Source organism: Falco cherrug, unplaced genomic scaffold (genome assembly GCF_023634085.1).
Source record: "Falco cherrug isolate bFalChe1 unplaced genomic scaffold, bFalChe1.pri scaffold_35, whole genome shotgun sequence".
Taxonomy (NCBI): domain Eukaryota; kingdom Metazoa; phylum Chordata; class Aves; order Falconiformes; family Falconidae; genus Falco; species Falco cherrug.
In genome coordinates this window covers 958,856-1,029,907 of record NW_026599480.1, presented here as the reverse complement: position 1 = coordinate 1,029,907, position 71,052 = coordinate 958,856, and the positions used below count along the sequence as shown (strand labels likewise).

General features: G+C 45.9%; 3 protein-coding genes and 1 long non-coding RNA gene across 4 annotated transcripts; 2 read left to right on the top strand and 2 right to left on the bottom strand.

Moving 5' to 3' along the window:
- Positions 1-44,180: 44,180 nt before the first annotated feature.
- Positions 44,181-48,705, top strand: LOC129735098 (39S ribosomal protein L27, mitochondrial-like; the record flags this gene model as incomplete). The annotated part of the gene is made up of 4 exons (XM_055700478.1): positions 44,181-44,322; positions 45,043-45,110; positions 45,571-47,128; positions 47,910-48,705. Coding segments are annotated over 3 exons (417 nt in total), but the record flags the coding sequence as incomplete, so codon positions are not given.
- Positions 48,706-50,126: 1,421 nt separating this feature from the next.
- On the bottom strand, positions 50,127-52,909 carry LOC129735106 (crossover junction endonuclease EME1-like). Its single transcript, XM_055700488.1, has 3 exons — positions 51,535-52,909; positions 50,976-51,165; positions 50,127-50,616 (listed from the first exon to the last, which is right to left on the bottom strand). Exons 1-3 carry the CDS (start codon positions 51,606-51,608, stop codon positions 50,446-50,448), a joined length of 435 nt encoding a protein of 144 aa, XP_055556463.1. The 5' UTR covers positions 51,609-52,909; the 3' UTR covers positions 50,127-50,445.
- Positions 52,094-54,813, bottom strand: LOC129735105 (crossover junction endonuclease EME1-like). The gene is made up of 3 exons (XM_055700487.1): positions 53,795-54,813; positions 53,595-53,713; positions 52,094-53,399 (listed from the first exon to the last, which is right to left on the bottom strand). The coding sequence occupies exons 1-3, from the start codon at positions 54,069-54,071 to the stop codon at positions 53,262-53,264; spliced, it is 534 nt and encodes a 177-aa protein (XP_055556462.1). The 5' UTR covers positions 54,072-54,813; the 3' UTR covers positions 52,094-53,261.
- Positions 54,814-54,997: 184 nt separating this feature from the next.
- On the top strand, positions 54,998-58,270 carry LOC129735109 (uncharacterized). The gene is made up of 2 exons (XR_008730562.1): positions 54,998-57,803; positions 57,960-58,270. It is a non-coding gene; the product is annotated as an uncharacterized LOC129735109 (long non-coding RNA).
- The last annotated feature ends 12,782 nt before the right edge of the window (positions 58,271-71,052 follow it).

The window sequence follows — 71,052 nt, the reverse complement described above, 5'->3', positions numbered from 1 at the left end:
TAAGACTTAACCCTAAGTCTTAACCTAAAGACTTACCTAAGACTTATCTGCAACACTCAACCTTAAGACTTAACCCTAAGACTAAACCTTGATACTTAACCCTAAGTCTTAACCTAAAGACCTATCCCTAAGACTTAACTGTAAGACTCAACCATAAGACTTAGCTCTAAGACTTAACCCTAAGACTTACCCTAAGACTCAACCTTAAGACTTAATCCTAAGACTTAACCTAAGACTTATACCCACGACTTAACTCTAAAGACTCAACCTTAAAACTTAACCTTAGGGCTTAACCTAAAGACTTAAACCCTAAGACTCAACATTACGACATAACCCTAAGACTTAAGCCTAAGCCTCAACCTTAACACTTAAACTTAAGAATTAAGCTAAAGACTTTAACAATACGACTTAAATATAATGCTTAACTCTAACACTTAAGCTTAAGACTTAACCCTAGGACTCAACCTTCAGACTTAACCTTGAGATTTACCTAAAGACTTAACTCTCAAAATTCACCCTAAGGACTTAACCGTAACACTCAACCTTCAGTCTTAACCGTAAGACTTAACCTTAAGACTCAACCATAAACTTAACCATAACACTCAACCTTAAGCCTTAACCTTAAGACTTAACTCTAAGGCTTAAAAGTTAGAGTCAACCTTAAGTCTTAACCTTAAGATTTGACCTTAAGACTTAACCCTAAGGCTCAAGCTTAAGACTTAACCTTAAGACTTAACCCTAAGACTCAACCTTAAGATTTAACCCTAAGACTTAACTCTAAGACTGAAGTTTAAGACTTAATCCTAAGACACAACCTTAAGAATTAACCTTAAGACTTAACTCTAAAACTTAACCCTAAGAATTAACCTTAAGACTCAACCTTAAGACAACCTTACGACTGAACCCTAAGATTTAACCTTAAGACTTAACCCTAAGTCATAACCCAAATACTTAACCCTAAGACTCAACCTTTAGACTTAACCTTAAGACTGAACCTAAAGACTTGACCCTAAGACTTATCCGTAAGACTCAAACTTAAGACTTAACCTTTAGACTTAACCTGAAGATTTAACCTTAAGTCGTAACCCTAAGACTTACACCTAAGACTTAACGCTAAGACTTAACCCTGACAGTTAGACTCACCCGTAAGACTTAACCCTAAAACATGATCCTAAGACTTAACTATAAGACTTAACCCTAAGTCTTACCCCTAAGACTTAACCCAGACAGTTAACCCTATAGAATCAACCGTAAGACTTAACCCTAAGACTTAACTCTATAGACTGAACTTTAAGTCTTACCCCTAGGACTCAACCTTAAGAATTAACCTTAACTCTAAGCCTTAACCCTAATTCTAACCCTAAGACTCAACCTTAAAAGACTCAACCTTAAGACTTAACCCTAAGACTCAACCTTATGAATTAACCTCTAGACTTAACTCTAAGTCTTAATCTAAAGACCTATCCCTAAGACTTAACTGTAAGACTCCACCTTTAGACATAACCCTAAGACTTAATGCTAAGACTCAACCATGAGAGTTAACCTTAAGATTTAACCTAAAGACTTAATGCTAAAACTTAACCCTAGGATTTAACCTTAAAGACTTGACCCTAAGACTTAAACCTAAGACTTAACATTGAGACATAACCATTAGCCTTAACCTACAGACATAACCGTAAGACTTAACTCTAAGACTGAACCTTTAAAACTTAACACGAGGACTTAACCCTAATATTTAACCTTAAGTCTTAACTCTAAGACTTAACATTAAGACTTAACCCTAAAACATAGCACTAAGACTTAACTCTAAGACTTAACCTTAAGACTCAGCCTTTAGACTTAACCTTAATACTTAACCTAAAGACTTAACCTTAAGAATTTACTCTAAGACTCAACCCTAAGACTTATCCCAAAGACTTAACCATAAGACTCAACTTTAGACTCAACCTTAAGACTGAACCTAAGGACTTAACCCTAAAACTTACACCTAGAGACTTAAACCTGACAGTTAACCCTAAGACTGAACCTTAATTCTTAACCCTAAGACTCAACCTTAAGACTTAACCTTAACACTTTACCCTAAGACTTAATCTTGATACTTAACCCTAAGTCTTAACCCAAATACTTAACCCTAAGTCTCTACCCTAAGAGTTATCATTGAGACTTAACCTAAAGACTTAACCCTAGTTATTTAACCCTAAGACTTATCCCTGATCCTTAACACTAAGACTTAACTCAAAGGCTCAACCTTAAGGCTTAATCCTAAGGCTCAACCTTAAGACTTAAACTAAGGACTTAACCCTAAAGACTCAACTCTAAGATTTAACATTGAGACTTAATCTAAAGACTTAATTGTAGAGACTTAACGCTAAGACTTATCCCTAAGGCTTAACCCTAAGACTGTAATGCTCATCCTTAAGACTTAACCCTAAGACTCAACCTTATGACTTGACCTTAAGACTTAACCTAAAGACTTGACCCTAAGACTTAACATTTAGACGTAACCATTAGTCTTAACCTAAAGACCTAACCCTAAGACTTGACCCTAGGACTTAACCTTAAGGCTCAACCTTAAGCCTTAACCTATAAGAATTAACTATAAGACTTAACCCAAAGACTTAACTCTAAGACTCAACCTTAAACCTAACCTTAAATCTTAGCTCTAAGACTTAACCATAAGACTTATTCCTAAAACTCTTAAGTGACGTACGGAATTAGACTCTATAACTCGAAAGTTATAAAGTAGGTATGTTTATTGCGCGCAGATGCACGGGGGATCGCTCCTCCACAAGCGTGCGTGCCCGAAGTGACGAACCATCTCACATTTATACAATAAAACAAATGAATATTCAATTAACGCCTATACATATTCGTTACCTAAACCCACCTTCTCTTGCTTTGTATGTTAATTAGCTTATCAGTCCTTTGCCTGGAGTGTGGTGGTCTTGCAGGTTTGTAGGTGATTCATGTCCTTGTGACCATCTGATCTTCTCCAGCAAGAAGACTTAGCACTCCCTCCCTCTAGATAGCATTGGAATGTCTCTCATCCTTTTCTCATCCTTTTTATAAACAGCCCCTTTGCTAGAGGAAGAAGGGCAGGTGTCTCCTCAAAGCTGTGTGCCTATGTGACCAGACACCGCACCCATGACCAGTCACCATACCCACATTCCTTGAGCAGACATATACAATCACGATCGATGTCCATTGTCCCTCTTTCACACTATTTCTCCATATCAAGACCAAACAGAAATTACTTGAACTATGCATGAACACTTGAGTGAAACTAAAGACCGCTGTGCCTTTAAATGGGGACGAGGCTCATAAGACCCAGTGAGGATTAAGTGTGACTAAAGGTCATTGTAAACGGTTTTTCCAGGGGTATAAAGTATTTTCCTGTCGCGAAGAGCTGTGCTAGCTTTGTGGGTTTGCCCCCCAGCTCCCGTCCCCGCAGACACGCGTAGCTGGTCCCTCGGCCGTGCGGGTGCTCGATCCGTTGCGCGGCGGGCGATGGGATCCGGCCGTTGGACGGCAGCATCAGGTCCCGAGGAGACGGTCGCTGCCAGCCCCGGCCGGGCTCGGCGCTCGGAGGGGCTGCGCGACGTCCCGGTGCGGCAGCGGCCCTTCCCGGGGCTCGCCCCCCGTCTGGGTGCGAGGGGGGTGGCGGCCCGGCGGGTGGCGGGCCTGCCGGGATGGGAGATGCGGCTCCAGGTGCTTTGCCCGCCGGCCCGGACGGTGCTTTCGCCTCTCGTTACGCGTTCGGGGGAGGCAGGAGGGTCGCCGTTACCGTCAGCGAGCCCGTGCTGCCGCCGCTGCCCGGCGCCGGGGCTGTGTGGCATCCCGGGGTGGCGGGGAGCGGAGCGATGCGCCTCGTCCTTGCAGGGTGCTGAGCTGCCCTTCCCCGGGGCCAGGGCTCGCTGCCGCTTCCAGCTGCACAGGATTTGGTCCCGCAGCCTCAGGGTGAGGGCTGGATTTTCGCGAAACGAGGAGGAGCTGCTGGCACCTTCTGTACTGGCGGTCGGCTTGATTTCTTGCTGTGCTTTTCTTACATTTTTAATAGCCCGGTGGAGTACAAATTGTAAAGGAAACTTCATACAGAGAGTTTTAAAGTTTGAAGAGAGATTATTCACCCTCTAGCTGTCGTGAGGTTTCACCTCTCCTTCCTGGCAGGACTGATCTTCCAGTTAGAAGTGAAACAAGGTCAAACGGTTTAAAAAAAAGGTTTCTTTCTGTCAGGCCGAATGTAAATCAATCAAATTCCCGGGCACCAAAGTGTGCTGTGTAACAAATGTGAGTGCAAAGGTAAGCACGTAGCTACAGGTAGCAGAAGAGCATGTGCGAGAGAAGTTGTGGAACTTCTCTCTAAGTTCTAACACCTTGCTCTTTGCGCTGTTCTTCTGCAGATTTGCCTGGATTTTAAGTATGGACAGAAGAGGGAGAGAACGACCATATGCATTTGATTTGCTTAATAGAAAATATCTTGGCAGAAACACATGCTTGTGCTGTGTATTCTGTTGGAGTTTGGCTTTTTAAAATACTCATGTTCTGTCTAATGAAAAGCTGGTAGTATCTCCCATTCACCTAAGAATATGTTCAAACATAGCTTGAGATATGCTGCTAATCACGTTAAGAAAAATGTCTAGGTTAATATCAAACTAGCTAAAGTGCAGTCACTGGGGGATATCTCGGTGCTTGTAACCTTTAAATTAAAGAGTGCTACGAGGCTGGATTACCTGATACCCAGTACAATTGGAACAGCAGTATAAACCCTCTTTTTTGAAGGAAGACTGTAGGTCATTTTGAACAGTGTGGAATCATAGAATCATTTAGGTTGGAAAAGTCCTTTAAGATCATTGGGTCCAACCATTAACCCAACACTGCCAAGTCCACCACTAAACTGTGTCCCTGAGCACCACATCTACACATCTTTGAAATGCCTCCAGGGATGGTGAGGCCACCCTGAAACTTCCCTGGGCAGCTGGTTCCAGTCCTTGACAACCCTTTCGGTGAAGAATTTTTTCCTAATGTCCAATCTAAACCTCCCCTGGGGCAGCCTGAGGCCGTTTCCTCTTGTCCTATCCCTTGTATCCTTGTTGGATCTGGTAGAAATGATCCCCAAATGGCAGTGTGTAAAGGATTAATTTAAATTCCAGATTCCAGTTGCCTGGCATTAGCAAAAATAAAGCTTTTGTGTTATTTCTCTTAACAGTTAAAAATTAGATGCAGGAAAAATAAAGAGAAACACGTAAGTTCTGAATTTCCGCCCCCCCCCCCCCCCCCCCTCCATTTACATTTTGGAAAGACAGAACTAATTTGCTCTCCTGTCTGCTGTGCATCCTGGTGCTGAGCTAATCTTTTCTATGCCCTAAACTGTTATTAGCTTTGCTTGCTTATTACTGAAAGATTTACTTTCTAGGACTCCTTTTAATTCCATTTGCTACGACGCTGCCTTTTGTCTTAAATGTTATTTTTTTGTAGTGTCCTTTAAAAGATTCTTGGCCTTTTCTAACCTGGGACAAATTTCTAGTAGCCTGGTCGAGTTTTCCTAATCGTTAATGATCTTCCCAGCAGGATATGTTCTTTGTCTTCTTCCTAACATGATTCAGGACGCATTCTGTTCTAAAGTGCCCTTACCCTTGAACCATTGTGCTGGGATTTAGTGTATTGACCCAAACTCTAGTAGATTTTTCTTGAGGCTTTTCTCTGTCACTTTGCACAGCACTGCTAAGATACCTGCTGTCAAAGTGCTTGCATTTTAGTAATAACACCTTGGCACTGTTAAAGTAAGTATGTTTAAATTTTCCTTTGGCCGACTTACCTGTTTTAATTCCTTAAATATTCAGATTTCTTCTGAGACAGGTCGAGGAAAGGAGCACTTGTTCTTTACAGAGGATGAAATAGAAGAAATAAATGTGTAAATAGGCATGACCATTAGGTCATTAGGGGTGTTTCTATGGGTATGCCTGCTATGCCCAGAATGGTGTAAGAAAAGTAATCCGCTTTGCAGATTTGGCTGTATGACCATATCACTATGTTTAGAGGTGCAGGCATCAAGAGATGCAAGTGTTTTCAGAGAATTAAGAAAACCATCTTGTTCATGCAGTCCAGCCATAAATGATGCACAGAACAAAAAATGATAGAAAAAAAAAAAAGTCTTTTCAGACCCATATGAGTAAATAGAGTATTCTGTGCTGTCCTGTACACGCATGTGTGTACACGTATTCGTAGCCAGTGAGTCATGGCTCCTAAGCCTGATTTAAAAACTGAATGAGTTCATTATAATCCCCCCCCCCCCCCAAAAAAAAAAATAATCTGAGGAACGAATATAATCTGCTTTACTAAATGAACATGTGAAAGTGCTTACCAGGGATAAACCTGGGGACTCTACATAGTTCTCTCTTTTTCCTCCAACAGAATGAAAACACCTTTGAGACAATAAAGGAGTTAGGAGAGGAGCCAGTGTGTCCCATTCAGTATTCTCTGTCTATCTGCGTGCACCGCTTCCCCTGTTTGGTTTCTGATCGAGACGGGAAGGACAGGGGGTGTGTAAGGACATTGCAACTCTCAGAGAGAAGATAGGCTTTTGTGCTGGCTTCAGCCAGTTCTGAGCTCTTTGGGGCTTAAATCTCCCCAGAATGGGTGTGATGTTGAGTTGTCTACTCCGGGGCAAATGGAGAGGAGGAGGGGCGCCTGGAGGGAGGACCACTGGCGCAGGGGACACCCTGAGCATCAGAAGGTGTTGGAACCAGTGATGACTAGAGCTCTGACCAGGGGGGACCTCTCAGATTTCTCTGCATGTGGTACCCCAGTTGCTGGGACATACATGAAGCAGAGATTGTGCGGTGTGGCGGGAGGGTGACTTGGTTTGCAAAGGGGGAGCTCAGGCCAAACCCCTGCAAGGCAGGTAGAACTGCAGATCCTCCCTGTGCTTCGTGTTCACCTTGCCTGTGACAACGTGCTGCAGAAAAGCTGAGCACAGCCCTTTGCTGACGCCCAGCAGCTTGTGCTCCCTGCTGTGCCCCTCTGAAATATTTTGGTTGATCGTCATTTCATGGCGAGCTCTATTGTCCCCCCAGCCAGGGCTACTGCAGCAGTAGCAAACCAGGGCTTCTAGTTCCTCCCCGACGCCTGCCTTCCTCCCCCTCTGCATCTCCCCAGCTCTCACAGAGGAGGGGTTGCCAGTGGTGCCTTCTCCAGGCAGGGCACATCTGCAGCTTCCATTGAATACCCTCCTTCCCTTTGAAAGCCCTGCCTCTTTCTGGCGGGTGGGGTTTGCTCATTTCCGTGAGCGCTTTTGCAGGTGGTGGTGACATGGGAAGGAAAGGGACATACAGTGCTGGAGGTAAAGAGCCGCTGCACGTCTGTTTACACCGTGTTTGTACAGCTGAGGTGGGTACAAATCGGGGGTGGCTTTGCTGGAGAACTTTGCCAGGGATATAACTGACCGCCTGTTTGGGAGTCCCAGAGCAGCACGTTCGGTAACAGGAGATCGCTGCGCTGCCTGCCCTTGCCGTTGCTGTTGCGCATGCGGCAGTAAACACCTCCTCTGCACAAAACTGAGTCCGGGTAGAGTCCACGGAGACAGTGTTGGTAAGAATCCCAGGTGCTGCAGAAAAGCAGTCTGAGGTCTCAGCTGAGCTGTACTGCTTCAGAAGGGAGATTAGCCATAGATAGGTACGTGCTTTCTTTCTCAGAGAGGGGAAAGATGGTGTGGGATAGTCCTTTGCTCGGTGGTCCTGTGGGCATGTGCACTGGAGAGGCGCCATCACAGGCCACCTCTTCCTGAGCAAGCCACCACTGTGGGAGGCACTGAGATGCTCAGCAGAGGCAGTTTAGGAGCGACAGGGGTGATCTGTCCCGCTGCTTGGAGGTAATCCCCTCCATACAACCCTGAGATGCAACGTACCCAGCTAGAAGGAATCCCAGTAGAGATGGACAAAAAGATGAACACGTGCAGGTATTGCTCCCCAGCAGCATGCGAAAAAATTCATCAGCAGTACATATCCTGGCATGTATCCGTTCATATGGAAGGTGGATATTTATGGTTTTTAGTGTAAGTCAGAAGTTGTTGGACAGTCTGTTTTGCCTTGGAACGAAACCATACAATTAAATTTTGCAAAGCAACCTGTGTTTCAAATCCGTGGACAAGGTGAAATGCCATGTGCGTGAGAGCGTTTCTCATCAGCGTGGATCTTTGCTGTCTCTAAGGCAGTGCAGGCTGGGGCTGTGGGTGCTACTGGAGATACGCAGCCCGCCTGCACTGTAGGAAGGTCATTCTGGTCTGACTGTCAGATGGAGCTGTATGTTGTACAATATTGTACGTGTTGTGCCAAGCTTTCTGCAGGTAAAGAAAGAAGCAGTCATGTATTTGACAACAGCAATCATAGGTGATGCTGTGAAGAAATTCAGGGAAAATCTGCGACGCATGTGATTTTGACTACAACCGAGCTGTAGTTCTGACTTGTCTTGGTCACTTTAATTAGTAATGTGTCATTAATTTAAAAATAACCGGTGCGGTTAAAGAGCATGGGTGTTGGTCAGAAATGCCTGGTTTCTCATGTGTAAATTCAGCAAGTCAGAGGCACTGATGGAAGTGCCTGGATGAATCGGTAAAACAGGGCTGGGCTAGCCAGGGCTGGCACGGGCAGCGTGTGCAGCATGTAGTGGTTTAGGCAATAGCTCTAACTCAGAGTTATGGTGGAGGTGCTGGATGTGCTTGGGTTTGAAAGCACACAGTCTTCGTTAGCTTCAACGGAAACTGCAGGATTCTGCTGTGCAAATCAATGAAACTGTGAGATACAATCCACTGTTCAGGAAAGTCAGAACATGTTTTTAAGGAAGTCTCTGTTGGGAGGTAAAACCGCTGCTGAAGCGATAGCAGCGACGGAGCGTGTGTAAAAGAGCCTGGGGAGACCCGCAGCCTTCTGGAGCCAGGCAGAGTATTTCCTGTTCACTTGAGCTATTGGTCACGACGGGAAGATGCTTCCTACGAACTGGGTTTTGTTCTAATGGAAATAGGTGACTGGTGAATACAGTGGAGAGTTGTCTTTTTCCCCATTTTTGGAAAACGGAATGCATTATTGTTCCAGTTTAACAGTAGGTGGCACTCGGTTCCAGTGCAAGTAGTTACACTTCATTCCCTTAAAAAGGAATCCATACAATTCTATCAGTTCCACTTCTGAATCAAAGAATGAAAATAGCTTCTGAACAGGGTCTTGACTAATAATTCATGTGCTGAGATATCTGCATGGTGTGTCTTCATTGCCTTGCACTAAAATTCCTCTTCCCTGTGAAACCAGTTGTGTTTGTGGGTTTGGGATCTTTTTTTCTTTCCTCCCCTTGTTCAGGGAGCAGTAGCCCAGCACAGTTCCACTTGATTTTTTTCTGGTGGTGTTCTAACATTGTGCAGTCCTCCTAACTCTTTGTCCATCAGTAATGCTTTCACTTTTTTTGTTCCTCATGTTTTAAGATATTGTTATCTTTCTAAGGGCTGTATTTTTGTTATGTCTTGCATCATGAGTGAATTCAAAGTACTTTCAATGGCATAGTACATTTTGTAGTGTAATTTTGTGAAAATGCTTCTCTATGAATTAAAAAAAAGATTTCATTTTATATTATTTCAGGGGTAAAACCTGAATTAATCAATCTTGGATGTGGAGTTTCTGTCTTCTAGAAATACATGAAGCTTAACTTTGTTTTTGTAGGTTGAGAAGGAAAAAAGCAAACAAAGATGTTCAAAAGTGCAGGCCATGGTGACGTGCGGAATTAGACTCTATAACTCGAAAGTTATAAAGTAGGTATGTTTATTGCGCGCAGATGCACGGGGGATCGCTCCTCCACAAGCGTGCATGCCCGAAGTGACGAACCATCTCACATTTATACAATAAAACAAATGAATATTCAATTAACGCCTATACATATTCGTTACCTAAACCCGCTTACTCTCGCTTCGTATGTTAATTAGTTTATCAATCCTTTGCCTGGAATGTGGTGGTCTTGCAGGTTTGTAGGTGATTCATGTCCTTGTGACCATCTGATCTTCTCCAGCAAGAAGACTTAGCACTCCCTCCCTCTAGATAGCATTGGAATGTCTCTCATCCTTTTCTCATTCTTTTTTAAATAGCCCCTTTGTTAGAGGAAGAGGGGCAGGCGTCTCCTCAAAACTGTAGTTGTCTCCTCAGAGCTGTGTGCCTATGTGACCAGACACCGCACCCATGACCAGTCACCATACCCACATTCCTTGAGCAGACACATACAATCACAATCGATGTCCATTGTCCCCATTTCACACTATTTCTCCGTATCAGTGGCAAAACAGGAATGTGTGGATAAATAACATCACTAATCGGCAAATGAAACAAAAGATTACTGTAAGGAAGAATGACTGTTTGAAAATGGAGAATGAAAACACGATAGAAGAAAAAGACAAAAAGAGTTTTTCATCTGGGGGAAGCTCAAAATTGATTAAAATGCCAATGAAATGGTAAGCTAAGGAAATAATCTCTAATTCTTATTTGTAGTGCTATGTAAGTGTCTTAGGTTTTCTAATACTGTAGTAGTTGAAGTAGTTTCCTCAGTGGTGAAAGCCATAGTGAGTAGTCCACCGCTTCTCAAAAAATGAAGAAAATTTCTTTTTAGAATACACGAAGCGCACGATGGAGGTTCAAATTTATTGCCTGCTCTAAAAAAAGAAAAGGGGAAAAAAAAAGAAAACCCCCACCCAAATTCCTGTGATTTCCATGTCAACAGTGAGGTAAAATGCATCTTCAAAACCAGAACCGAAGACTGGAAAAAGCAGTTATTTTTGTAGGAAATGGCCACCTAGAAAAGAAAAGTAGGAACTTGGGGTTTGCTACTCCTCCCTTTTCTAGGTGATTTTAGTGATCTCCGTGCAGTTGGTGTTTTCCTTTTCATTAAGTTAATGTGCCCTTTGTCAGGAGAGGGGAAAAGATATTATCAAACCAATCTCAAAAGTTTAAAGAAGGCACACGTATTTTTATGCAGACCTAAGCAGGAGTTTTTTCTGTCTGTCCTTCAAAGGAATCTCTGCTCTAGGTGCTTTCTGTAACGTGGCTATTGGATATAGTCCAGCTTAAGATCTAGCTCAGACTCCACGTGTCCCCCTCACTCCTAGGGCAAGGATTTTAAATACTTGGGTATCTTCCATGATCTTTGCAGTCAAGTCTGTGATTTTATCATAGATATTTGTCATCTCAGTTGTTTCAGACATCATCTTAAGTATGTCTGTTTCACAGAAATATTTTTTGCAAACCTACTCACTTGGTGATTTCTTTCTTTCTTTCTGTGTAATGTAGTAAAATTGCCCTGAATGCCAAAGGTGCAAAGAAAAATAAAAGACAGCCTTCAAAAGCAGAAGGCTCATCAGCAGATGAGCTCTTCCAGTGGCAATCATGGTCAAGTACCGGATGATAGCACTTCCAGTGAAATATCTGAGGATGAAGGAAGGTATGCACGTAAGGAATGTTGAAAATAAAACTTACTTAATGATAAAAATTGGCCTGAGAGCTAGAGGCTAGTTTGGGTTTTTGTTGTGTGTTTAGGTTTTTTGTAAACCTGATGCATATGAAGATTCTTGTTCTTTCGTGTGACCACCTGATGTTCTTTCTTGTTCTTTCTTGTTCTTTTGTGTGACTACCTGATGAGCTTTGTGTTGACAAACAGTTCACTTTTGTTTAGAGTGCTTTTGAACATGCTGGCCAAGTCAACAATGAGGTCACGTGCACAAATTCTGATTAATTACATGAGTGTGTGTGCACAGGCATAGAAGTATTTCATGTGTTTAAAAAGAGTGAGGTATCTCAGTTTTTTTCACTGCAGGTATCTCAGGATTTTTTGCCCTGCTCCCCGCTCCACCTTTTCTCTTGCAGCTGTGTACCCTCCTGACTTCTTGCCCACCCTGAACTTACTTGTGTGGGTTGTGGCAAAGTGAGAAAGAGAAGTTGTTGACGCTGTTCAACCCTAGCTAAAAATCTGGTGTGTTATCAACACCGTTTTGGTCAGAAATCTAACACACAGCCCTGTGTGGGCTGCTGTGAAGAAAACAAACTGCATCCCAGCCAGACCCAGGACACCAGAGAATCCTGTAGGAGAAGGATTCTCATTACTGGAGAGAGCTAACCCCCTGGTATTAAACAGGGAATGCACGTAACCGTATAGCTACATGTCTGTAGCTGTAAGATTTCTGTCACTTTGCGTGAAGTTTAGGGAACAGTTACTTCAACTATTTGCTTAACATCTTGTGGAAAAATTAGCCTTCCAGTAGACATAATAGTACACAATAATTGTTTCAGTCTTGAACTATATCTAGCAAAGTTACTATACAGATTTTAGTTTAATTCAGTTCTGCAATTAAGTTTTCAAAGCAGCTGTAGGTATTATTCATAATGCAAAGTAAGCATTCCAGTACTGAAATACATTTCTGTTTTCTAGACCTGCAGCAACAACCAGGAGTGAAAAGAACGAGGTATTGTAAAACTAGTTTCTTGATAAACTGTTTCTATCAGCTTTTAATCACTTAGATGGGAGCAGTGTTTATGTAGTGATCGACCAGATGTACAAATTGCTGATGGTATGCAGCTTTATTGTATTTGAGACAAATCTGTGGGCTGTGAAGGAGAGAATGAATCATTCGTGCATTTGTAATGGTCTGTAATACTAGACAGTGGAATTACAGAAAGTACTGTATTTTTTGTAGGTCAGCAGACAAATGGAAGTAACTGATGACCCTGGTTTAACTCACTCATCTGACCCAACTTCAGAGGATGTCCGGTTAGAAGCTTCAACCTGCAAGGAGGCTGTGCTGCTGTTGGAAGAGCTTGGTGTGGTTCATATGGGTATGTTTTCAAGTCTCTGTCTTCAGCTGTTACAAGTTCCCCTTAAAACATGATTTCTTTGTATGCACTCCTAAGTATTTTAATTTCATATGTTGATATAATATTTCTTTCTGATTAGAGATCCCCCTCAAAAGCTGTGAAACTGTCACCTAGCCTGAGATGTCGCCTGTATTACCAGCCGACGTGCCTTACTTTATCATTGGTTCTCTGTCTAGTCAGAGCTGGAGAAGCAGTTTCTTGCAAAATACAGTTCAGTTCCTTCTAATGTGGTCATCAAAAGTCAGCAAGAGCTTTTTCTTCTTTATATCCCCTTGATGTGGTTTAAGCCCAGCCACACCTAAACACCTAAGCACCACACAGCCACTCACTTGTTCCACCCCAGTGGGGTGGGGGAGAGCATCGGAAAGGGAAAAGTGAGAAAACTCATGGGTCGGCATGAAAACAGTTTAATAGCAAAAGCCACGCACGCAAGCAAAGCAAAGCAAGGAATTCATCCAGCACGTCCCAGTCCCATGGGCAGGCGGGTGTTCAGCCATCTCCAGGACAGCAGGGCTCCGTCACGCATAACAAATACTTGGGAAGACAAAGTGCCATCACTCTGGATGTCCCTCCCTTCCTTCGTCCTCCCCCAGCTTTATATGCTGAGCATGATGCCGCGTGGCATGGCACATCCCTTGGGCCAGCTGGGGTCAGCTGTCCCAGCCGTGTCCCGGCCCGGCTCCTTGCGTACCCCCAGCCTGCTCACTGGTGGGGTGGGGTGAGGAGCAGGAAAGGCCTTGGCTCTGTGTGAGCGCTGCTGGGCCGTAACGAACACATCCCCGTGCTACCAACCCTGTTTGCGGCCCAACTGCAAAACATGGCCCCGTACCAGCGACTGCGAAGAAGATTAACACTATCCCAGCCACAACCAGCACACCCCTCAACAGCTAATGACAAAGAGTACAGCAAAATAATGGCTTTGCTTAAAAATAATAAATAAAAAAATATATAACAAAAATCAACTGTCATACGATGCTTGCATTTATACACAAAGCATTATGTAAACATAAGCATCACTTACTAGGGCTATTAAACTATGCTAAAATTTCATTAGGCAAGTGTTAACCTTGGCCAAAGGCCAAACTCCCCCCCCAGTGCTGCCACTGCCCCTCCTTGACAAAATGGGGTGAAAAAGCTTGTGGGTCAGTGTGAAGGCAGGGCTGTCACTTCCCAGTGACCGTCACTGGCAAAACAGACTCCACCGATTAAAATACATTTGGATAGTGAGAAACAAAGACCCACAACCTGAGAAGGACACGTCGGCACCCCCCGTGCTCAAGCTCTGCTGCGCTCCTTCCCTGCCACCTCCCCAGGCAGCGCGGGGAGGCTGCGGTCGGCAGTCGGGACGTAGCAGTTTCTCTCTGCTGCTCCTTCCTCGTCCCTTTTCCCTGCTCCAGTGTGAGTCCTCCCCCAGGCTGCAGTCCTTTGGGGAAAATCTCCTCCAGCCTGGGCCCTCCATGGGTCGCAGGTCCTTCGGGAAGGATCTGCCTGCTCTGGCACGGGGTCCTCCGCAGCACTGCGCTGTGGGTATCTGCTCCAGCATGGTTCTCTCCGGGGCTGCAGGGGAATCTCTGCTCTGGCACCTGGAGCAGCACCTCTCCCTCCTCCTTCGCTGACCTGGGTGTTCGTTTGCGGGGCTGGTTTTCACATGCTTTTCCCCTTCTCTGCCCGTGTGGTGGTTTCGCCCTTTCCTACATTTGTTTTTCCTGAGGTGCTGCCAGCACGGCTGGTTTTTGGCCCCCCGGCCCCAGCGATCTTGCCCAGCCCGTGTGAGGTCGGCAGGGAGATGCCGGGCTGGCCCGGGGGCAGGAGCACCAGCCCTGTGAGGGGAGGCTGCGGGAGCTGGGCCTGGGGGAGTTGGGCCTCCCAGCGCGGGGGAGGGGAGTACGAGGAAGACGAGGCCGGTCCCAGCTTGGCCTGGGTTTGACTTCAGCAGGTGTTCAAAATCCTCAAACATCTGTCAAGTATAAAGAAGTAATATTTTCATTCTAAATGAATTCTCCAAGCAGCGTTAATTTATACTTTCAAAAGTTACACTTTTTATGAAATTACACTAGAAATTATATGTAAAGCTTTTTCCTTGCAATATACGCCATTCAAATACAAATGTTTGTCAGTCTTTCAAGTAATTTTAGTGGTTGTTGATTCTTGTTTTGCAGAATTTCTAAAGCAGGCTTTCAATTGGCAGTTCTTTCCTTATGTTGATACTTGATTTTTATTTTTTTCTTGTTCACCGTTGCGAGTTTATCGGAAAAAATAGTCAAGATAATGATCAAACACAAAGCTGCTTTCTTGTTTGGGTACTGTGGGCACACCATGGACCGTTTTTTACCATGTCAGTGCTCATTGCTGATTGTTTCAGTTGGTAAAGAAGCTGACCTTCCATAAGGCTTTCCTTGTAAATCAGCTTCAAAATGAAATTGCTGTAGTTTCTCCCAGAGGTACATCCACTGAGGTTTAAAACTGTTTTTAATCGTATTAAGCATAAACCCCATGCATTTCTGAATCTGGTTTTGAACACTGACATCCTTCTTGAGTAAACAGAAGCTGCTTGTTCTGCCTGTGGTCAGCAGTTGTTTTAGACTTACAGAAGGCTTGCTGAAAAATTGTTGGGTCTGCCATAGATAAGTGGCGTGCTGATTCACCAGTATTGCTTCTGGTCACTGAATCCGTAATACGTAGGCTCAGTATACTAAGAAAATGTATATTAACCATAGTAAAAGTTTACGATGCTTTAAACTGTTGAGACAACAAACTCCTTTTTCAACAAAATGGCTGTAATATGAAGGTGATTTATTTTTTTATTATAGAAGTGTGCACACTGGTGTGTGTTTCCCTATGCAAACTTACAAATAACTGATAAATCACTCAAAGTTTTTTTTCTCTATCTTGTACAACTGATACCATGCACAATGGCATGAAGTTAGAATTCTTTAAAAAGTTGAAAAGTACAGTAAAAATACGAACTCTGAAAACATTTAACATTTTTTATGGTTTGAGTTGTCTCTGCAAGTTCATCATGTGGAATATCTACTTTTATATCAGTGCTTTTGTTTCTCAAATACTCTGTTAAATCCCAGATGTTCTTTGAAACAAGAAGAAAAGAGGCTCAGAGTAGAAGTGCTGTGTGAGAAAATGAGAGAAGACCTCCAAAGCAAAGAAGATCAATATTGTAAAGAGGTGGAGGAGAAACAGAAACTTGAGTCACACCCAAGGAATTTAGAAATGGAGTTAAGAACACTGAGAAAGCTCTTGAAACAGGTATATTAAATAATGAATTAAACACTTTGTCTTATTTTCTGCTTCTTTTCAATTGTGTTCCAGTATGCTTAGAGAAGGAGGTGCTTTGTTCATGGTAGAGGCACTGGATAACAGTTGTCAAATTTTGAGGACAGCTTTGTGCACTGTTGCTTTCACATAGTCTCACTCCTCTCTCTGGCTGCAGCTGCTCAGTGTTTTTCCCTTCCTTAAATCCATTATCCCAGAGGCACTACCACTGTCACTGGTGGGCTCGGCCCTGGCCAGCGGTGGGTCTGTCTGGGAGCCGGTTGGTATGGGCTCCATGGGGCAGCCCCCTCTGTAGCCCCCCCGCCAAACCCTCCACACAAACCCAATGTAAGGGTAAACATAAAAAAAAGCGGGGAGCTTCATCTCAAAACCAGGGAACAGTCAGGAGGCAAACCAAAATCCCACTCTGCAACCTGCTGCTAAGAGATAGCTGCACGGAGGATCTCTTTGCTCCCAAACAGACCTGGACAGAAAGAGGAAATGTTTTTAATTACATTTTCATGAGGAACAATCAAACCATTGCTTCTTTGTTCTTTCTAACACAGAAATGCAGAAAAGGGCTTTAATTTCTACACTTACTCAGAAACACTTCCTGTTAAAATAATTCCCAAAAAAGTAAGACCCATAGTCAGAAAGCGGCTGGCGCAAGGCTCACTGCAAGGCAGTGGCAGGAGCTGCTCAGCAATACCCCCCACTGCTCCTGGCCTGGCCGTGAGAGACAGCGTAATCCCCTCTTTGCCCCTCCAAAACGGGGCTAAGCATCTTCTTTGCTCAAAGCACATCTATACAAGAATCCAGAACTTACCATGGTGGGATTACAAAAACACCTATCGGGGGTATGGTTAGAGCTCTCTTAAGGCCCCTGGCAGCAGACAGCTTCTAACATGCACTGGGTGCTGCTGGCAAGGTCGAGTTGCTCATCTCACCCCCAGCTGACTATGATGTATCACATGTATTTTCCTGCCGCCTGAAATGACCTGGAATTCCTCGTTAAAAAATAACTTGCCATTATAGAAGATAAGCAGGTACAGGGCAGCCTTCAAGTCAATCACTTCACAAAGAAACCAAAAGAAGCCCTGAGTGCACGGCACCAGCTGTACTTTGACTCGTATATAAGGGAGAAAGCAGCTGGCAGCACCTTGCTGACTCAGCATCCCTACCTGGCACAGGGAGAGCTATGACAGTGACGTGAGTTTCAGCTGCTGCTGTTGCCACACAGCCTCAGTCCCACATCCTGCAGCACGCAGCACCTCCATGAGGAGCCAATGGTCCTTTTGCGCCCCCATGAATCTATACCTGCCCTTTTTCGCTGCTGTATCATCTACTGATCCTGTTTCCAGGCTGCAAGCAGAAACAAGGAAAACCAAAATGCACTGCAGCTCCCTACTTCTGAGCTGAAACCCCTTACGTCTCAAGAACAAGTCTGCAGCCATGTGCACTATTACACTCTGCTGCTTGTCTTAGATATGGAAACTGGAAGGTAAGTGCATGTGCAATGGTGGGTGGAGCTTCAGAGCTTTCTCAGTCCTTTGGCTGCTCCAAGCAAGAACAATCCCTCAGCGTGCCTCAGCTGTGCAGCACTTGCACTTTATTTTTTTAACTGAAACTAATGGTTATTTCCACATATTTGCCAAATGGGCCACTGAGAAAAATAGTTGGCCAGCACTGTTCTAACATGTTTTAGTGTGTAATGCAAATAGCACAAGGGAACAAGTTGTAGCTAAGGAACATAGCAACACAGATGCACACCAGGGTTTTTTTGGCCTCTGAAGGATTGAATGACCTCAGGAATTGCTGACAGGACTAAATTCTTCACTCAAATCCAGCCCATCTAAACAGAAGTTCTAGTGTAAAATACATCAATATTCCAAGAATAATGTTTTTTTTTTGCCTTGATTCATTTTTCACATAAGTTAGTTTCCGAGTACAAAAATTCGGTAATCCCCAGCCTTACAAGAAGTGCTTCAGACTAACCTCTCCCTACGGGTCACAGTATTGAGTTCCCCTGGCCCTGTTTTCATGCAGATTTTCATTTTCAGTGTGTTCTCTGTGAGGGATACCCAGTTACTCAAATGACTACTTTCTACAAGCATGGAACAGAAATCCAGAGGAAGCATCTACTGTCTAACCTGAAATTCCCAGGAACAGGGAAAGGATGTCAGTATCCAAGAACCGCTGATAAGAAGTTTATTTTAGCCTGTGTAGATACAGCTTGCACTATGTCCTTTAACTATAAATTAAGTACCTGATAAATAGAAAAGTAGTACTATTTATTTCTTTAGTGAGGAATTTCCCCTTCTCTTATTCACCTAGAAATATGTATTAGGTATTTATTTTTCTTTGTGGGCAGCAGAACCTTCTTGCCTTGCACTACATGACAAGAGATGTTCTGGAAATAAGATCACAAAGAACATTCCATGTGTTGGCTAAACCATTTGTAAAACCTCTTGAATACTTGTGACAGCTGACCATCAGCCTACTCCTGCATATGCACCAATTTCTGTTTAAGGCAAAATTTTCAAATTCCTTACATGCTGTTGTATTCAAAGCCCAACCAACTTCCAGACAACTAACCCGATGGATTCAGGACAGACAGCTGTATTCTGTTTTACTGCCAGCAGGGTCTTTATTGGACTGTATTTATACTGCAGTAATCCTAGAAACTACTCCTGAATGAGGCTTAATTTTCACTTCCAAGAGAGATAATCTCCAACTTGAACTTTCTCCTATGGCCAAAGAATCTTCTACTCTGATCCACCCTGACACCACAAAACCCCTTTCCTTTAATCCAGAAATACCAGCTCAGAATATTAATATTAACTTTAGCCAGAACTTTACCCAGAAACTCAACGTAAGAAATGAACCAGAAGACATGAGATGAAAATCAAATACTATGAACACAGAAGAACCTAGAGGTTTTTCTTAGACATATGCATGACTACAAATAATATTCTGGGCTTCTATTCCTTTTCACTTCAGAGAACTATTACCTGGTTTTTTACATATATGTTATTTTATACTCTGGAAAATTAAGAGAGTGATAAAGCCCAGGGATGTATTCCATGTCTCAGTATTAATTAATCAGCCATTAGTCCCATTTATCATTGATCTTAGTGTGTTTGCCACTGGTTTTGGTTTCCAAATCTTATTTACATACAAAACTTGCACTTTCATGTTTGCAAGGGACTTTCCTGCTAATCTCATACATCAAGACAATAGCATGCGATGTAATTTATGGCTGAAACATAAAAATGAGAATTGTTATGACAACCGATGTAATGTCATAAACTATTTTTACTACTAAGTAATTTACCAGTCAAGTACCGTCGTACAAAGCTGTTAATGCAAGGAAAGATAAGGCTTTTTCTGGCAAAGCTGCCTTACAAAACAGAGCAGTACACTTTGTTGGGAGGAATGGCTGTTGTGAAACAGCAGTCTGGTATCTCTTGCCACTGGTGACTTCCTGCAACAGAAACCAACAAAACTAGCTGGAATACTGCTAATATATAGAAAGAGGTTTGGTTGGTTAGTCTAAGTGTTAAAGAAAATGTATTTTGAATTCAGAAATTTAAAGTGCTGAAGCCGCTAACTGGCATAACCAGGCCTCGGCCCTTGTACAGCCCTGATCCAAGGCTGGTTTAACACCCGGTCCAGCTAGTCAATGGGAGAACAGAGAAACAACAGATGATCAACTGTGCAGACAGGTGCTCTCAGAAACACAGGTGTTTTTAGAAAAATTAGTATATGTGAATAGGAACTGCTTGTTCAAAGACTAAGCGCACTTGAAGGAGTGTGTGAGTTAAAGCTGGCAGAAAGAAGATCACGATCCGAGGAGCCTGGAACAGAGGCAGACTGGAACTGAACAGGTGAATCAACTGGGACAGTCAGGTGATGGATTCGCAGAACTGACAGGACCAAAGGAAGCTTCTAAAAACTTTGGACATTGACTAATGATTTGGTAAGTGTATATAAGCCGTGCTGCATCCCTTTGTTCTCTGCCACTCACTGAGGTGGTGGCCCAGCTCTGAGTGGTGATTAAAGCAAACCTAGTGGTATCCACGGCTGCCTAAATTTTTCCTTTAACACTAAGAACCATACTGTGAACTTCAGACAGCTATTAATTTTAGTTAATATACTTTATATACTTTAAAAATATACTTTAATATCTTTAAAATCGTTATTAAAAGGACAGAATTCATCCCTGACGTAAGTCCACTGTTTTGAAAAGAAACTTGATTCTTCACCCAGTGGACAACCAAGCAAAGATTCACCAGATGCAGTTCCCCGAGGTTTCCGTATCACCATATTAGCGATTTCCACTCCTCCAGTTCTGTATCCCGCAGATGCTGCATTGTTCAGTGTTTATGCAACACCTGCACTCAGAGACCCCCTTGTGCTAAGCTCCCTGCAGATATCTTGTGAGGCAGTCCCCTACCTCAGGGGCACTGCCCTTGAAGCAGAAGATTGACCAAGGGCAAGAATGAGGACAGATTAGCATCCTAGCCCCACAGATAGATGGATTGTAGCCATAATTCTGATCTTTTACTTCTTTGACTTCAAGGTGAAGGTCAGTAAAGAGAGATGCACGCTGCAACTGTAAAGGAGAACCTCCTCTACTAGAGGAGCTACTCTTCACCGCTGCGTGAGGTCACACAGCACAGGGATCACCTCAAGCCAGTTATGGTTCTGGATGCCACATAAAACCTCAGCCTCTTTAGTTCCCAGGCTAGCAGGCCATGCAGGAAGCTACACACCAGCTGAGCAGGACCCCACTGCCAGGACATAAGCATTTCCCCAGCATTGTGACTTTGGATGCAAGATGCAGTGAACAAGCACGGAAATGGTGTGATGACTCCCACTCCAGAAGACTGCAGGGTACCAGATGACTCAACAGGGCTTCATCTTGATGCTGTCAAACTTTCTTTGACAAAATTACCTAACATAGAAAGCTTCTGGAAGGTGCAAATTAAAGTGATCCTGAACATCACACAGCAACAAGGACCAATCGAGGATTTGTGTGCCAGGCTGTGGCGTGGCATGGCAATGCTGAGCACCCACTGCTGCCAGGAACCTGCACGTGTGCAGCCATGCAGAGATGCTGCCAAATCACCCTCACCCACCTGTGCGAGGTCTCTTCCACCAAGAGCCTCAGAGAAACTGCAGAGGCTACTGGCAGCCTGGGAAACATTTACATTAGTCACCTTTCCACCCCCACCCCCCCTCCCTCAAATCATACTCTTATTAGCAATAGAGTTCAATGTAGAATGATGCCATCACCTTTGTGGCATTCCCTAGTATTGGAAAGCTCCTGTTGCAATCTTTTTGTTTAAGAGAAGTAATGGGAGAGTTACTTTGAAGTCTGCATAAAAGCTGCTCTCCCTACATGCCAAACTCACATGCTAATTGAGCTTCTTCTTTGTTTCACTGTCAAAACAAACTCTTCTATTGCAAGAAATAAAAGTTCGCAACTCCTCTGTTCATGGCAATGCCTCAAAGCCTCTGCAATACCCGTAACCAAGATTCCTATAAAAGGCAGATAATTTCCTAGAACAGCACTGAGCCCTCCACGGGGCCCAAACAGGAACCATAACTGCAGTTATGAACCTTTAAGGCAACAAAACACTTTTTTTTTTTTTTTTTTTTTTCCAAGTATCCATGCACCCTGAGTGTCCAAGGGGTCTGGTTTTGACTGGAGACAGCTATAGCACAATTAATAGACAACAGAATCTCAGAGATGAGAATATAAGGGAGCAGAGATCTAAAACATTTCTGGCTTTGCAGACACACAACCAACACCAGTATAGACAAAGCAGTTCAGCCACAGCCAATTAATATATTAAAGGACGATCCAAAGCCTTCTGTAAAAGGAAATTAAAATAATTTAGCAGAATTAACATTGCTTAATACCAAAGCTAGTTATCTCAATTTGCCCTTTAATAACAGAGACCAAGGACTATAAAAGTGAAGCTGCAATTAAAAACCAGGATTTGGTCTGTTTACTTTGATATCTCCCTGAAAAAAACACCATGGTGACCCTAACTATTCTTTTTTCCTTCACTGTTAAACAGGACAAAGAAATCTCTTTTCTCCTGGAAAACCAGATGTCTGAGACCATGACCCAAACCTCACAAGTTACTTTTTCTTCAGTACAGATTTTTAGATACACCAGAAAGCACAGCTTTTCACATACTAAAAAAAGAGAAAATAGATGGAAGGAACATCAGTGTTTGTGAAGCAGGAGCTCACACGCTTCTCCAGCCTCATCATCCTGTTTGTAAGATCAAGGATAATATTCAGGCTTACCCTTTGCTCAGGTGAGTAATTATGGTGAAATCAGAATTGAAAAGATGAATAAAGGCAAAATTTTAAAAATATTAATATTAACCATTAAGCCTTGTTGATAAAATTCCATCTGACAACCCTTCCCTGTGTCTCCCTTCCTTTAACTATAGAGTGAACACTGAGTTTGATGTTCCTGCCATATGGCCCATATGACCTTCTCGTCAGCAATCACACCAACCTCTTCATCATTTCTGGGTGCCACATCAGCCCACTTCCCTCTTTTACCATTGGAGTCCTGACATGAATGCAAGAGAAGATCTCAGCTTTCCCCCAAGGAAACCAATCCTGCTCTAACACACCTGTGTTTAGCACTCCTCACACATAACCAGGAGAGGTGTATGTCTCTACTGACACGCGCATTAAAAGAGGGAGTTTAAACATCTGCAGTCACACTCTCCTCTTAGCCTTTCCTTAATGACACCAGGCATTTAGAAAATGAGCAGAAGTCAGCACATCTTCCACCCTCCTACATTTTTTTTCCCAAAGAAGATGGTCCTTTTGCATTCATGGAGATCCTCTAACTGCCAGGAAGCAGATGAAAGCAAAACAACTGCACTGCTCCCTGTTTAACAGGCTTAGGAGGCACCGCTTCCCACATTTCAAACACTCACCATGTGCCTTCCTGCTGAGACCAGCTCAGCAACTCAGCTGCCACTGCTTGGATCCCTCCCTGTGAAAAGCAAGTCTGGAGAGCTAGGAAATGTGCCAAATTATCCTCAACACTCCAGCACAGCACCTTTCCTCCTCATTTGTTGCTTCTCATTGCAGCTGGTCCTTTCTTTCCTTACCAGCCTTTCCCCTTGCCCAGGAGCTGGGGAAAAACCCAGCTGAGGACAGTTTCGAGATCTGCCTGCTCTCAGATGGGAAAAGGCTCCAGTTTCATTAGCAGATTTAGGTGATTATGGAGTTTTTATTGGCTTTGTGGTGTTTTTTTGTTTGGGGTTTTGCTTGTTTTTAAAATCATTATTACTTCTTGCATAATGGTGGCAAGTTGCAGTTTGGCATGCCGATAAAATGAGCAATTATATGGTAAATTCTGCTGCTGCTGACACCATGGGAATGGGGGGAGGAAAACTTAATGGCCAGTAAACACAGGGTACAGATGAGGATTAAGTCTGCTGCTTGCTTTCTCTCCATTTTTTTGGAGTGGCAAGGAGACAAATCACAGTTAATTTTAACTATCAGCGAGTCCAGTACAAGGTTAAAGGAGCAAAGTGAGCAAAGTGACCTGGAGAGTGCCTGAATCCATCCTTTCCCTTTTCATTATATGCCTGAATAGCTCCATAGAGCCATAATTCCTCCTCCCAGTTCACAGCCCACTCTTTTGTTCAAGCCAATGTTTGTTTGTTTACACTTTGTCCCCATTTTCATCACGTCACAGATTGAAAGGTCAAGGCAAGTTGGTTGCATTTGCAAATTGTGCTCTGAAAAGAAAGCAGTGTTCCTAGAAAAGATTTATGTGCTTGGTCTTCACTGACCCCTGGTAATTGAAGAGGTGGACGATGAGCCTAGGGAGACACAATTTCAGGGTTTTATTTAGCAGATGTCATACATAAACAATCAGCCTTCAGTTTAATCACAGTGCTGCAAAACGACCACTGCCCCTTCAGTAAACCTGTGGATTGATTTGGTTTGCTCTTACAATCATAGTTCAGGACTGCAGCTTCTGTATTAGAAAAATACTCCAACACCAGGTCGTTTGTCTACCTTTACACATGCTCCAGTCTCAGGGCATTAAATTAGAACAGTTTCCTTTTCAAAAAGAAAAAAAACCCAACCCAAAACAACAACAACAAACAAACACCACCATTCCCCTGTCTTTTTCTGACAGGCACGCTGGCCCTCGTTGAGACGCCATGTGACAACCACATGCACAAAGCTGAATTGATGTCACTCTCCAGTACCTTCTTAAGACTACTTTCCCCTGCTTACTCTGAGCTTTAGGCCAGACTGCCGCCTTCTTCCCAAAATTCCCAGGTGCTTTGGTTCAGGCTCTTGTACTTACTTTCTTCCTGACCCCCTCTTCAGGCCAAAAGATTGCTTCATTCGCCAGAAATAAGTGGAATGTGACCCAGAAGGCAGGCAGAGGAAACTGTGCCTTCTGCAAGTGGATGCTGAAAAGTTACACACATTTTGGCAGCGGGCGGCATCCCATCGCCAGGCAAAGTGCACAGCTTCCTCCCCCCGCTCCCTCCAGCCAGGGATTTGCACCGCATGGCTAATGCAGTACCCAGGGTTTCTGACTAATAGATGAATATCTTACCTTTGCCTAAGGTTTTCTTTAAGGTACCATCTTGGTAGATGTTCCTCAAATATGTACTTTACTGGTGAGACAGATTTTAAGTTTTAATGGATTATTTTCCTCCCTCCACTCCCAAGAAAGCCTTGGTTTAACTTAACCATCCCAGTGGCATCCCAGAGATATGAGCTGTAAAACAGCTCCTCAGCCAAAATATTGATTTTCTAGTCAATGCTTTTACTGCCAGCACTCTCACTTCATTATTAACCACAAAATGATACACCTTGTCTTGTATGTGCTTAAGACTTCTAAAATTATACCTTCCAAGCAGCCTGTAAATGGAGACACACAACTTCCTTCAAAATAATTTTAGAGAAATTTAGTGTTTCCCTGACCATCTTGTCCTAAAACATAGCTATATTTAGAGCGAGCTTAATATCTTTGAAGATAAGAACCACCTGCTTGCAGATTTGCCCCATGGCCAGCAAGTCTGCCAGGATTTATGCCCCAGAGTCCAAAGAAGCTATCCTGTTTCTTCACGTGCATTCAGGTGGACTTGCAGATAGACAGACAGCCTACCCACCCTGAGCAGTGACCATGGGCACATCAGCCCAACACACGCACATCAGCCCCAGCACATCGCCCTAAAGACAGAAATCGCAAAAACCCACAGTCCAAGGCCAGAAACAGAATGGACAACAAACCTTCCTGATGGCCAAGCAGCAGGATCACACTGGACTGCAAACAACAGAGAACCAGGTGCTGCAGTGGAGACAGATCAACCCATGGCAGCTCCAACTTGGTAGGACAAGAAGGTCTCCAAGAAAAACCCACTGAAGTTTCTATCCTCCCCTCACCTGGGTCATTTTTCTTCCCAACATTTGCTTTCTGTTGCAACACAAGCACTTAGCTAACGCCCAAGTTTGTTTTCAAGGGGATGGCTGCAGCAGACATTGACAGGTAGGTTGTTGCCACAGCACCTGGGCACAGGGAAGGTGAGCTCTCCCCTCGTGCCCAGGACCACCATCAGGTGTCTCCACCGTAGCTGGAAGTGTCTCGGCCATCCAGACTCTCCCCCCTGTGATCCCAGAGGCTGTGCCCCTGCTCACTCAATTCAGGGAAGCCACTTCCATGCCCAGTCTTGCTCCTGCTCAGGAGCACATGACTTCCATGTCTCTGCTTTTATTTGTAGTGTATGACGACTCAATAACCTTATTTGAGCACTTCTGGGAAGACTCACTACTGAAGATTTGCAACCAGCCCCCCCTGCCCCCCCGCCCCACCTAGTTATTGTATTCTGAACTGTATAGACAAGGTTTAATTAAGTGCATGTGTTGTTCTCTTCGCTTTACCACTGCCCCACAACTGGACGTGATACATGCAGCCAAAATAAAGCCGAATCCCAGCCAACTAGCACAAGGAGGGATCTAAATACAAATGCCTTGCCGCCACGAGCTACACTAGCTCCCAAGAACTGCTGACAGGGTGATGGCACACAAGAACAGCTGAAAGATCATTTGTCATTGTCTGAAAAAACTGAACTCATGCATTTTGGACCATAACTGGAAGCACTTACAGTGTAAGTCACAAGCAGGCTGTGAGGGGAAGGAACTCTTCTAATAAAGGAATGAACGAATTGCTTCAGTTCTCCAAAACAGAGGCTTATACAGCATGGGACAGGATGAGGACACAGGAAAAGGCAGCTCCTAATGACTAATACCCCAACTTCATACTATTTTTTTTAAACCCACATCCTCTGGTATCCATAGGAAACTGGATCTCAACAACAGATTTACAAATAGAGAAAACAGTGATGCAATCCTTTCAACCCTAGCACAAGAGGATTCACTCACCTTCTACAGGCTGAAATTACTGCTTCTCTGCACATCAGCCTGCCCTGCCAAAAGCCAAGTAAATGCTACACTGCCTGCAGCAGCGGGATGGGATTTTCCTTTTGCTAGAGAAAATGCTCAAGCAGAGTAAACCCACCTTTAAGCTACTGTCAGGTTTTCTGCATCTGTTTTCCAGCAAAGAGCATATCTGGGAGGATGAATTGCAGCAACAGCTCTACTACGCTCCAGGCTTAGCAACACCAGCACTGGCCACACATTCTGGTTTTGTTCTCTTTAGACAGAACAGAGGGCAGAAATAACAGCTATAAATTTCCTTGGGAACATTTATTGGACAGTGGGATGCTGGCAGCCTGGAAAATTTGTAGGCTCGAAATATGAACACAAGCAAATATACACTACAGGACAGCCTGCAAGTTTAAAAGCCGAGACCACCAAACAGCACATCCCAGCACCTAGGTGGTCACGCAATACAAGCTGGAGTAACCTATCCTTCCCACATTCCAGTTTACCCTCTGTAAAAGCACAAACACCTCTGGGCTTGTGAGAGGAGCCTGAAAAAGTTGCCCCCAAGATGTTTATCAAGTGCCACAACTTGCTTCTAGGTCTGCGTGCTTGACAAGTACTCTATAGCCCACTCCATCACCTTTCTAGAAATGAAGCAACATGTTCACATTTATGTCTCCATCTATAGAATGCAGATTCCACAGATTTGCACATTTCTCTCAAAACTAAAATGATGGGATTACAGAACAAGTCTATTTATGCAAACACAAACAGCTGTATTGCTGCTCTGAAGTGAAGAACGCAGCTGGTATCCCGAAGGCTGACACACTCCTTGGCAGCTCATACACCTTTGTGGTGACTGAGGCACAGACTTTGCAAGGAGAGTGAAGCGAAGACCTTTACTGTTAGTTACAGCTTTTATAAGTTCATACTCTGTACACGTGCTGCTGAAAGCTTTATTATTGGTCAAACTCTACTGCCCATGAGCCCAGCCACTGTTCACCATAGGCGACTCTGCTGTTCACGCTGTCTCCTTATCTTCTAGAGGTGAGACCACGTTCCTCCTCTGTGTCTGTTCCCTCCGGGTTCCTTCTCGCACTCCCTCAAAGTTATTTGCTTTTTTGCTGCAGGATAATAGCTGTCCATCGTTAAAGCAAGGTCACAGCTGCACATTATCAATGTCAAACCTACTGTCTCCGTACTCTATATGCCTTCAGAGGAGTTTAAATATAGATATTTCTCAGACAACAATAAATTCTGGAAGGCAACAAATATTGCAGGCAAAACCTTTCCCAGACACATTTGGTACAAACTACGGCGGGAAGCAGTTTGCTCCTTAAGGGCAGGGAGCACTCCCCAAGGAGCAAAGCCAGGGAAACCATCCCAACACCACACACGAGAGCTTTACGCCTGTCAGCCCTGAGTTTCTGTCCCTGAGTTACTCCCAACACTACTGACATCTCAGGCCAACTTGGGAAACAGCTCACAAGCCAAAACCACCATCCCAGGAGCTCAACATGAAAATAAGAAGTTAAATGATTTCTCACAACGCAATTCAACACACGTATCGAGAGTTTTTAGACACTTACTTTTTAGTAGGTGCCTACTGTGCGTTACCAGCAGGCCAAGCGTGTTGCTCAGAAGCACCAACCAAACCTGCCAGGGGGAATTAAAGCCTTCAGAGTTAAGCAGGGGCAGTAGAAGGCAATCACTGGCAACACAGACAGCAAAGAAGTTTGCAAGATCTCATAAGGCAAGAATAGGCTGTTTGCATGCTACTACCTACTCTCCGAGATAGCTCAGTATAGAGGAAAAAAGTTAAATTAATTACATTGAAAAATGCATTGCAAAACACAGAAGGTGTCCAAGACAAAAAAACCTCCCATGAACAAGCCACAACTTCTGGATCCACCAAGTCTGACCAGGGTTTAAGACCTATCTGTTGTAGTACTGCCATTTAGAGGGGGGGTGGGGTGTGGGTGGAAATGGGGCTTGGGAGGGGCTGTTGCCTCCTGTTCTGCCCTGGGATATCTCTCTAGAGGTCCCTGGACAGACCACCACTTCCTTAATCACTGCTAGCAAGAAACACCTGGGGACATGCTACATCCTCATCCTCTGGACCTTTTCCTTCTATGACTCATACTTTGCAGTAGTCTCATACTACTGCTCCTAATTTAGCCATTTACAAGAATAGGGTTTATTTGTGATATATCTGTGATGTGGATTTCATTCTCACCGGAATTTATTTCAGCTCTGGCACGAAAGGCCAGGGATTTTGCACTATTTACTTGACTATCTCACCCTTGGAGTCCAGTGATGCAAGGAATTCTCACACTTCCCTAAGATTATCATCATTGCAAGAAATTCCAGCAAGAAATTAAGAACCAGATAACATTTCCCTTTTCATGTCTATGTTCCAGAGGATAAATACGTACAAGGTTTAATGGCATAGGCATCTGACCTTTTGACACTGTTGGGCGTGTTTCCTGCTCCCTGCTATACAGATTGCACCAGTACCAGGAACTTGGAGAATTTTAAGCCTTTTTCCTTCTCCTTAAAAAGAGTGTTTAGTCACAAGTTAGTGACTTTATTATAGTTGCTGCACACTGAAGAGAGAGAAGCTGTCAATCCCACTGCAGCTCAAGCCCCCTGATGGCTGTTGCAGACAGGGAGTCAGGTGGGGAATGACACTGCAAGGGACTTGCACATCCTCTCCCGTACTGTTCCCTTGCAGACACTGTCTGCGACAGGGCTCATTGATCCACTACTTCAGCCAAGGCAGAAAAACAAAGAAGAAATTCCCTTAGCAGCACTGGGTTTCCCTCTCTGGTACACTCTGGGCTGTGCTTGCCACCTATGCTCCCTCCTGGCTGAAGCTGGTCTTCAGGCCTCTCTTCCAGCTATGAAGCAGCTTCAGCTCATGGTACAAAAGAATCTTGCAATGGGTATGTAGATGCCAACACTGTTTCTGAAGCATCAGAGCAGATCTCTGCACCATCAGTCTGAGACATGGGAATCTCAACAACAGATCGCCAGTGTTTCAAAATTGAGGCAGCTGTGCCAACAGGAGATCCTCTCTTACAGCTGCATTCCAAGCAAAGAGCTGTCTTTAGGCAGTGAAGCTGGAAAACAGCTCTATCAGATCTCCAAATCTCATTTCTTCCGTATTTTTTAGCTCCCCTTCTCTACTGAGGCTGCACCACAAGGAATTCTTCCCATGGAGAGGTGCAGTGGAGAGCCCAAACATGGTTTATGAGCTACAAACTCCCCAAGAAGAAATACCATTCAAAAAATAGCCATCATTCCAACACAGTTCCTGGCCACTGCAGACCACACAAGGAAGGGAGGGAACATGTTTTTCCATCTTCAAAAATTGAGTATGACCACAGATCTATTGGTTTTGTGAGTTTGCTCCTTTCTAGCTAGCCTTTAGCCTTGGGTGGTACAAACTTTTTTTCATCTATAGAAAAAAAACATGCTATTTATCTGATGTGGAAGATAGTTCCCTGAACAGCGAGGTCTTGAGATATTATTTCTACAAAATGTTAACAGCCTGTGCTCAGCCACCACCCCCTGCCAGCAAGCATGGAGATCTTCCTCAAGCTGTTCTGTTCCACGAGCTCTCTGTGCTCCAGCTGAGGTTCCACCTCCTGGAGTAACCACTCGCTTACTGCCATGTTCAGTTTGGGATCTCTTACAACACACAGCTCTTACAGAGCTGCCATGTGGTGGTGCATCTTGCCCCCTTCTCTGGGCCACTCCATGACCTCAGGAATTCCTGTTAGGTCTTGGCATTTGAGTAATGAGTTGGGCAGTTAAGCACCCCTTGATCGTACCAACAGCTCTAGCATGACTAAAGTGGGGAGCGGCACTGCCTGAACTGGAGTTCCTGTTTCCTGGCAGAAATGGAAAACAATAGTCAGTCATCCTCTGACAGCCTGGGGACGCTCCTGGCCCAAACCATAGCCCAAGTGGAACAGCATCATTTTCATTGAAAAGCGACCAACTCCGATAACGCCAGGATGGAACTTTACGGCTAACTAAAGCCAGTCACCTCTGATCCTATGAAGAGCTGTCCAAGTGAGACCCTTTGAATCTGCTGGACCCCAGCAGGCTGCAGCCAGCATCTCCCCCTAAGTGGGATGTTGCTCAGAGCTCACAAAGTCCCAAGTCTGCTAAACAAGGGTGACCATCGCCAAAAGCTGATACCCCAGCTTCTTGAAGCTCATCCCTGTGCTCATTGGGAAATGCAAAGGCACTGGATGTGACTACTTCACTGAAGCTGAGGGGAGCTTTTAAGAGGTATACCCTCATACATGGATCTCTGTACCCCTAACCCTTTGGTTTTGTGCGCATGTGCAAATTGATTTAGATACCTCATCACCAAAATACAGTATAAATGTTATAATTTCAGATCTGTAAATAAACCTGTTATAATTGAAGTAACTCCTATTGAATCATTTTGCCAATGTTAAATTAATTGATGATGAAGTGCTGTTACAATTTTGTGATCAACCATGAACTGTGAATAAACCTTCACTCTCTGTACCTTAGATACAACCTGTTGTCCAAGCCCAAGGCTAGGATTGGATGTAGCTGCTCCTAAACACTATCAAAGAGTTTAGAAAGCAAGGGAGTCACTAGGTTCAGAGTGGACCAACAGAATTATTTCCCTTACCCCTTATATTCCTTTAGACATAAACCATTGTCCAAGTCAGACTAGGATTGGATCTAGCCACACCTAAACTCCAAAGAGCTTAGAAAGCAAGGGGGTCCATTCTGAACCTTAGGACTCAACAGAAGGGTCTATTTTTTTGTCCTACTCTTTCTATCTTTTCCATTAGCCATAAATCATTGACCAAGTCTGAGACTAAGATTGGATCTAGCCATGCCTAAACACTATCAAAGAGTTTAGAAAGCAAGGGGGTCCCTCTCTAAACCTCAGGACTCAATGGTAGGGTCTCCCTTACCCCTTGCATCTTTGATCCCTGCAGAAATCATTTTGGCTTAATTCTAAATTGATTTTTAATGTGATTTTTCTTTGTGTGTTCTATCCATATCATAACTAATAGAGTGAACTTTGCCATCGAACTTTGTGAAGTTGCACTCCCACAAACTCTTATTAAAACTATTCCACTCATACCTTTGATAGCTATTCTTTAAGCAACTTCATCTGAACCACTCACTCGCACATGCCACCAGCATGTCATTCCCCAACCCTAAACAGCACAGTTGCTTATTCAGACACTGCTGACGGACACAGACCACCCTCAGCTCTTAGACCAGGTATACACCAGAGAACATCCAAAGTGAGGTGGGTTCCCAGCTAGCACATGTCATGGGAACCAAATGCAACGCTGCCCAAAGAGACCTCAGGAAGCTTCCACAATGTCAACTTCCACATGGTGAGGGGAATCCATTGCCTCTTTAATCATCAACTTGTCAGCAAAATTATTTGAAATATCATCTAAATAGAAGTTTGTAAGATTTAAGGATTCTGCTTCTCCCATCATGTTTCAAGACAATGGGATAAGGATGCTTCACGTCATCAGATGTGTCATGTCGCGTTTAGTAATATTTGTTCATGCTTCTTACATAGAAGGTCAATATTTACATTCAAAAACGTTCTTGTACAGATGACAGGAAAGCTACTTTTTTTTTTTTATTGTTGCTACAAATCTAAAGAAATCGTTTACAAGGGAGCAAGCAATGAGAGGAGCACATTTCCTGGTCAGTAGCAGCTGGCTTATGCCAACTATTGAGATTTTTGACTCACAGAGGCAGTAAAAATCCCTACGGAACACTTTCTTCTACATCCTTCTGCTTTGATTAACTGCAGGGGAAGGGATAAAAAAAAAAAAAAAGGCGTTTAGACCTTTTGTTTTTAGCCCAGGCTCCCAAGAGCTGGTGTATACATGAGCCACTCAACACACACCTGCCACAATGGGAAATCACCTCCGAGTCCAACTTTCTCATGGTAAAAGGAAACAAACATCAGAAGAGCTTGATTTTGTATACAACATTGATAAAGCCATTCTCCCTGCAATTAAAACTAAAGGTATTCAATTCAGTAAAATGACACTGCATTCCCCATGACTTGTTTGATTGCATTTTGAGTCTGGTTGAAGAGTCACATTCAGGAGCTGCATAAGGATGCATTTCATTTGGAAAGATAACCAAATTCAGACAACGGGACTGTTGAGTTTTTCTAATCATTCAGAGGAAATATTTAAACAAGATTTTTATTGACATAATCTGTCTGAGCACTAGACATTTGAGAGCACAAACTACTTCAGGCTGAGCCGCAGTGTAAAACCTGCAGGATGACGTCTATCTTGCAGTAAGATGATCTTTGTCCTACTCGAGGCTAAACACCAAGTAAATCACCCCATCCTTCCTTCAGGGGCTACCTACAGGCAAAAAAAGGCTGTAGCTAGTGCACCCCAAAGTACTAGTCCTACAGTTTGCATTCTGCCAGCAAGGGACCCTACGCTTGCTGTGGGATGTCTTTCTGGTATCCAAATAGGAGAGAAGATCCAGGCTGATGCTGGGCAGTGGGGCTCCCATGGGACCCCTTTGACCAGCAGTAACCTACTCTGCTCAGGGTGCCGCTGTCCAAAGCCCATTGGCATGAGGCAAAAAGGATCATGTAGCAGAAGACGTAGAGCTGCACCCCAGAGGAGCCACTGCCTGACTCGGAGGCCAAGATGCCCAAGAGGTCTGAGCTTTAGCTCTTCACAAGTCTATGCCCTGATGGTTTAGTGGCTTATGATAGACCACTTGTGCAAAATCAACAGCCATATAACTCAGTATGTGCGGATTTTTTGGTTTGCAACCAAAGGCTTCCTCATTAGAGCATAGCTTGTCTTGCCTGCCCAGCACAAAAGATGACTTTGACATATTTATCCAAACAAATTCTAGTTATTCTCAACAGATCTTTTCTTGTTCTCAACTGATCTTTTCATACCAAAGTCCAGTTCTTGCCAAGGACACAGATTTTTTTTCTGACTCCATTTGCCTTAACTGGGGCTCTCTGACAACTCCCACTAGTTCCTCTGACACTGAACGTTTCCCTCCATAGCATGTTTTTCTTCTGTAAGGCATAGTCAGATGCTGGCACACTACAGGCCAGTCTCTCAGGACACTCACTTATTGACACATCACATGTTAGCAAGCATGACAGCTGCAAGGAAATATTTTTTAGCTGAAGTCTTGCCAGTTGTGCAACACAGGAGAGATCTGTCTCACATGATGGCTGCCTCTGGTCTATTATTTCAGTGTCTCACATTTATTTTCCATGGAAAGCCAGAAGCAAAGTATTCACCCACCCTCTTCTGCAGCTCCAGAAGGAGAAACTGGGGTAAAAGCTGCAGGGCTGGAGCTGCTCTCAGGGGTCTCCCACAGTTCAACCCCATAGATAAGGGGAGGAACGAAGGGAAGAGGTTGATTGTGCAAAATTAATTGCCCAGGACAGCTGAAGGAGAAGCGACATGCTGCTCAAAGCAGAGGCGAGTTTCAGGTTTCTAATACATGTTTAGGGTATTCCCCTTACCACAACTCCATCTCCAGCCTTTTCAATTACCTCAACTTCCATTTCCTTCCTCTATTTCTCTGGCTCCTCGGTAGATAAGATCTGTACAACTGACATTTTTCTCAGTCCAGAATAATCAAAATGACCCATCCCAGCGCAGAAAAGTTACGTCCTCCAGAACTTTCTACCTCAAGTTACCACACAATTTTTGTGTATTATTTTAAAGTTTGTTACGTTTGTGACCATCGTACCAAATATTTTGGAAGAAGGAGCGGAGAGCATGATCCTTTGTTCCAAGAGAAAAGCTCATTAACAACCCTAACGGCACATGCATCAAAGCTTTTTAAATCTGACAAGTCATCATCTAAAAAGCAATCCCCAGTCTGGGCATCTCTCCACCAAACCTCCAGCAGCAATTACAGAACCACATGGCATGAACCACCGCGTGAGAGCGGCGGAGATAGGGCTGCTCCAAGAAGCCCTGGAGAGCGCGCTACACCAGCAGATCTCAGCACATCAGGCAGACAAGAGACATCACGGTGCTTTGGAAAACATGGAAATAGGGAAAACCTGCCTCTGCCTCATTGATGTGCTACAGAGGATCACAGGATTGCATCACATCTGTCACCAATTCCCCTCTGGGAAAACGGATCAATGGCTGAGAACCCTCCCCCCGCACTCAGTGGGATGCTGCTGGGAGCTACAGGTAGCCCTGCTGCACAGATGGTGGGGATTTCCACCCTGCTCCAGTGTTTGTAGAGGAATGAAGTCAGAGGGTTGATTAGCATCGATAATACACAGCTGTGGCCTTGCCGCGAAGGCAGTGGGTTGACTGACATGGACAATGTGCAGTTGTAGCTCGTTCCTGTTAAGTAGTTAAATAGCACTGAGGAGGAGTAGTGTGGCCTGACCTCTGGAGGAATGAGAAACAGCACAGACAGTAGAATCTGACCAATGGTAAAAAGCCTTGTTGCAGCTTACTAGTTGGTGCTGCAACAGTATTTTAGGTTACAAATCCCTCCCTGCTCCAGCTGAGCCAAAAGACCCCTGCAAATGACACAGGCCAGTGAGGCATAGGCTCCACCACCCTGGGGGACCTGGCATCACCAGCCTAGTGGTTCTCCTTCAGCAGGATCCACTGTTGCAGGGTCATTTAAGCCTGTTGTGATTCATACTGGCCTTCCCACATCTTTGTCTTTTAAGAACTGCTTCAAAGCCAAGACAAGTCACCCCGTGCCCAAGGAGGTGGCAGGAGGGCAAAGTTGCTGGTCCCACTCCTGGGAGTGAAGGACACGTTTCCCCCTCCCAGCCTCACTGCCCTTGTCTGTGTAGGGTAGCTCTGGAGAGCCACCAGAAATGGAGGAGTAACAGGTCTGCAAAGGCCAGACATCAGGGCAAAATTCTGCTTTTCCCTCACCCAAAGAACACCAGGACAGGGAGCACCCCCCAGGTCCCCTCACACCACCACAGTGACCCCAAGGTGTTTGTAAACTCAGAACCAGCCCAGCTGCAGGTCCTTACTCAGATAACACAGCCAGGAGGCTCAGGGGAGGAACTTCCTAATAAAGGAGCCATTAAACTTCCTGATATTTCCCATTTTACTGGGGAATTCTTCCTTCTGGGTCCGTTCCTGCAGATGTGGTTCTGGGCAGGGGAATACACCGAGGATGGCGTGCCCCAGGGCTGTAACATGGGGACACTACAAACATAGACACATTAAATACCAACCAGTCTCTGGATGCTCTGGTTCAGGCCTGTTTGATCTCCAGAACAAAGGAGCCTGTAATGCTTCTGCCTCTGTGCTCAGAGAGGAGCCCGACAGTCACGTGCATATGTGTGACACCAAACTGACCCCAGATCGATTGATATTTCCCCAGACATAACCCTGACAAGTTGCTTGATTGCATCAAAGCAACTCCTTACACAGGGCTTGTCGGGGTGCATCCGTGCCAGTGCCTTGTGCACAGCTTCCCGCTGACACCACGGAGGGCAGGGACCAGCAGCAAAACATGGCAGTAACACGGCCAGCAGGTAGGAAAGCCAGAGTGGGACACACCATGCCAAGGTCCTCCAGCACCGGGGATGTCCATCAGTTCCAGATCCAACCAACGTTCTGGTCAATCCCCAACACATACTCTGAACAGATGCAGAGGAACTGGCATTGTGGTGCCCACATAGGTTCCTCTCAGGCAGGTGGAGAAAGCCACCCAACCAAACACATACCAGCACCAAGGCAAACCTGGAAGAGACCAGGTACATTTCTTAAGAGCTCTCTCTTCTGAACTTCCTGGCTTACATTATTATGCAAAGCTCTGCCCTCATGGTTTGTTTTGCTTCAATTTGCCCAGAGGATGAAGAATTTGGAAAGAGATGCCTCAGATGAGATCATTCTACCCCCTCCCTGTCTTCTTGCATGACAATAGAATTCATTAATAAAAGTCACAAGGTTAAAAATTGTTCCAAGAAGCCCAGGGAAAGGGAAACCGCTTTTTCCTTGCCCAGCTGATTCCCCATCTTTGTGATCCCACACTGCACAAGGTCCACAAGAGACCTACGTAGAAAGCAAAGCTCAGATCCTTTAAAACAAGCTGCCTAAGAAGCTGGTGAGCCTACACAAAGTCAAAGTAATGCTTTTTGGAAGTGCCGAGTTCATTCCCATTGATCACAAGCAGGTTAGTGAGGCAGCCGCAGCACTCACATAGGAAGTTAACAGCCAAGCCCCACTGTCAGCCTCTTCTTTGGAAAAAATCTTATTACAGGCAGGAAGCAAGAACAGGAAGCAGGAAGCAGGAAGCAAGAGAAAGACAGTGAGATTTAACAAGTTTGGATACTTACTGGTAATGACACCTACTGCATTGTCAACTGCTGCTCCATTGCGCACGGCCAGCTCGGGTTGTAACAGCCGATTTACCCACGGGGGAGGTTGGGCACTGTAGCTCATGGTAACCCTGCATCAAAACATTGGAAGCACATGCAATAATTCAGGGACCAGAAAAACCATGGCACATATTTTACAACCTTGACCCAGAGATGGGGGAGCACTTACAGGAGGAAATATTGGTGCTGTTACTACTAGCAATAGCAGCTTTGATAAAGCCACAAAAAGCAATTCCCGTTTGAGTTGAAAAATAATGAATTAAATCATTTACAGGATGTCTGCAGAATAGAGAGAAAGCAAGTACCTGTTTAAAACCCTGTCAGCTGTAACTGCTCTTTCAGCCCGGCTGCAAGAGTTCAGATAACTCAGCACTTAATTTTTGGAACATCTGTCCAACCCAGAGTGAGATGAGTCACTGCACACACCACCAGGTGCCACTTCCCGAAAAAGCACTTGTGGATGTTCCTGAACAAGGCTCTGCTGAGGCCCCAAACCTTCGTCTTCACTGTGCTTGTAGTCATGTGAACTGAAGCAGTGAAGATTTCTTCTTACTAACCATCTCCCAGGGCAGAACAGTGACAAAAGATGAGTGTGCTGGGGTGGATGTGAAAATCAGCAGATTCTCCTTTCCACACTGCTTGTCCCCCACTAGCCCGAGAGCTCACCTTTAAATGAAACTTTAATACAGCCAAATGTAAATGCATTCAACAACTGAAACCAGTGAAACAACTAAACCACCTGTAAGACCAACAAGGCTTTGTACTGAAGCAACCCCTGGAGCCTGCAGCAGCCTTCAGTCAGGTGCACATTATTTAATTGATTTGAGGGGATTTTCTGGACTGCTAATCACCATGAGGTAGCTAAAAACCTGTGCAGCATGTTGAGTGCTACAGCACATTAGAGATGTTGAACCCCTGAGAGCTCCTTGAATAACAATGGTTGTTCCCCTTGTTTTGAGTGTGCAGCACCCAGAGAGGGTGTATCTACAGGTGGGTGAGCCAGAGCGCTCGTAGGGTGAGTGCCCACCAAAAGTGTGCTGAGGAGTTAAAGTGAAATATTCGTAGACGTTATGGAAAACATCCACAGTTCATGAAAACAAAGATTTTAAAAAGCCACGAATTTTGGAAGGGACAGAAGTTCTTATTCTTACAAACAGAGGCTGTCTTACTAAAAAGGAAAAAAAAAAAAAGGAAAAACAGAGACAAATTTGAAGTTATTAACTACCTGCTCACCCCCCACTCCCAAAGCCTTTTCCGAGTGATTCACTCTCAGATGCTCTCCTCAGGAAGTCTCAGTCACAGCAAGTCCCACGTGGCTGCAGAGGAAGGATTATCTCATTTCATCTTGCTACTAGGGCCACCTTAGTGGGATCCTGGTCACAGCCAGGGACCCAGTATCATCCTGTAACACATTTATCGCCAAGCCATAAACCATCACAAGCAGTACACATATGACTCAAGGCAAGGCAAAATTACCATTTAATTCCAAAGCAGATGCTCAGTCCAGAGACTACATCCATTTCAGTCCCCACTGGGCATATCAAAGTCTTAGCTATGCAATGCATTGTGGCATCCCCCCAAAACTGTGCTGCTTTAGAGACAGCAAGGCGTCACAGAGCTGTTGTGTACCTGCTGGATCAGTGTTAACAGGTAGGATTGTGGTGACCAGGAGAAGAGGGGTTAAGAGTTGTAATCTTTGCTGGATGCTACAGAACTTCTCTCCCCTGGAAAGGCATCATCAAAGCAGCTTCATCTGCTTAAAGACTTTCCTGCAACATGATCCTAAACACACAAATACTTCATCTCGTGGCTTTCTGCTGCAAAACCCAATTTCCACAAATTTCCAGCTAACCGGACTGCAAACAAGCTATTCAAAAATTCCAGCTACAGCACTTTTTTTGTGTTTAACTTTCATTTTTATCCCAGTGTCAATACAGCAAAACCTCAGCAGCACAGATTCATCAGGCTTCTCGCAGTACCTCTGATGTTTGTTTAAAGCACCTCATCTAGCAGATGTATCTAGCATCAGTACCAGGAACTAACAGCAGTCACAGAGCACACAGCTCTGCTCCTGCTCCACTTTGATCATTCTACAGTGAGTATGAGAAGGCCAAGGGGAGAACCAGATCATTTTATCACTCCACTGGCTACAGCAGAGGTTCACGGTAATGCAGTCACTCCTTTGGCAGCTCAAGAGTCAGGAGGAATATTTCCACAGGAAACAGCAATTTAAAACAGTAGCATACTTCCAAAATCAGCAGGCTTCAGGGGGGGAGCTTCTACCACTGCCGAGCACCATCACCACCCTGCTTCTGCAAGGGCTCTGCTCTTCAGCGAGGGCAATGGGGACATCTGGTCACAGGCCTCACCTCCACCTCCAACACCCACCTTCTTGCAAAGGACAGGCCAAAGCAACCTTCCAGCTCAGGTGCAGTTTGCCTTGTGCCTCTTGTTCCCCTTGTCCCTACCCAGTGACCTGTGGAGAGGACAGAGCAAGCAGGTGAGAGAGACTGCAACTCTGGCCATAGGGAAGACCCCATAACCCCTTCCAAACACCATCGTTCCAAAAGCAGAAAGACTTGCTGGTACGACAGCTTTGAGCTGTTATCTTCAAACCAGCAGGCTTTTGGCTCAGTAGAGCTTCACTCACCATGGTTCAGGAGGAACAGACCCATAAACCCACACTCGATGAGGAGCACACCAACATGTGTGAAACTGCAGCCCATAACAGCTTGAGTCTCAGTCCACATCACCCCAGTGTTCAGATACCCTGGGTCTCCCTCCAGCTCCACAGCTCACTCCCAATCCAAGATTTCTTCCCAATGCACAAGCCCACCGCAGGCAGCAAGTCAACGACAGAGCCAAAAACCCTGCCAAAGCGCATCAAGCCCCAAGTGCTTCGGTCACCAGCTGTGGTGGTGAAGCTTCTTCCACTGACCAACAGCGTTGCCTGCACATTTAAATGCCATAGAAAACGGTCAAATGAAAAATGTTCTGGCATCCTCCAAATCTATTCTGTTCAAAAGAAACAAAACTCTACTTGCTTTCCAGGGAAAACAGGACCTGAAATCAGAAGCAGCCGTTAGAGGAAATATGAGTCACATTGTTATAACCAGCTTCAGTTTTATCTGCACTTCCCCAGCCTGAGCAGTCACACTTTGAAGTGGAGAGCTCCCTTTTTGGTGGTTAGATTATCACTGAGGAGAAAACTTTGTGCATTTGTTTTGTTGCCTTGTACTTTCTACAGGTGTATCACTAGCTTTAAAGGTAAACACTTCCCAAGACAGGCTGAATGGGATTCTGTCTTTGCTGCCTTAAAACTTGAGCTGTTTTCCTCACTTCCCCTGCTTCCCTCAAAGACTGACGTTTTGGCAGTCACAGGTAGAAAATCCACTGTCTGAGAGCATGGACGTAACATAAAACTAATGCTTGTCTCAGTAAAACAGCTGCCTGTCTCAGCCAGGGATGATGCCACTCATTTCTGCGGTAGCACTGCTGGCAGTTGGGACCGCAGAGCCTTTCCAGCAAAGCTCCCTGTGAGCATCTCCAGCTTGTGGTGGAGCTGGGCTTGACTGCAAGGATCCTGGCTGGAGGCTTCAGAGAGGTGTCTTGACCTTGGCAGCATTTATTGCAGCCCCTGCTCCCTTTCATCAGCAAAACACAGGATAACGTGTGTGTTGACATATAGAACTCCCAACTACCATAAGGATAGCTCACACTAGTTATTAGATGAGGTCATTGGAGGTAAGGATTCTGCAGCCCCTGAGCAAACTCCTGCTTGGGCTAAGCCCAGCACTGACCCGCAGAGGCTGCCTGCGAGCCAAGACACAACGCTGGCACACACCTACAAGGATCTGGCAGAGGCCAGGCCATCCTGTGGAGCCTTTAGGAAAAAGCCCACGGGGGGGTGAAACAGTGGCCGCCCCCACCAAGCAAACTGGTTCAGAGGACTGCTACAGCACAAACCCCACGCTGCACAGCGGCTTCTGTAAATACATCAACCTCAGTCCCCAGAACAGCTCAGGCTTGATCCCTACAGCCTCCTCTGAGCTGCTGCTCTGCTAGGCGAAAGTCCCCAGGGACCTTTAAACTGTCACCTACTCACTCGTTTATGAACACAGTCTTTCAGTTTAAGCAGCTTTTTCCTTACTGCACCTTCACCCCCGCCCCAAGACATGCACCAACAGCTCCCAGCCCCTGCTCTGCAAGGCAGAAGCAGCTCAGCAAAGGTCCCCTGATCCCCCTGGGGGGCTGGCCACAGCTCACCCTTCCCGCCTGCTCACATGCCAGACTTGTGCTCTAAATAAGTCAGCTCTTGCTCCCAAAAACATTTAAGATCCAGCTGCAGCCAAATCCCTAGCATAATATTCAAAATCTTTATCTTCTAAAAAAAAACCCCAAAAAATCAAAACCCAAAACACCAAAAACACCCTCCCTTCAAAAGCTTGCCCCAGAAGAGGCAGAACAGGGAATACCTCCAGGTCCTCCACCCTGAGAAGGTTTCAGTATGAGGCAGTTCAGGGTTCAGAGATTTCTATTTCCCATCATGATTCTGCAGTCAGGAGTGACAAGGGCTGGCTTTGCAGTAATCCCCCTCTCGTGTCTGTGCATCTAAATGAACTATGAAATTGGAGAGCAGGGAGTCCAAGCATCCTCACCTGTGCCTGGCTCCTGAGGCAGCCCTGCATCCATCTCACCAGCAGGAACAGCTGCCCTGCATGATGCTGAACCTCTTGCCAGCTCCTGCTCACTCTGCCAGCCCAAGTGTCATGACAAACCCAGTGGATGGGAAAAGAAAAAATGAAATCAAGGCAAAATGCACCCTCCTCTTCCTCTTCCCTGACCATCACTATTAGAGCAACAAACTCAAACCCCAACAGCTGGTACGTCTGTAAGGAACACGTAAGGAGAGGTGGAGCGGTGCCCTTGCAATCTCATGTGGCCTTTCTGGAGAGGACAAAGATGTACCATATGAGATGTGCTGCGATGTGCTTGTGGTCAGGACTGGTGCGAATTAATATGGATCTGGTTTTGAAAGATCTTCAAGAGACATCATGGAATTTGATTTCTGAACTGCTTGCTGCAAGGCAAAGATGATGCACATCACTTAGTGGCATACAGTGGACTGTCCTCCGATACTGCCATCTGCACTGACACCCAAGAAAATCCTTTGAGAAGGAATCTTTGAGAAGATCCCAGAGCTGCTACCGAGGAAGCTGGCAGCAATTAGCCTGGCCTGCATGATCACAGCCCCTCAAATCTCCTTCCTCAGCCCCTGCGTAAGCACTGCCACACGTTCAGAAGGAAAATACAGACTGCTTCAACCTCAGAGTGTGAGCACAGGCTCGGCGCTGGCTGCCAGGAGCAGGGGGTTGGGAAGATTTCACTGCCCCAAGCAGCTGCAGTTTTCAGAACATCAACACAAAGCAGACAGGCGGTACATTTGGGTGATCTGAGCAACCCCAGGAGCTTAAAACCTTTGCCAGGCAACTATTCTTCATAAATTGCACTCTGAGCAACAGCAGAGTCCAACAGACATTAACGCCCTAAAACTAGAAATACAGGGGAAAATTTTGTTAATTTCATTTTCTTCCTTCTTTCTTTGCTGGTAGGAGATTGCACACTTTTGTAATCTCCCCACATCCCCTTGGATGCGAGTCAGTGCAAAGGTGTCGTTCCTGCAGCAGCCAGCCAAAACCTCTCTGGACGACGTCTCATCTCTGCTTCAAAGAGGAAAGGAGCTGGGTAGAGCCCACCCAGCCAGCTGCCATCAAAAAGCCATCCCGACAGATACACAGAGCAGGCTGGAGCCTCTGACCTGGTCAGGAGCGCCTGGATTCAGGGAGCTGTTACCAGGAGCGAGGCCCTTGCAGCTTTCTGTGTGATGCCTTGGGGAACTGGATGCCTGTAAGAGTCGGTCTAAAGAGAACAATATTGTCTCAACATTGCCAACACAGACCTGGAGGTGGAATGTGGTCCTCATGGACACCAAGACACAAAGACCCTGGGAAGGAGAACTGCACAGTACGAGGAGTACTGTGCCGCTCCCTGCCACCTGGGATTGAAGGGAACAACTACAATAAGGCCACATAACAGCTGTCCAGAAGATGGATCACAACCGTGGTCATAACAACGAACCAGAAAACAATACAAAAACACACCTCCTGTCTGAAGCTACCCGCCTCTAAGGAAAACCGCGCCTCGGGCACTCTTCTCTGGACATGCATGATAACCTGGCTCGAGAAGGCGAAGGCTGGCAACAATCCGTGGACCAGAGGAGGAGCAGGGCCTGTTGCTTGGCATAAAAAGATGCCTTCTTAGCAACTGAACTTTGGAGATCTTCCCCACCAAGGATCACGACGATCAGAAGGACCGGTGGGACGCTGCCTGGACCTGGGACCATAGGGACGCCTTGGACCCGTGGTGGTAGCTCTACTCCTCTTTCCTTTCCTTTTTACTTTACCTTTTATTCACTTTGTCTTTCTACCTATCGCACGCCGCTTTACGGGAAAACAATAAAATTGTGCTGTTTAATTGAAGCATAACCCCTTGGCGTGGTCGCCTTGATTTTTGCGCTTCGAGATGATAGTTAACAAACCATCATGAGTCCACTGCGTGGACTGTGACAGCTCCCCAGAGTCCCTTACCACTACTCCCAGGGCTCTGTAATCCTTGACACTCCTCACACCGCTCCTGGCTGTATCACTAGTGCCCACTTGAATACGTGCTTATATATTGTCTTGAATTGGAGTCTTCTCATTTGTAAGATTTCAAAATATTACTAAGTAAATGCCATTCAGTCGAAGGGGAAACTGAAACAGAGATCACAACTTGTCTTTTTTCAAAGCAATATAAGGCCAGTCCACAGCAACCAGTAACATCTGTACCTCGTTTGACAAGGCCTTGCTGAAACATGAATTTGTGCATATCCTTTAACATCGTTGCCGAGTGTTTTATTCCTCCCTGGGCAGTAACTGTACTTGAGATGTGGCCTCTTTGCTGGGGACTTAGGCCATGGTAGTCTAATTATGGTTTATCTTAGAAGTACTTCTCCTCCCCCCGGTCCCTGGGCTTTCTTTTGCCTTTAGTTTTAAAGCCTGTCTTAACTGTTAGCCTTTAAACCTGAAAAAAGAATAGTTTTTTTCAGCTGATGTTGTTTTTCTTCCTCCAAACCTGTTTTAACTACTCCCCAGACAAGCCTGGTTGCCGTCAGGTGTGCTTCTAAGAAAACTGGAGGCAGCTACAAAAATGTAGGTGGCCGCAGCCCTGGCAAGCGCTATGGATTTAAAAAAGTAGATGGTAGGTCTGAGCGTCTGCTGAGTCTTATTTGCACTTCATTGGGTTCTTCGCAGCTTCTCCCCTGGTGCTGGTGTCAGTTGTTATTTCAGGAGGAGGTGGCCAGGGCAGCTTCCAAGAGGAAGGAAAGGGAAGCTTCAGTGAAACCTGGTGATGAAGGGTAGCCACCGGCAGGAGGGCAGGGTGAGCAGCCTCCCTCCCAGATGGGCCTGCGAGCGGCCAGCTGAACTTGCCTGCAGAAAACCTCCTTTGGTTCTGACTTTGCCTCTCTGGAGCGCCTGGGAGGAGGGCACACTGTGGGACACCTACTTTCCCCCCACGCTGCGGTGAAAAGCTGGGCATTTTAGGTGTTTACAAAGGGGAGAATTATGAGGCTGAGCAGAAGCCAAAGTACAGATTCTTGCAGCCAAGTGCTTAATAATTATTAGCTTTGCTGATGAAAACATCAATGGGAAAGGTAATAAAACAAATGCCTTCAGCAACCAGAAAATGCCTTGTCCCCTAGAAGTAATCTTTTCAAAGCCTAGGATTGCTTTTTGCCATGGTCTATCAATTGCCTTTCATTTCCCCCTAAGAGCATTTTTGTTTATATGCTTTTAGCAATTGAAGTAATTATTTCTTAGAAAATTCCCACAGAAAGCTGGGCTTTGGAACCGTTTGTGTTCTGCCAGGGCTTCAGGGAGCTCCATTGCTCTGCAGTCTGACTCTGTCACTCTGTTGCAGGTGAATTTGTGCATGCAGGCAACATTCTGGCTACGCAGCGGTTGATGCGCTGGCATCCAGGGGCTCATGTAAGTGGTTTTGTATCTCTTCATTCGTTCTCAGAAACAGCAGCCCACAACAGAGTGCTGTCTTCAGTGCCTCCTCTCTTTCAAGCTTGTTCTTAATGCTCTTCCTTATATTCTATATCAACCTGAAGCTGGGTTTCATTGCCTGGTATTTCTTAGTCACAGAGCCCGCTCACACCTGTGCCCATGTGACTCAGGAAAGGTCTGAAAGTTCTGGAAATCCCAGAACGCTTCTGTAACCTAACTGTGTGCTTGTGCTTCAGGGTGGAATCGGTATCTCCTCCCTTGTAATGAGCACTTTTGCATATGGATTGCTGGAAGCAAATAGCGTGGTTTTATTTTGAAATACAAAGCAACAGATGCTGTCGAAGGCAGGATATCCAGCAAGGCAGACCAATGATCAGATCTTCTTTAGAGGTGGACCTCCAGCCTTCCCTTTCTAACAGTCCTCATCCTCTTCCAGGTGGGGATGGGCCGTAACAAGACTCTGTATGCCCTGGAGGATGGGATTGTGAGATACACCAAAGAGGTCTACGTACCTCTGCCCCGCAGCAGTGAGAGCAGGGAAGCGATCTGTTGTCTACCCAAAGGAGCGGTTCTTTATAAAGCCTTTATCAATGTTATCCCTGTCACAGAAGTAGGAAGCTTTAAACTCGTCACCATGCTCTGAGCTTCCTGCCTCACGTAGGGAGGGATGGGAAGGAGCGACTGGGACAGACCACCACAGCTGGACTGGCATGAGAGGACAATAATATTCTAGCTCCGAAGATACCAGTGTAGGACTTCCTTTTCTTGCTCCTAAAGCATGTGTGGTCAGTGTTCAGGCACTGGGATCACTCTGGCTGAGCAGACCTTCACCTTGGCTTTGTCCCCTTTGTCAAAGCAAGCAGCTGGTCTGTCTCCTTTGGTCACAGCACGTTTGCCAGAGAAGAGCGAACAGGCACCCCTGGTTGCTCCGCTCAGAGCTAGAGAGCTGGCGTTGGCTCCATGCTTGTCCTTGTGCTGCAGGAGGGACGGCACCGCTGCCTGGGGTCTGACTTGCCTGTGTCTCGGCTGAGTGTGAATCTGGGTGAAGGTCTGACATTTGGCCGTTCCCTGCAGACCAGAACGATGCCACAGGCACTTCTGTCCCTGACACCATGGGTGGAAGCAGCGTGCTGAGGCCGAGGCCTCACACGGCTGTGTTTCACTGAGTTTGGTAGCTGAGAGGGGCCTGGAATGGGTCTGACACGCCACATCTGTCCAGGGTCTCTGAGCTCATTACTGTTCCTGAGAAAGCTGGAGGGTGTCTCAAAGCATGCTCATAGGGAGGCGGCGTCTATTGAGGAGACATGAAGAACATCACAGTGGATCAGCAATAACCAGGAGATTATCCCACCTCTTCTTACAGAGCGGGTGACAAGGCTCACAACTGCCACCAGCCTGAACCGAAATTCCTGCAGCCCTCAGAGCAGCAGGCTGCTGGCTAGATGAGGTGAGTGCTTACACTGCTTTTGCAACACAGCAGGGCAAAAAGCCACTGGAGAGGCACATTCCCCCCGCTGCCCCCTCACACTCTCTGTGCTGGGTTCCTGCTCTTCCCTGTTCCCCTTCAAGGACTTGCTGCTAGTCACAAGGCCAGAAAAGCCCTGATTTCTGTTACGAGAGGACTGCTGCTTGCCTGCCTTTGACCAAGGATCGATTACTGGGGTGTATACAAGCACCTACAAACCTGGCTTTCTACCCAGGTTTTGACAGAGTCTCACTGCACAGCAGCAGGTGAGCCTCTGGGCTGTTGCTAGCCCAGCTCTGCCAAAATAAACTAACTTTCTCCCCGGTAATGAGTGACAGGAGTGGCACAGGGATATTGTGGAAGAGCCCCTGCTGTAGTTCATCCACTGCTCATCTTTGGGGCCTTACTCTCCTGTGCCCTCAGTGCTCTGGTTTCAGGGCAGGTATCGTTAGTTACAGCTCCAAACACCGAGCAGCAAGTGCTGACTATGCCAGATGTTATGGTACAACTTCAAGAGCTCCAGATCCAGGTAAATCAGTGAACCTTTAGTGCTGTGCTCAGGGTTTCAAATGTCTCTGTTTTGCTTTAGTCAGTAAGGGCTCTTTGTTCGACAGGAGGCTCTTGGGACGCTGCCGCAGGACTGGCTTGGCAGATGCACTCGCTTGTCTCTGTTCTATTGCAGGAGTGCAAATCCGAAATGTCATAACAGGCAAAGCCTCCTGCTTATAACTAAGCCATAAACACTTACTGAGGAGCATCCTGGAGGTGTCATGCAGGGAGAAGGGACCAAAAAACTATGGAAGCCATACAGATCTAAGAAGAACATTCCCAGCTTGGGCTTGCACCGCGCGGATGATCCAAAGGGCCTGCCCTTTCAGCAGCAGCTCTGCCCTGCCTCGCGGCCTTAGACTTCTAATAAGCGCTGCTGGTGTGCCCTTTTCCCCTTAATTTGTGTTCCTGGTGAACTGCTGAGCTACAAGAAAGTTCAGCTGTTCCTAAGGAGAACGTACCTCCACTCATTTCTTTTTAAGTGTACTGACCTATATGTGCAAAACCAGGTCTTGTGTTCCACAAAGGTGCTTTACACCTTCTTCTGTGCTGACCGTGAAACTAAATTTGAAACTTTTCATCCTAAACAGATGCTGCACATCTACTTACTGAACAGTTAAGTGATGAAAATTCATGACAAAAGACAGCTGCAGCACAGGCTGAAGTATCTCACCCGAACAGCTTGTTTCTGAATGTAGACTATTAAAAAGATACTTGATTTATTCCTCACGTTCTCTGTCCTGTAAACGCTTTCATTACAGATCCCACCTCCAGTTCTCGTCCTGCTCAGCCACCCCGGCACAAGCACTCCTGGTCGCGGTCGGCGCTGAGAGTCCTGCTTTTCGTGCTGTTCTGCATCCTCTGTACTTTGGCCGCCTGCAAGCTGACAGAGCTGCAACGTCAACCCCTGTGCATCAGCACGAACACTCGCTACGAGGATGTGGTAGCCGCTCTTCAAAACCATAAAACCCTGCAAAATATGCTACAACAGAACTCACAGCAGTGATTGTCCTGGACAGGCACTTACTTCATCAGCATCTCCTTCCACCATCTGCACAGGCAGAATTCCTATGGAATAGCGTTCTGATGAAACTGCTTTTAATCAGTCAGCATTGGTTTGTTGCTCCACTCCACCCAGAGCAGAGGTATTGTTCAGATCATCTTTGCCATGCATGTTTCGCAGTTGGCCTGTAACTCCCATGATTTGCCCACGTTAACCGAAACTTGTTAACACTTCTTACTTCCATGGGATGTTTACCTAGATGGTGAGACACAGAAAGCTACCGATCTGTATGAGTGGAAAAAACCAGGCCTTGCGTTATCTGGGTGCCTATAGCTCTATCCTGGAGGTAGGAGGGTTTTAATACATATCCATTCCTTGCTCTCATTTCTCTTTGTGCTAAAATTGGTGATACAGCTGTACGGGAGTAATATATTAAGGCCTACTCCAGGACCAATTACAAGTGTGCAGGGTGGCTGCACATCCATATGTTGCAGTGCAGAAGCTGATGCACTGTTGAAAGGAGCTGAATTTTCAATACAACAGTTTTCACAGCAGTTTGTCTGAACTGGATGTTTATGTTGCTAACGCATTTTCACTCGGGTATTTCAGAAACTGTCAAAAATTATTTCAGAGTACGTGAAGTGGAGTTAGAAATCATTATTTTAACCAGCTAGTGCTGACAGAGCAGTTGCAGCCGCGGCAGGCAGCACTGGGTGGCACTGTGGCAGCAGCACAGGAGCAGACAGGCCAGGGCTTTGCTGGGGGAAGCTGTTGGGAAGGCTGGGGGGTTTGGTGGTTTGCACCTAAAGAAAACTCACCTGCACAAATGAATTTATAGTTCAGAGAAATCCCGAGGTCTGTCATATCCGTAAGAGCTTTGTGAGCACTAAAATGCAGCGTACGCATAATGTGAAGCGGAGGTTTCAGAGAATATCCGTGCGACAGACTCCACTGAGACATCCTTCATTAGTTACCAGAATTGCTGCCTCCCATCTGATACCTGGGATTGTTGCTGCTAAGAGCAGTGCCACAAGGAAACAGCCTGTAGCATTTCATCCCAAGGTCATCAAGGCAGTAAGCTGTCACCTTTTTGTAACCTAATGGTAAAACTGTGATTCCCCAAGTATCACAGAAAAAAGCGACAGCATGAATCAGAGGAGGGAAGGGCTGCCTGCCTCTGGCTTAGCAGCTTGTGTTGTTTTCTGAGCTTCCTTGAAACAGCTTTAGGCTTTGCTTTTGGTATTTAACTCGTCACATTCTTTAAAAGTTCCTTGCTTAACTCTCCAGAAATGCTCAGAAAAATGGCAAACAACATTCAAAGCAATATTTCCTCTCTGCAGACATTCCTGCCAGCATCTGTTGCTTTGCCGTCTTAAGCTTGCAAATGCCAGGCTAATAAGATTTACCAGTTCAGGTCAGAAGCGTGCTACTGGCCAGGCAAGGGCTCCCGCCAAATACCTGCTTTTTTCTTCAGAGGCATCGTGGTTCCAAGGGGTAACTTCCACACACTGGAAGCTTAATTCACTCTGGGCACTCATCTCTGTAAGTGCTGCTGCTGCAGACCTCAACTGCCCTTGTGTGCCTGTCCACAAGTGCTAATGGCTTTGTGGACAGGCAAGCACGTTCCCCAGTCTAAGTAAAAGAAAGCTTTTTCTGCCAACTGTTTAGACCTCATAATTCCAGCACATACAACCAGATTTCAAGACCCTCAATAGATTAAGCCATCTGGAGACTGAATCAAGGCAGTCTAAACTTATATCTGAAAATTGGTCTTACTCATTCCCATCTGCCACAGTGGAAAACTGAGAGTCTTATTTTGTGAGGTAAAGTTCTTCCACCTCACTCGAGCAGGTGCTGGGGGGCGCAGCACCATGTTGCTTGAGCATTAGAATTTCTCACACTGGAGGGAGAAGGTAACTACTTGCAGTTTAGGCTAGCAGTAGAAAGTATTCAACACATGGCATACCTGTCTATATTCAAGACAACATGTTACAAAGCAAAGTTAATTATTCAAAATTGTTTATGAAATAGAAGGAATTATCAATGCTATAAACAGTGTCCAATTCATGTTCTGATGATGTTCACCACCTTTCTTCTGCAGACTCCAGCCGTTCAACAATTTCATCCAACCTTCTTCTGCTACAATAAAGTCTTGAACTTGGACCTTGAACTTAACGTGGACCTTGAACTTTAAACTTGAACTTGGCACAATAACTTAATTATCTAAGCGTTTCTTCCCAGAACAAAACTGAATACCTAAACCAGTCAAACTGTAACAGCCTCATTCCCTGGGGCTATGGATTGTAATTCAAATAGAGAGAAGGGTTGTAGGAAGTGGTCTGCTGATAGATTTGTCGGGAGAGGTATGGTCTAACTGCCTGGAAGGTCCTGCCAGCACCACTGCACGAAGGGATGTTCACCAGCAGGTTTTCCCGCTCCGTCTCCGAGGTTAATCTGCTGTAGGCCTAAAATCAACAAAAAGGAACAACAGTGTCATCCATTTGGATACATTGCTCAAAAAAAAATAATCAAAGCTAGGCACCTGTGACTGCTCTACCCTTTCACAACATAATTTTTCACCTGGTCCCTCCCTCACCAGGTCTCTTTTGTGAGCTGACAGGCTGATGTGAAACTAGTAGTGCTCCCTCAGGAGCCTGCTCTGTACAGCCAAAAGCAACGGGTGCCAAGGCATCCGTTCCTTTGCTGCCTTACTAAACATCTCCCACAGAATCATCATGTCAAATACCAGTTACATTATTTCTTCCACGCCTTACATTTGTTGGCTGTCTGCGCACAGTACTCTGTATTCCTGAGGCAATCTCACCTGGTACAGAAGCTGTGGAGAAGGGAAGGCAGCTGCAATAGCCTCAGCCATCGCAAAGTTGACCTGCCTAATTTGTTCTAACTGCCTCTTCCAAACTTGCAAGAGACCATTTACAACATGATCCACCTTCGGCCCTCCACAGCACCCCGGACCCGAGTAGAAAGGGAAGTCCGTCTCCTCTTTTGCTCGCCTAGGGAGAACAGAGAATGGGAAAGCAAGTAAGACAATGAGGCTATGAAGAAAACCCTATCCCTGCATCTGTCATTGCATTGGCGTCAAATGATGAAAGTCTGACCCTATTTTCTTTACATGCATTACCAGTTTCCTTGCTTGAGACCCAGATTTCCTCCTGAAAAGGGAAACAATCCTGTACTTGGGAGCCATCCTGACACAAGCCAACATGCACACAAAGTGGTACGTTGACATGAGAGAATTCCCTTTCTGTCAACCAGTTAAAAATTGTTGTCCTGAAGTACAGCCACGTAGCTGCTCTTCCCTCCAGTAACTGTGAAAGTGCAGCCTCTACGAAGACATGGCCAAACCTCATCTGACTGCTCACCTGAATGGTGCTTCAGCTACAGCTTTTGTGAACATGGTGACAAATTCTCCAAGCTCCTCCCAGCTCTCAAACATCTGGATTTGGACTTGTTTGGACACCTGCAGATCCACTAAAGCCTGTAAACCACGAAAGGAACAATTAATCTTGTCACACCAAACAGCACTCTTGTCTGAAACAAAAAAGGGTCACAGCTTCTTGTTACAGGATAAGACCAGCCACTCTCTCCCCATTTTGGGAACAGTTAATTTAAGGGACTGAAGTATTTAGGGGGTGGTGTGCCTCCTGCTGGTTAATACTGGTTTAGTGACATTCCAGCTGCCACAGCTCTTCAGTGGCAAGCTCTCATTTCGTGTAGCCCATTTCTTGGAACAGTGTTCAAAGAAGAGATGATGGCTGCATGCCTGTTTTACAGGTACTTACTTCTTCCACATCCTTTCTGGTTATTCCCGGATTTCTCAGGCTTCCCTGTTCCTCTTCTTGGTTTACACTTGCTGCCGCCTGTGGTGGTTTCTTTTTTGACTGAATTCTGAGAAACCCAAGAAGAGTAAAGTAAGACTGGGAACTCATTCACAGGTATTCCCCAGTGGTCACTGGGGTGACAGGCTGGAGGGGCCTTTGCTTGTGTTTCTGTATAATAGGGGAATAGTTCTGTGTGGGATCACCCCTTGGTCTCCAGTCTTTGCTACAAGGAATTAATGTAAACAGCTATGGCATTTGTCAAGGCCAGAGACAACACAGAAACTTTTAGAGGGAAGGATGTTCAACCTGAAATATTCTTCTACTCCAACTACTGCCAGTGCGATAATTTTCTGAGGCATCGCCTCCATCATGTAAGTCACGTAGCCCGACAGGGTCGTAAGCTGTCCCGCAGAGCCCTGGGCCACCTGCAAAGAGCAACAGAAAAAAAAGGAGTTAAACCATTCTGAGATGCACATTGTGATAAACGCAGTCACGATTCATGTCAAAATAGAATATTGTGTGATAAGCGTAACTGTTGTGCCCTGTGTACATCTAAAAGAGTTTGTGACCATTATAACCTGTATCACAATTGTAATGAATAGGCGCACGTGCTTCTCTTTTAAGACAATGTAAAAACTCCCCCTTCCTCTGAGGCAACTGCTATTAGAAAAGCGCGCCAAAGGAGACCCAGCAGGAGAAGGTGTACCCTAACGACCCAGCGGAGAAAGAGCAGGACGAACATCCGCAAGCGAGGAGAGATTGGTCAAGATGCTGGTATAAAAGACGCTGCTTTTAGGACTCAGGTGTGCGTGTGGTGGAGCTAATTGAGTTCTCTGCGCACCCAGCACTGTTTTTGCTTATTGTTTCTCAAGCTAAATTGATTGAACCCAAAATAAAATTGTTTTAATTGTTATCGTTTATAACGACATGTAAGTGCATCAACCTATGGCCCTGATTCTACAGATAGGCCTGCAGATGAAAAATTGTTTGCACTGCTCTTTGGGGGCAAGCAGGCAATACTTGATCTGGTATAAATTATGGCAGAAAATTTAAAAACCATCACACTCGATCTGACCATGTTACCTCTTCAAAAATGTGTGAAAAATTGTAACTAAGAAAGCAAGCTGGCCAAAACTTTGTATTGTACAACCCGAGTGGTTTTGATCCACCGATGGCTTCCAAAAGCAGATTTCTGGTTTACTGAAGCCATGGCTCCGTCCCACATCAAAACCTTCCTGCCGTGAAGAGGGATGACAACCACCACTCTTCTAGCAAGGCATGTTCAAGAGCACAAAAGTTATAAGCACTCTTACTTGTTTGTAATTGTAAACCATGCCCATAAAATCCTCCAGATGAAGCACAGTCAGGACACGTTCTTCTTCTACCCATTCAGTTCCTGCATCCACCTGTTCAGATATGAAAACAGCCAGACCAAGGGTGTGTTTATAATTCACTCAAACCAGTGCTCCCACTCAGAGGCAGGGAGAAGACAAGAGGGGTGTTTATTTGGCCTGCTAAATACAACGACTAATGAGTGTAAATAACTTGGGGGGGGGGCGGGGGGGGGGGCAGGCAAGAACATTGAGATTTTGCTTGCACACCTGAATTTTTCGCCTCCAGCTGATGCTGCACGGAATAACTTGACTAGCCTCCACACAGCAATACTTTTCAGCCTGCAGAGCCTTAAGGACATGCACTCCACCTGCTTTCTGTAAGAGAACTGAAAGCAACGCACAGGTCAGGCCTGCAGAGCAGAGACAGCACCCAACACAAAGGAGGTGCAGGCTGTGAGGACAAGTACCTGGATCTATCACCACGGCAATGCGTTCCTGGCTCCTCCCTAGCTGCTGGGCTTGTGGCATTTGAGCACGGGCATTCTGCTCCCTCCACTGCCAGGCATCACCGCGGGCTGCCCCACTGCCCTCCGCACCAAGCCTTGCCTTCTCGGCGGCGGGGGCTTCTTCGAGGGACCCGCTGCTGGCCGTGGGGCTGCCAGGCTGGCCTGAGGGCTCGGAGGGAGAACCCTCAGAGGCACCCGCAGAGTCTCTTGGCGCCGCAGGGGCTGTTTCGGTTGCCATCGAACACTTGTCCAGATGGCACCTGGGCTACCAGCGGCTCCCTGCTGCCGGGGGCCAGCAGGTGACTACCATCACTCGGGCCAGCTAGCGCCTCCGCGTCCCTGCCGCTGGCGTGGGGGGGCTCAGCAGCTGCCATCCTGCTAGCCAACACACTCATCCTGAGCCTATCATGTAGAGGGATGAATTCCTCCTCATCCTCATCCTCCTCCTCCTCATTCTCCATGAACACATCCTCATCCTCCTCCAACAGATAATCCTCATAATATACGTAGCCGTACTCATGCTCAAACCCATCACCCCCATCTTCCTCACTGTCCTGCTCCTCGCTCTCGCTGTCCTGCTCCTTGCTCTTGTTGTCCTGCTCCTCGCCCTCACTGGTCTCCTCCACAACCACTTTGGCCACCATCCCCTCCTCGGGAGAGGCAGTCGGGGGCTGCCCCTGCTCCGGCTGGGGGGCCGGGGGTGGAGACGAGGGCGGCATTGTTGCTGGGTGTAGCAGGGAGGTTCCGGTAATGAGCCCGTCCTCAGACTCTGAGTCGTCGAAGATGTCGTTGAAGATGACGTCGAAGCAGCGCGACGCTGCCACGGCTGCGCACCCTGCCGCGCACCCTGCCGCGCTGCCCAGGCAACTGAATCCCCAGTGCTGCGGCGCCCGTTGAAGCAACCTCGGCCCAGCTCCTATTGGTCCAAACCCGCCGGCATTATGATGCTCTCGGGGGGGCCCATCACAGCCCTCCGCTCGCGTCCCCGCGTTCCCGGCGGAAGGCTCGGACCGGCCACTGCGCTCTGCGACCTCCCAGCGGAAGGAGAAGAGCAGCGGCGGGAGGGGAAATGGCAGCGCTGCGGCGCCTGTGTGAGTGCGGGGGTATCTGCCGCTTCACCCCTCCGCGGGGTGGGCAGGGGTCCGGCTGGGGCGGAGGCAGCGAGTGGGGAGGGGGTGCCCTGGGGGAGGTTACTGCTGGTAGCTGGGTGTCAGGGCCTTGACTTTTACCTCAGGTGGGGGCTGGGCGAGGGCCCGAGCGCTACCCCTGCGCGGGGCCTTCGTGCGGGAAGGGGCCTCGGTGGGGGCCGGGGTGCCGCGGGCCAGATCCCTGGGCCCCCCTTTCACTGGAGAACCGCCAGGGATGAGGCCTGCACCGCGTCTCGGCGCTGCCGCTGGGTTGCGGTCGCGGCAGAAAATTCAGCCTGGGGCAAGCAGGATTCCTGCGCGCTCAGTGGAGATCACGCACCCGGCAGTGCTGCTCTCCCTTGCACAGTGCAGTAGGCAGGAGGCTGTTAAAATCCCCTTTTTTAATCTAGAAGTGGTAAAGACAAATATCCTCGTGGCTTTTTTTTTTTTTTTCCGTGGGGCATCAAATCCTTGAAGATTTTTCCACTGATTTCCAATGTGACTTAAGTCAAGTTACGAGCTCTCTGTCCCAGTTTGCTCTAGACAGCTGGTTTTGCCCATGTCTGATGCTTTGAGGTTCGTTTTTTCTCTAGCAGACTTCTTTCATGCAGCACAAACTGTAACCCAGGAATCAAGCTGTTGAAGGTTTGTTTTGACAAAAGGGAATTGGACTATAATTTTGTACAATTTGTGTATATGAAACTGTAGTTATCGTTCATCTTTTCCTACTTCCCTGTATTTTTTCAAGTCTCAGAGCCTTTTTTTTACTTACCCATTAAGCTCTTGAAGTTAATGTTTCCTTGTAGAGCAATTATCCTTTTCACAATGGTATTTCTAGCTCTCTGAGTATCTCTGGTAATTTAAGTGCTATTAAATGAATGCAGTGGTTTTATTCAGGTTAAGGCAACATGAATGTGATGATCGCCACTGTTGCATACTAACCTGCTGCTTAGGGGCTCAATAGAGGGAGGCAGAAAAATTGGATTTGCTACTAACTGCATGAAAGGAGGTACTGAAGAGATTTATTTTTTTAAGAAGAGCTAATTATGTCTCAGTCATTTTTAACAGAAGTTCATGAGAGGCTCAGACTTATTGATAAGAAAACCGGTGTTTTCTGTTACTGTCTTTTGTATAAGGAAGGAGTTTGTGGTGTGGATGATATTTATGTTCCAGAGAAAATCAGTGTCTGTAACAACTGATTTTTTTTTTCTTTCTCCTTGACTTGTCCTGATTGTAACTCAAGAATTTGCAGAAAATGCTTTTATTAGTATGTTCAGAATAGCAATTATATATATATATATATATAATATCATAGAACGGTTTGGGTTGGAAGGGACCCTAAAGATCACCCCGTTCCCCCCCTGCCCTGGGCAAGGACACCTTCCACTAGCCCAGGGTGCTCCAAGCCCCGTCCAGCCTGGCCTTGGGCACTGCCAGGGATGGGGCATCCACAGCTTTTCTGGGCAACCTGTTCCAGTGCCTCACCCCTCTCCTAGTGAAGAATCTCTTTCTAGTATCTAACCTACATCTCCCCTCTTTCAGTTTAAAGCCGTTCCCCCTTGTCCTATCACTACATGCCCTTGTAACAAGTCCCCCGTGAGCTTTCTTGCTGGCCCCTTTAGGCAGTGGAAGGCTGTTCTAAGGTCTCCCCAGATCCGTCTCTTCTCCAGGCTGAACAACGCCACCTCTCTTGGCCTGTCTTCCTAGGAGAGGTGTTCCAGCCCTCTGAGCATCTTTGCGGCCTCCTCTGGACTAGCTCCAACAGGTCCATGCCCTCTCTATGTTGGGGACCCCAGAGCTGAATGCAGTACTGCACAGGGGGGGTCTCACAAGAGCAGAGCAGGGAAGGAGGATCACCTGCTTGCCTTACTGGCCATGCTTCTTTTTATGCAGCCCAGGATTTGGTTGGTTTGCTGGGCTACAAACACACATTGCTGGGTCATGCTGAACTTCTCATCAACCAACACCCTCAAATCTTTTTCAAGACTGCTCTCAATCCGTTCTCTGCCCAGCTTGTAAATGTGCTTGGGATTGCCCCAGCCAACATGCAGGACCTTGCACGTGGCCTTGTTGTGCTTCATGAGGTTTGCAGGGGCCCACCTTTTAAGCCTGCCAAGGTCCCTCTGGATGGCAAGCCTTCCTTTGAGCATGTCAGCTGCACCACAGCTTCGTGTCATCGGCAGGTTTGCTAGGGGTGCACTCAATCCCAGTGCCCATGTTGCCGACACAGACGCTAAACAGCACTGGTCCGAACAGCGACCTCCGCTTGGACATTGAGCTGTTGACTGCAACTCTCGGGTACGACTGTCCAGCCTATTCCTTATCCACCAAGTGGACAACCTGTCAAATCTAAGTCTCTCCCGTTAAGAGACAAAGATGTCATGCGGGACCAGTGTCAAAAGCTTTGCACAAATTCATTAGTAGCTCTTACTTTGTCCACCAGTGCTGTAACCCCTGTCACAGAAGGCCACCACATTTGTTGGGCACGATTTGCCCTGAGTGAATCCATGTGTTCTGTCATCAATCATCATCTTATTTTCCATGTGCCTTAGCACAGTTTCCAGGAGGATCTGCTCCATGATCTTGCCAGGCACAGAGGTGAGGCTGACCAGCCTGTAGTTCCTCAGGGCTTCCTTCTTCCCTCTTTAAAAATGAGGGTTCTCTTCCCCTTTTCCTGTGTAGTGGGAACTTCACTGGACTGCCGCGCCTCCTCAAGCACGATGGACAGTGGCTTAGCCGCTTCATCCGCCAGTTCCCTCTGGACCCATGGATGCATCTCATCAGGTCTCATGGACTTGGGCACCTTCAGATTCCGTAGATGGTCTTGAACCTGATCTTTTACAGTGGGTGGTTCTGTATTCTCCCTGTCCCTGCTTTTGCCTTCTGTGACTTGGGCTGTGGGGCTGCAGCATTTGCCTGTGAAGACTGAGGCAAAAAAGTCATCGAGTACCTCGGCCTTCTCCATGTCCTGGGTAACCAGGTTTCCCATTTCCTTCCAGAGAGGGCCTGCATTTTCCCATCTCCCTTTTGTCACTGATGTACCTATATGTTGGGGTCTGCAGCGGGTCTGCAGACAAGTTAGTTGACTTCAAAGACTTAGCCGTGTACCTTTCAAGACAGCCACAAATTGTCAGGTATGTAAACAGGGTGTGAAGAATCGGAACTTAGAACCGCAGCATACGGGCACCTACAGCAACAGCAAATAGCAAGCAAGAAGGACACAAAAACCTATCAGGATCTAACACCTGCACTTGTCTAAGATATATAAATAGTTTGTATAAACAATAAAGGCCATTTTTGTCCGAACCCAGCCACGCAGACATAGTGTTTCTTTTCAATCCGCCTCGACTTGCATCACCACATTTGGTGACCCCGATGTGCCTATATGATCCCAGTAGTAGCGCAGCGAGCGGCTGCAAGATCCCAGGAGAAAGTGACACCGGTAAGGTGAGCCACCAGGGACAACATGGGGAGTAAGTTATCTAAAGAAGATACCATGGTGCTATCAATGTGGAAATTAGTATTAGAGAAGCGTGGAATTACTTTAGGTGGGCTTCAGTTAAAAGATATATTATTGTGGGCCAAAACACATGGAGTGGAAATGTCCCCAGCAACTGCTCTTAGTGTGTGGACCTGGGACAATTTAGGATCAACAGTCAGAAGCTCTGGAAAAAGGGGACAAAGAGGCGTCCGGGTTTTTGCCTACACGGGGACTGCTTAGACATGTTGTAGGGGGCTTCAAGAACCCGCAAGATGCAAATGGGGGCTTGCAAAATCAGCAAAATGCAAATGGGGGCTTGAAAAATCAGCAAACTGCGACTGGGGGCTTGCCAAATCTGCAAAATGCAAGTGGAGACTTGCAGAGTCCACAAGACGTGAGTGGGAGCTTAAAGTCAGCAAAATGGGAGTGGGGGCTTGCAAAGTCCGCAAGATGCAAGTGGGGGCTTAAATATTCAGCAAAATGCGAATGAGGGTACATCCTTCAAACCTCTCCTGTATCCCCCTGAATACAGACAAGAGGATGAGGGGGTGGGGGAGGGGGAGAGTCCATGTCCCTTACCAGGCGCCACTCCCCAATGCCCCGAATCCCCTAAATCTCTCCAGCTGCGTCGACTTATACTTAATACCAATTCCGAGGACGACAAGCAGAAACATCGGTGGACCGATCCCAGCCCCCCTGACTCCCTCCAACATTTGTGCCAGCCCACACACCTTCCCCCCTCGGCTCTGGCCCTGCCTGCGCAGGATGGAAATGCTGAAAACCCGGATTCCGGTCCAGCTATGACAACGTTATCAGTCACAGGCAATGAAGAAGGTGGAGGTGGTAAAAATCCAGTTTCCAGTGGTACAGTAATGACGCGCGACCCTCGGCGATTTTGGCAGGCTATAAGAGATGGGGCATTAAAAGACGGGAACTGGGATTTAGTAGAACAGATAGACGGACTGCTCCTTGATCTTCCTACACCTTCCACGAGTGCACCGCACGCATATCCTATTGTATTGGGAGATGCAGCTGCTAGTAATCCTCACGTTCATACACCATTTGCTTGGAAAGTAGTACAGGACTTGCAAAAAACTGTTTCTCAGTACAGGGTGACTGTGTTCTGTCACGCGGAAAAGCTGTCTATAATCTACTGTGTTACAGTGGTTGAAATGTATTTTGCTGTTAAAAAAAAATAATTGTTGAATTGTACGGAACAGACAGTGGGTTGTTTTGACATTGATAATGTGCAGTTTTGGTCTCGCTTTGAATGATGTGCAGCTGAGATCCTGCAGCAAAGAGTTAAATAACTTTAAGGGAGTATGAGTAGAAACTAGGATGAGATAGAAGCATGTGAACAAGTAGTTTTAACCTATCACCTTTTAAATAACAAAGTTTGCATAGCATGTGTATTTTTAGCTGGGGGTACAAATTGGTGTGAGTCTATTAATAAAGTGGCACTAACTTAAAAAAAAAAAAAAAAAAAACAAACAAACAAAAAACTAACCAACCAACCAACCAAAAAACCAAAAAGGGGGAATGAATGGAATGACCCCAGAGGCACGATTAGAGAAAGCATGAAGGTGTCAGTACGCATGAAAGACCCTCGTACCGGGCATTGGTCGGCACCACATGAATTGTTAACTTGGGGGAGAGGTTATGCTTGTGTTTCTACAGATGAAGGTCCGCGATGGATACCTGCTCGCTGTGTGCAGCCTGAGCTTAGTGTGCTGGATCGTGGGAGCGCTGCTGCTGCCAGTCAACCCAACAAAGATGTGTGGCCTCCTTACTGAACCAGTCCTTGTTTGGCATGCTCTTCCTTGAAACTGACTTGCAAACATTGTTGCAAAAAAGTGAATGTATACAGAGAATGAAAAATCTTACTGAAAGTCTTGATATTTTCAATAATTAAGACCTCTGTATAATGTTAACCTGAAAGAAGTCAATATTGTTTGCACTTTGAATGTCGATAGCTTGTTTGTTAGGCAGTTAAGAATGTGAGTCAAATTTGCCACCGTTATATACAGAACAGAGCAACTATTGGTTTTTGTTGTTGGCTCAAGGACATGGCTCTGAGGATTTTGATGGTATGTGCTGCGTGGATTTTAGGCGCCCCATTGCAGCAACATGTTACCAAAATCTGAGAAAATGTCAGCCTTTTCTGGCATCCATTCCCTCTATTGGCAGTATTGTTTGTTTGCTATTGCCTTGGTTGCCATCATGTTTGCAAGGGCCCTGCAGAACATGGCAAACCTGGTACTAGCTGTTCAAAAACAAAAGGGGGGAATTGTTGGGGTCTGCAAGCGGGTCTGCAGACAAGTTAGTTGACTTCAAAGACTTAGCCGTGTACCTTTCAAGACAGCCACAAATTGTCAGGTATGTAAACAGGGTGTGAAGAATCGGAACTTAGAACCGCAGCATACAGGCACCTACAGCAACAGCAAATGGCAAGCAAGAAGAAGGACACAAAAACCTATCAGGGTCTAACACCTGCACTTGTCTAAGATATATAAATAGTTTGTATAAACAATAAAGGCCATTTTTGTCCGAACCCAGCCACGCAGACATAGTGTTTCTCTTCATTCCGCCTCGACTTGCATCACCACACCTATAGAAGCTTTTCTTGTTGCCCTTGATACACCTGGCCAAATTTAATTCTGTCGGGGCTTTAGCTTTCCTAATCTGAACCCTGGCTGATGGGGCAATTTCTTTGTATTCTTCCCAGGCTACCTGCGCATGCTTCCACCCTCTGTAGGCTTCCTTTTTATGTTTGTCCAGGAGCTCATTGTTCATCCATGCAGGCCTGCTGGTGGTTTTGCCTGATTTTCTCTTTGCTGGGATGCATTGCTCCTGAGCTTGGAGGAGGTGATCCTTGAATATTAACTAGCTTTCTTGGGCACCTCTTCCCCCCAGGACTTGGTACTCTTCCAAGCAGATCCCTGAAGAGGCCTAAGTCTGCCCTCCTGAAGTCGAGGGTAGCAAGCTGGCTGTGCATCCTCCTTGCTGTCCTAAGGATCTTGAACTCGACCATTTCATGGTCACTGCAGCTTGAGCTTCACATTCGCCACCAGCCCCTCCTTGCTGGTGAGAACAAGGTACAGTATAGCACCTCTCCTCATTGGCTCCTCTGTCACTTGGGGAAGGAAGTTACCATCAACACATTCTGGGAACCTCCATGAGGACTATGCTGAGAAAAGATACACTGTTTGGGAAAAAGGTTTGTTTGTGGTTAGCTTGGCTCTCATAGAAGTAGAAAAAAGCATACAACAACCCATTATATTGAGAGGCCCATTTAAAGTTATAAAACCAGTCACTACTGGGACCCTTCCCCTGACAGGGTGGCCCAGAAAGCCTCAGTACGAAAGTGGTATGCTGAGATTGAACGCTATTGTAACACTTTCTCTGTATCTGAAGGTGCTTTAAAAAAAACTAGCTATAAAAGAAGTTGAGAGCCTGGATGAGGGCCAAGATAAACCTGTCTCAGTCATTCAGGTGGCCCCTCCTTTTCCCTGTGAACAGTCAGTTAGTGCTTGGTTTACTGATGCTTCTGCCAAAAGAGAAGGAAAAGTGTGGAAATACCGAGCAGTAGCACTCCGTACCTCTTCCAATGAGCAAATTATAACAGAGGGAGAGGGTAGTGCACAAGTTGGTGAATTAATTGCAGTATGAAGCGTTTTTCAACATGAAGCACAAACTACTTCTCCTGTTTACATTTATACTGATTCTTATGCTGGATTTAAGGGATGTACCGAATGGCTTCCTTCCTGGGAGCAAAATGAATGGCAGGTTAATAGGATTCCAGTGTGGCAAAAGGAAAAATGGTGAGACATCTTAAGTATTGCCAGCCAAGGGAACTTTGCTGTAGGTTGGGTAGCTTCCCATCAGATAGATGGGGGGTCAGCGGGAGAATGGAATAACTGGGCTGAAGAGTTAGCAAGGCTAGCTCCTGTACAGAAGGACCAGATTTCAGAAGACTGGGAACACCTGTTAAAATGGTTACATGTAAAATGCAAACACACAGGAGCTAAAGATCGGTACTGTGAAGCCCTTGCCCGAGGCTGGCCCGTCACCAGAGAAATGTGTAAAACCTGTATATCAGCCTGTGAACAATGTCGAAGAAGACTTGAAAGGCACCCTTTAGAGGATGACCCTCTGCATTTGAGGGAGGGTAAAGGCTTGTGGAATGCCTGGCCCCTTTAAGAGATCGGGAGGAAAACATTTTGTGCTGGTGGGAGTGGAAATAACATCAGGACTAGTCCAAGTCGAAGCCTTTAACAGGGCTTTAGAGGGAGAACACTTTGAAAGCACTGCGTGAATGGTTTGGAACTGTTCCAAAGCCACAAGAAATACAATCTGATAGCGGTTCTCGCTTTACTGCCAGAACTGTACAGGACTGGGCACGAAGCAAAGGGATTAAATGGGTGTTTCATACCCCCTATTATATGCAAGCTAATGGAACTGTAGAAAGGGCCAATGGTCTCTTAAAACGACTTTTGAAACCTCATGAGGGAAATTGGGATGTCCGCTTGTGGGAAGCTGTTAAAGGTGTAAAAGATAGATGGGGGGTAAACAGATACCCCAAAATAACTGCTTTTTGCCCAACAGCTCCTTCTTTGATTCCTTCATTAAAGGGACCAAATGATTTAAAGAACCTAGCTCACTTCTCAGGACAACCTGTTCTGGTGGCACTTCCTACTGTGGGAAATGTACCACTGGTACTGAAAACCCCATTGAATGCATGTGCTTGAGACGCCTCCGATGCCCTGGGAAAAGAACATAAGATAAATACCTGCTGGATAATCCCATCATTTTAACCCTTTTTGCCTCAGGGAGGCAAGCTCTGTTGTTTTATTTTTACAGGAGAACTCCGAGGGACACTGAGAACATGAACTATGAATAAATGAAAATTCATAGCCCTAAATTTTAAAATGACTAATAGTAAAATTGGACTGTTAGATGCACTTGGTATAATCCAAAATAACCTTTCTTTGGCTCTTAGTTGTATCCAGGCCCAATTATGGATACAATCAGTGGCTGCCTCAATTATTAGAGAAGGTGAAGGAGGCACTTTTCCCACTGAAATTTGGAAAATAGTCGGGACAGTGCCACTGACTTTGAGAGGAAACTCCAGTCCTGGTGGAATTTGGTAAACTTTACTTATAACCCCACCACAAACATTGCCACCGCTTTTGTATTGACAATATCCCATGCATCAATAAATGTAACCTACCCCATTATTGCCTTAGGGTTGAATCACAATGGAACCATACTCTATCCTTTTGAGCATAGAGTATGGGCCCAAAAGGGGGATGAGAAATGGCAAACTATAGATTTGGAATCTTGTATCATGCGGGAACAACAAGGATTTGTCTGTGAAGGCAACACAATCAGAGCTCAGGACGTTAGTTTAGACGCTACACAGAAAATCTGTCATTTTGAGATTCGTCCTGATGATAACCCTGAAACAGTGCTTGTATATATTGGCAAAGGTTGTGCATGTTTGAGAACTGCTTGTAATTCTGTATCTGTAGATAAGGTGATTGTAGATACTAAGAATCATTCAAATTTTTGTGTTTACATCACTGGATGTGACTTCTCCTATTTAGCCCCAGTCATATCTCACCAGCTGTTGAAGTCTAATTATACACTGATTCATGAATTGCAGCCTGTACCCATTGGAAGGAATCTCACCTTGGTAAAACAACTGTTACAGCATCAAGACTTGATCAAGATTCTGGAAAAGGTTAGAGAAAACGGACAGAAAACCTTGATAACTGGCCATCACAATGTGGAAGAAATACACCGTGTCTTGAGAAGAGTGAGAAAAGATGCAGAACATGGATGGTGGAACACACTTTTTGGATGGTCACCGACTGCTACTGGCATCTTGAACAAGTTGTGTCACCCTATTGTTGTCCTTTTGATATTGGTCTTGATCAGTCTTGTTTTGTCAATGATATTGTATGTCTTAAATTGGAGAATGGTAAAGCAATTGACATATCTAACATCTGTAATCAATGCACATATCTTGTTGAATATCCCCTCCAATGTGGACATCCCTAAATCTACTGACACAATGAAAATTGTATAGGACCTAAACAGATTTATGTTTAGTCATTTTTATGAATATCATTTGATTATTGTAAATTGGTTGAGATAAAGATGATTATTTTCCCCTTCTTTTCCTGTCTGTCATTTTCCTTTCCTCTTTTTACTTTCCCTGTCCTCTTTTACCCCTCTTAGAGGATTATATCACTGCCACATGGTCCTGATAACAATGTTGAGCCACGGGGTGGTGTAAGAGTCGGTCTAAAGAGAACAATATTGTCTCAACATTGCCAACACAGACCTGGAGGTGGAATGTGGTCCTCATGGACACCAAGACACAAAGACCCTGGGAAGGAGTACTGCACAGTACGAGGAGTACTGTGCCGCTCCCTGCCACCTGGGATTGAAGGGAACAACTACAATAAGGCCACATAACAGCTGTCCAGAAGATGGATCACAACCGTGGTCATAACAACGAACCAGAAAACAATACAAAAACACACCTCCTGTCTGAAGCTACCCACCTCTAAGGAAAACCGCGCCTCGGGCACTCTTCTCTGGACATGCATGATAACCTGGCTCGAGAAGGCGAAGGCTGGCAACAATCCGTGGACCAGAGGAGGAGCAGGGCCTGTTGCTTGGCATAAAAAGATGCCTTCTTAGCAACTGAACTTTGGAGATCTTCCCCACCAAGGATCACGACGATCAGAAGGACCGGTGGGACGCTGCCTGGACCTGGGACCATAGGGACGCCTTGGACCCGTGAGTGGTAGCTCTACTCCTCTTTCCTTTCCTTTTTACTTTACCTTTTATTCACTTTGTCTTTCTACCTATCGCACGCCGCTTTACGGGAAAACAATAAAATTGTGCTGTTTAATTGAAGCATAACCCCTTGGCGTGGTCGCCTTGATTTTTGCGCTTCGAGATGATAGTTAACAAACCATCATGAGTCCACTGCGTGGACCGTGACAATGCCGTACACACTGAAAATGGGGTATGAGAACCGAGAAACAGAGAATTCCCAACAGGAAAAGGGAGCACCTGCAGGGCTGAATTCAAGACCAGGGGACTGGATAGCTGTCACTGATGCTGTCACCACCACAGGCTACAGCTGTTTGCATCCCATCACGCTGCCCTCCGGTAAAGGTGGCTGCAGCATTTCCAAGGGCACCAGCGGTCCCCTCCCTCCCCATCCCACCCTGCCACGAGGCTGCTAGAGAGTGCACAGAGCTCTGGCGTTTGGGGGCTGCATCCAGCAGGATCGAGATACACAGCCCAGTCCTCAAAATACAAGAAGGTGCAGAAAAGTTGTGCCCCTTGCACAGAGGTTGCTCCATTTGGTCATGAGCAGTCCTGGATGATGATTTCCTCCTACGAAAGTCTGAGCAAGGATCCAGCTGCAGCCCTGTTGCCAGGTAGGAGGATGAGGGGAGCAGGGTAAAAGCATCCCACACAAATTACTCCAGTTCCAGAGCTCACTGCTCTATTCCCTCGCTCCAACAACAGACGGTATCTGCAGCCACAGCCTCCACACCCGTGAAACTAGCTTCCATCAAGCACAACACAGACATTATTACCACAGGTTACTAATGTGGGGTCTCCACAGCACTGATCAGGTGCCAGACAGAAAAGCTGCCCCATGCATTGATGCTCTCCCAGATGTGCCATCCCAGGTATTTCACCTCCCAGCATCCGAACGGGCAGCTCACAGCTCCAACATTTCCAGTACAATCTATCAGTCAGGCTCCAGGCACAAGGGAAAGGGGAAAGCAGTATTTGATAGCATTTGTATTTGGCTCTGTCTCTCACAGAGAGACAATTAAGGCTATTAAATAAACCAATTTATCTTTCTGGGAGCATTCCCCTGGTTAAAGCTAATGCTGAGGAAAAAACATTAGACAGGCCAAAACAATTCATGCTGGGAAGCACGAGGCAGAAGCTCTTGCTGACTGAAATTAAAGCATCGCTGTGCCACAAAAGGTTAAAAGGAGGAACATGAACTCTCTCATAAATACTGATTTTCTTTACATTAGGGAAAACACTCACACACCCTTGTCAGTTAAAACTGAGCAGGAGAGAGAATAGATAACCAAGATATTTTCTTCCTGGTTTTAATTCCTTTTTGGGGGCTAAGTGATTATTTTCCTCATAAAAGTTAAGACATTTGAAATTACTTTCTACCCCAAACTGAATGGAAAGCTGGACTGCTGAGATCTCTCATGAAGTGGAAAACGAGACGTTAAGGAGTCCTGGATAAAAAAGGCTGAAACTGAAGGTTTCTTTTCAATAGAAAAATAATATTCTGCTAAATCCAAACCCCTTTTGCTTCTGATGAAGCAATAGGAAGAAAAGCTTTAAAAAATTATTGTCCTAATGAATTTTTACCACGGAAAATATCAGTGGAACCATATTTTTCAATTAAAAAAGCCTCTTTACTCTGACATTTCTCATCTGTTTTATAAAGGGGCTTTGGAGAAGGTTGAGATTTTGGAGGAGGAATGTGAATTGATGATTAACCTGGCAGGAGGGCTGCGAACTGTGAATCTTGGAGCTGGAGAGTAGCACTCGAACAGGGCAATTGTGTCATCTTTACATCATTTGTAGGTAGGGAGTGTGGCAAGAAGACTAGTATGAGACACGGGGAGTGCTCTGTTTAAGGGATTTCAGTGTAACTTCAGGAAGGATTTCAGACTGAAGTAACATTGATAGCATGGTTGGTAGCTGTGGGAGAGATGCTTGTCTTTCTGAAGTTAGTCTTACTAGCTACAGTTTTAGCTTATTATCTTTTGGAATTTTTAATCCACCTTTACTAGAAAGAGGGGGAAAAAAAAAGAAAAAAAAAAAAAAGAGATATCTTGCATACAGGCTGCTGCAAAACAAAGAGCACTTGTACTACACTCTGACAGCCAAGCACCCATGCGTTTCCCTCATGGACAGTATATTACTTCATACCTATAAATAATGCAACAGAGCTGTCTGGAAAGAACTAGCCCATGGTTATTCTGTTATTTGGTGCACACAGAGCTGAGACTTGGGCTCATTAACCTAGGCAACCCAAGAAGGTTATGCAAAATGTTGGCACAGCCCAGCCACTGCCATGACGTGGCCAAAGGAGAGGTGGCAGGAGGATTTGGGCAGGTTATGTGTCCTGCCGCTGAGAGCTTGGACTGATAACAGTGAGCACTGGAGCAGAGCAAGGCTGAAGTGTGGGTCAAAGGGGCAGGACATCTAATTTATGATGCATGAACTGTTATTGCCAAAGTGCCATGTTGTTCAGCTTGTCTGTTTTTCCCTGCAGGAAGCATGCCCATCACAGCAGCACCACGCAGGCTGCTGAGCAGCCCTGGGGCAGTTCAGGGAGATGTCCACTCTGCTTCAAAGCTATTTTATCGCTCCACACATGTCATGCATAACATCAAATCAAACAGCTCCTCACCCTAAGTGACTGCTCCCAGGGGCTCCTTTCCTTCCAGCCTCCTCTCTCCTGCAGTTTCCTTCTCATTTCCTTGCATAAAGCCTCCAGAACCCTCCCTGCCTGGTGCTCTGTAGCCCCACAAAAATCACTGCAATGCCACACAGAGCACACGAGCCTGCCTGGGGACCAGAAACAGCATAATCGCATCGGTGCAGACCTGCACCCAAATTAGCTAGCTGTAATGAGCTGCACGGTTAATTGGCACCACACAGCACTTATGTGCTTGTCCTGCTTTGGGGATTTGAGCTCAGCGCAGAGCCAGACACACCAATTTGTCCAGAGCTCCCTCCTGCTGCTCACCACAAAGTGGTGCCACACCAGCAGGCAGGGTTGCACCCAACAGACACTTCTGTAGGAAACATGGTGTTTCCCTTCCACCATCAGGAACAGTCTGGGACAGACACACTGTCTGGTCTAACTCATTCAGGTAAATGTCTTTTCTCCTCCCCTTGACCCTCAAGCTAGAAGCACAAGGGGGGTCTATGCACCCATATAACCTTAGTACCAGGCTCCAAGGACCCCACATGCTAAACCTGTGCCTACCCAGCTTATACTCAGCTATGTGAGCAGCACCATTTCAAGGTTTCACCAAGGTCTAGGTGAGCTGTAGTAACCTTTAGAGAAGCCAATAGACATCTGAGCAACTTCCCGGAGTGATCCAAAGAAGAACCTGCCAGATGTTCTCCTTCCCTTCTCCTTCCTCACTACCTTCATAATTTCTCTGCACTCTCATCTTTTACCATGCTCTCCTACAAGCCACTGGGTCCAATTTGCCATCTGCAAAGGCACCAACTTTTTGCTGCTACTGAAGAGGTCTCAGACACAAGGTCAATTAGCTCGGCACAGGATCGGGAACAGCAGCTCTTGGCAAGGTCAAGTCTCAAAGAAGCCCACAAAAAGTAAAGAAACTCCCCAGAGATGCACACAAAGGAGTGGCCTCGGAGGCTCAGATGCTGCCAGTTACTAGATGCCCACCCATACCAGTACATTCAATGTTTGCTCAGCTGGGACACAGGGAGTGTGGATGCAGGCAGAAACAGGCCCATGACAGAGGAGTCTGGCACAATGCAAGGGTTGTGCGAGAAGAGAGATAAACAGGTGAGGTGGGAATCTGGCACAGGAGAGAGGAATTAGCAATACAGATGGAAGCATTTGTGAAATGTTGCCTCCCAGGTGCTGGCACACACCAGCAGAGATCACAGCAGAACTCATCAGATGTCCTGACAAAAAGCTTTGTCAAGAAATGCCAACTAGCAAGAGCTGGGATTTTTTTGGACAACACGTTACCAATTCTGAGAGAGGAGGCTAGGAGCTCTGGTCAGAATGGGAGAATCCTCCTTTCTTCCCCCACGCCTCATCTGGCTGGGACAGAGGGGAGAGTATTAGCTCTCCCTCTCCTTATCAATGAGCTGCAGCTGAGTGAGCTCTTTGGTATCACGGACCTGCAGCAAAAAAGACAGAGCACCAGTAACTTAAACCTGTCCACTCACAGATTGTTGTAAAAAGGAAAACAAGACACCCATCCTCAGCAAAAGTCACAGAAGCCTTCCCCATCTTGGCACCCCCTAGGCATGGGGGAAGCTGAGTCAGCAGAGGTACAGCATCTCCGCAGGTTTGCTGTCAGACCACATGCATGAACAGCATGCCAGCTTTAAATCCCAGTTCTCAGGCACCCCTGACAAAACCAACATCACCTACATTTTGATCTGCTTTATCACAGCCTGAGCCATGACAGCAGAAGATGGAGGGCTGCACTTTTACATGAGATGCATAGAAAGAGCAGCCACAGGATCAATTTTATCTTACCCTAGGGAAGAAGGGAATGAGAAAATAGCGATGAGCAGAAATTAAAAATGCAGAAAATCCAAGGCAGAAGGGTGACTCAAAAGACAAAGGTCTGAAGTGCTTTAGTATTCAGAAGGCTGCACATATCACCGTGTAATCACCTGGAAACACGTGGGGACTGTGCAAGGGAGTGTGGGGGGTGGGGGAGATTTCTTCTTTGTGCAAAACTGCGACCCTGAGAGGAAGCAGAGCCTCCTAGTAGAGGGACAAAGAATAAAAGATTTCCCAGCACAGGGACTTGCTGAAGAGCCAGGCTGGAGCTGGCAACAGACACCTCCCTCCCACCCCGCTGGCTGCTGCTGCTGCTAAACAAGAGAAGGGGCAGGTCTGCCACCCGGGTGGGACACTGGATGCTCTTCGGTCTGAGCAAACATGAAGACCCGTCCTTCACTCAGACTCTGCTTCTGAGGATTCAGAAGGAGTGGAGACCATTTCATCCCATTTCTTTCCACTCAAGGTGCCCTCCAACAACCTCAGGCTGCCTCCCTGCTCCTCCATCACGAAGTAGCCCAGGAGTACACACACAGAGAGTAGGTATAAAGCAAACCAGCTTCTCTAAGGACATCCCAGCTTGTGGAAAAGCAGCTGCCACATAGGTATGGCAGGCCCCTCTCCCTTGCTTGCACATGGGAAGAAAGCAGTGCAATGGTTCTTTTTGCAGTCTGTGGTTTCCCATCCACCAGCCATCACAGCAAGGGCAACCATCCAGTCAGAACAGATGCGTGCAAAAGATGGGCAGTCTCAGGAGGGGTGGGGAAGGAAAGCAAAGCAAAGCAATTCCTTTTACAGGAAAGAATTGAATACTTTGAGACAGCTCATAAAGATCCAAAGGGTTCAGCCACTACAGTTTCAAACTTAAACAAAGGGAAGGGGAGTAGCAGTAGGATAAAGAGTGAAAAACAGATTTGGGACTTAATATTCTCTGGAGCACAAGAAACGTGGAGGGGAACACAGATGTCCTTTAAACATTCCTTACATTGTAACTGCTACATCCATACCTGCACCCCTGCAGCAGGGACAAAGTAGGAGATCAGGTTTTATATTGTTACTGTCTGTACCCCACAAGTAGTTCAAGCATCAATCCCAGCTTTAATTTATTAAAAGGCTTTCCTGCTCCCCTTTGCCCAACTGCCTCTAAGTACAAACACCAAACACTGCAAAACCTTTCATTAGGAATAACAAAACTTCCACCTTTCACACGCTCATGGTCCTCTTTTGTGACTCCTGCAGCCTCTCAGCCCTC

Excerpts from the sequence above, each read along its gene's own strand:
- LOC129735106 (XM_055700488.1), bottom strand. The coding sequence starts at position 51,608 with ATGTTTGAGAGCTGGGAGGAGCTTGGAGAATTTGTCACCATGTTCACA. Across the intron at positions 51,166-51,534 it reads GTAGCTGAAGCACCATTCAG|GCGAGCAAAAGAGGAGACGG; the intron begins GTGAGCAGTCAG and ends TGTTCTCCCTAG. Across the intron at positions 50,617-50,975 it reads CTCCACAGCTTCTGTACCAG|GCCTACAGCAGATTAACCTC; the intron begins GTGAGATTGCCT and ends TGTTGATTTTAG.
- LOC129735105 (XM_055700487.1), bottom strand. The coding sequence starts at position 54,071 with ATGGCAACCGAAACAGCCCCTGCGGCGCCAAGAGACTCTGCGGGTGCC. Across the intron at positions 53,714-53,794 it reads TGCCGTGGTGATAGATCCAG|TTCTCTTACAGAAAGCAGGT; the intron begins GTACTTGTCCTC and ends CGTTGCTTTCAG. Across the intron at positions 53,400-53,594 it reads GCTGGAGGCGAAAAATTCAG|GTGGATGCAGGAACTGAATG; the intron begins GTGTGCAAGCAA and ends ATATCTGAACAG.